Raw genomic sequence first — 72,089 nt, 5'->3', positions numbered from 1 at the left:
TACAGAAGTTAGGATAAATAGATAGTCACAAATATTTCACAAAATGGCATAGGCAGGGAAGGATCACAAGTGGACAAAGAGAATGCAGACAGTTCACTGTTTGTTTCTGTTAGAAAAATCCCAAACAGCAACAATTGGATAATACCAAGTGAAAAGTCACAGTATGGAGCTAGGCCACACTCACACCATACACTTATTCCACTATTATTATACAGTCACAAGAGTGGCTGTATACTAAAGCCAGCATTGATTTATTGCATTCTGCAATGTTAAATTGAAAATGCCCCCATGCCATTATGATGCTTCCCACAAGATCAGGGCCAGCCCCAGGCAGGCCAAGGCCTTTGCGCACTAGCCTTCCCCGGGCCCCTTAGCTCCCCTTCTGCGATCCACAGCAGCAGCTGCAGATCGCAGGACAGGAGCTTCTGAGCTGCCCGCCATCCCCCCGCTTCACAAACCTTTCTCTCTGCTGTTTTTTGCGGCTGCGCGCGCTGCACGTGCAAGGTTGCCATCAATCAAGGTGGCAGCTGAGGCTTCCCTAAGGGGCTGAAGCCTCTGCCGCCAACTTGGTTGATGGCACGCATGTGCGTGCATTGCTGCCATCAACCAAGATGGTGCCAGAGGCTTCAGCCCCTTAGGGAAACCTTGGCCGCTATCTTGATTGATGGCAACCCTGTGCCAGCAGAGAGAAAGGTAGGTGAAGCGGGGAGATGGCGGACAGCTTGGAAGCCCCTCCTGTCCTGCAATCTGTGGCTGCTGCCGTGGATCACGGAATGGGAGTGGAGGGACCCCTCAGGGGCCCCTGTAGCTCCGGGGCCCTCAGGCCAGTGCCTCACCTGGCCGCCCTTTAGAACCGGCCCTAGATAAGATCATTTCAAAACAAAATGTTACAAAACTCAGAAATGCTTGCTTAACAACCCTCTAAATTTTCATGGCAATACACAATACAGTCAGAGAGAATCAAGAGTTCAAAGTGTTTCAGGATACCTGAGAGACCATCTTACCCCTTATATACCCAGTCAATCACTGCACTCTGCAGGTGAGGGCCTCCTGCAGATACCATCTTATCAGGAGGTTCGTTCTGCACAATATAGGAAACGGACCTTTAGTGTGGAGGCACCTACCCTGTGGAATTCCCTCCCCTTGAATATTAGGCAGGCACCATCTCTGCTATCTTTTTGGGACCTTTTGGAGACATTCCTCTTTCAACAAGCCTTTTAAGTTGAGACCTATCCCAGTCTGCATCTGTGTTAGAATTGCTTGTTAATGTTTTTTTAATAATGTTTTTAACCCTTTTTTAAAAGATGTTTTTAAAGCTTTTAAAAAATGTTTTTAACTTTGTTTTGTTTTCATGTATTTTAAGGTCTGTTTTTATGATGTTTTAAAGTGTTTTTAGAGCTTCTGTTTGCTGCCCTGGGCTCCTGCTGGGAGGAAGAGCGGGATATAAATCAAATAATAAATAAATAAATAACCTATTATAATCAGTCTGATTTTACATCAAAGTGCAGTTTCAGATTCAACTGTTAATGCACCCAAAATAGAAATAGAGCGTAACCTCCACTTTGAAAAACAAAAGGCTGTCCTCACCATCATACGACATTAAACAATAAACAGGCGTTGAAATTAATAAAAAATAAATTTGACACAGATTTCTAGGATGAATAATGAGAGAAATATAATTTGCTATATTAGATTCTTTGTAGAAACAGTAGTAACACAGGGAAGAAGCAAAGTAAGAACACCAACAAACATACAAAAATGTAATTATCTTTGGAGACGGCAGGTGTTGCCACCACTCACCATATGCTCAGAGGCACATATTCCCAAATTCTTCCAAACTACACAGGAAGTGGGTTGGACTGTGAAAGAGCAACCCAAATTGTGTTTGCATTTTTACAAATGTGTAGGACAGTACACTATCTCAGAGAGGAGGTCCGGTCTACTGCTCCCCTGGTACATTCACTATAGCTGCCCAATTTCCCTGCTTTTTAAAGTTTGATAGAAATATCCGTGGGCTATAGGTACGTTCTTAAACCGCAAGGTGTTTTGCCTATTAGTGAATTCCACTTTAGTCAGCCATTGCTTTTCCCAAAGAATCTTGGGAAGTGTAGTTTGTGAAGGGAGCTGGAAGTTGTTAGGAGATTCCTCACAGAGCTACAACTGTCAGAGTGGTTTAACAGACAGTCCCTCTTCCCAGAGAACTCTATCAATTGTAGCTCTATGAGGGGGATAAGGATTTCCTAACAACTCTCAGCACCCTTCACAAACTACACTTCTGAGGATTCTTTGGGGGAAGCCATGCCTGTTTAAAGCGGAACAACAGTAGAATAAATGTATGATGTGAATGTGGCCTTAGTTTCTCAGTTTCACAAAAGTCTTCCTGAGGCTGAAGGTGAAACAAAAGGGGGAGTGGGTGACGAGAAAAGGCCATAGAGGTTTCATCTGCAATATGATTTAAAATAAGGTGATGATCCAGGAAGTTCTTGACAGTATGACTAAGACTGTGTACACACAACACTGTATTCTAGGATCAATGGAGACTGAATTGTTGGTTTTTCAACATAGTCCACACAGAATCTAGATCTATTGCAATTTTTTGCTGCTCAAAAATGTTTCTTGAGAAACTGGTTTTATTCCAAAAATAAAAGTTTATTGCAAGTTGATTCTGCATTATTATGCAGTTTGTCCATTTTAAAACAGATGTAGGCAGTCCTGTCAATGGGGGGGGTATTCACTCCTGCCCAATGATGTTAGGGGTGGTCACATACCAAGATTGCAGCCACCTTTCCTTCATTCAACTGGGGCATGTGCAGGGAGGCATTGCTAAACTAATCAAGGGGAGGATTTTTAAACGAGTATCACATACTAATAATAATTAGATAATTATTAGAGTACAGTACAACAATGGAATGAATTCCCTATAGAGCTGGTGGGCTCTCCAACAGTAGAGGCCTTCAAGAGGCAGCTGAACAGCCACCTGTTGGGTATGCTTTAATTTGGATTCCTGCATTGAGCAGGGGGTTGGACTCGATGACCTTACAGGCCCCTTCCAACTCTACTATTCTATGATTCTATGAGCATTCACTTCTTTAGGTACAAGAAAGTGTGCCTGTTTTGGGGTGGAAGCCAGGACACACCCATCTGGCTGGCAGGATCCAGAATCAATCTAGATTGAAAGCAGCATGTTGAGAAAGAGTATGAATGACTGGATTAAGAAAAACTACATTTTTGTGCTACAAATGGGTTTGTGGGTATGCAGCCTCAGAGTCAAACTGTACATCATTCTCATTCATGTTGTTTTGTTAGTAGTAGTGTTAGTATTTGTCTTACATTTATATCCTATCTTTGTTCCATTGTGAACCCAAGATGTATACATGTAGTTCCCAGGAGGTCTCCCATCCAGACACTGATCAGATCTAGAGCTCCTTAGCTTCAGCAAGGTGGTGGTATCATGTATGCAGGGCCGGCTCCAGGAATGTGGGGGCCCTTGGGCATTAGCCTGCCTGGGCCCTTCTGCTTCCCTTACGCGATCCCATGGATCGCAAGATGAGCTTCCAAACTGCCCACCATCCCCCGCCATCCCCAGCGCTTCACCTACCTTTCTCTGCTGTTCGTGCAGGGTTGACATCAATAAAGATGGCGGCCAAGGTTTCCGTAAGGGACTGAAACCTTTGCCGCCATCTTGGTTGATGGCATGCAGCGTGCGCATTGCTGCCATCAACCAAGATGGCGGCAGAGGCTTCAGTCCCTTACAGAAACCTCAGCCACCATCTTTATTGATGGCAACCCTGTGTGAACAGCAGAGAAAGGTAGGTGAAGCGCGGGGGATGGCGGGCGGCTCAGAAGCAGAAATAAGAAAGGAAAGGAAAGGGAGAAAAAATAAATATATGAAGTAATGAATATGTAAATTGAAAGTGAAGTGGAGCTATTAGCTCCAAAGGGAGGAATGTGGAAGTAACAAAAGCTAGGCCTTAACTTTGTTTCAGATTTGTGAGTAGAATGTTTTTGTTTAATGTACTAAGAGGAAATACTAAAAAGATGTTCTGAGAATAATGCTGATGCTGTAACACACATAGAACATACATAAGAAGAGCAAACATGTTAAGAAAGCATTTGTAAGCTGTGTGTATGTAACCTTTAGACTTTAAACTGCTGAAGAGTGCTTCCCCTAATTAATGTTTAATTTTCTCTATTCTATGTGAAGGACAGCAACACATGTCAGGTGGACATACTAAAATGATGACATACTGTAATTTGGGTTACATGTGTGTTAAGGAACTGTATAAATGTATGCTGTAAAAATGAAGAGGAGAGAGCTTTAGGCTTCATAGTGTTTCCATGTCAGTCTGACATTCTCTCCAAACAGCTGTTTGAACTTTGCTCAAAAAAATAAAGGTGTCTCTAACAAGTCTGATCTAAAAACAAAGTGAAGCTTTGTTTTCTTCCACATCCCCCAGCGGATTATATGGAGAAACTCATAAGTGCAGGGGCTCTAGGTAGGGATGGGGAAGAAATTCAATTCAGTTCACATTTAAAAGCAAACCTACCTAATTCACACTTTCTGAAACAATAAGCAAATTGAAACATCCTTCAAAATTTGTACTGAATTTCACAATGCAGTTCTCCATGTAAAAAATGTGTACTAAAATGTATATACGACTTGAGTAATGTGTATATGGAAATGTTTATAAATGTTAATGAAACATCAGACAAAATGCATTAAATTATGGGAAAGTGGTTTGCAAAAATGTGTATACTATGAGTATACTGTATATATGTGTATACTGTAACAAGCAAAATTACAATGCATACACAAATGTATATACTAGGGAAAATTTGCTAATGAATTTTCAAGAGGACTTTTAAAATTAGAAACTGATGTGGAGAACTGAGAACTGAACTTAACACTGGAAAAATGAGACTGAAAAACTGAATTGACAAATTTGCCCATCCTTAGCTCTAGGTGAACAGCTGCAGCACTGGGGAACTGGAGAAGACCTGCCCTGGGAGAGAGTACTTGAGCATCTGGAAGCTTGCTTGCTCGCTCCTATGGGTTGCTGTTTCTTGCGACAGCGGAAGTTCCTGGTAAGTTCTGCAAGGACTGGGACCCCCGGCCTGACCCTGACTCCAGAAAGAGGCTGAGTCAATCTTGCAGCCTCTTGCATCAGCTCTTGGCTGGGTCAGGGGGCATAAAAGCCCAGCTGCCCTTGGGGAGCCCCTTAGGGTGAGGGCGCTACCCCCTTCTGTTTTTTTTAACCAATCTGGAGGAGATTTGTAGTAGGGAAGGTATATGGTGCATGTGTAGGGAGTGGTTCCAGGCACCTTGAAAGAGGTGGTGATCCTACTGTGAAAAAGCCCACCTGGATCTATTGATTTGTGACAATTACTGACACAAATACTCCCTTCTTAGGGAAGGTGAATGAGAGGGTTGGGATGCATCAATTGTAAGTACTCTTGGATGAAACAGATTGTTTTGACCCATCCCAGTCTGGGTTCAGGCCTGGTTATGGGACTGAATTGCCCTTGGTCGCCCTGATGGATAACCTTTATCAGGAGGACAGGGGGAGTGCGACCCTGTTACTCTTACCTGATATCTCAGCGGCTTTTGATATTCACCATGGTATTCTTCTGGGCCAACTTGGTGAGATGGGTATTGGAGGCACTGTTTTACAGTGGTTCCAATCCTATCTCCAGGGTCATTTTGAGAGAATAGAATTGGGCAGTTGTATTTTGGTCCCCTGGCAGTTGTGCTGTGGGGTGCCGCAGGGTACCATCTTGTCCCCCATGTTGTTTAATATCTATATGAAGCCCTTGGGAGTGGCCATCAGGAGATTTGGGGCAAGGTGTCAGCTGTACGTTGATGATACCCAGTTCTATTTCTCTGTAACATCTGAATTAGGAGAGGCTGTGCAAGCCCGGACCAGTGCCTGGACTCTGTAGTGGGCTGGTTGAGGGCCAGTAAACTGATTCACAGTGCTAACAAAACAGACACACTGTGGGTTGGTGGTTCCCGAGTTTGGATAATTGTTCAGTTGCCTACTTTGGATGGATGTTTTGTTTTAATATGTTTTTAATGGTTGTTGTGTTTTAATGTATTTTGAAGTCTTTTGTTATAATGTTTTAAAGTGTTTTTAGTGCTTTTGTTTGCCACCCTGGGCACCTACTGGGAGAAAGAGTGGGATATAAGTCAAATAAATAAATAGTTGCTCATAAACAATGCGGCTTCGGATCAAGCCCGACTGCATTTGGATCAAGGCAACTGCATTTCCTTATATATGCAGACACACAAATAACAGCTCTGTCTTCAAAGAAGTAGTGTCTGAATTGGCCCTGAGAGAAACAGAAATTGCAAACACTATCAAGTTGTAAGCTCTCTGATGTTATTCGAAAGGCCTTTTCTATTTGTTCCATAAAACTGTCAGTAAACATTTGAGCCCCTTTCAAAAGCAGATTCAAAGTGAGCCAGATGAAATATAATTTTGAAGAAGAATTAAATACAGCTAAGTCAGATTCCTAAGCTTCAGCTGTGAGATCCTGAGTAACAGGAATGAACATGAAATAGAGCAACTCATAAAGATGCTCAAGCCAGTTATAAAAATGTCGCCAGATGAAATGAAAATGATGGAAATTCATTTCTCCCCCTACCACCAAGAAGAAACTCTTCTGAATGAATATTCAGAATAGTCCTGTTGCTTTTCTCTTGATAGAAAACTGTTTCAACAGCTTTCTTTCTCTCCTCTGATCTTGCTTGCAGCCTGAAGCATGTTACTGGCAATTCTTGTCAAGTGAGGAATAACCTCACAGTGCATGCATACATATACTGTATATATTTCATATTTTCATTTTTAAAAGTACTTCATCCTGGGATCCTCAGAACTACTTATGGAACTACTTATGTAAATAAAGATATATGAGCAATAGAAACAATAGAAATGGTTTGTATGCTTTTGTTAATGACTAGGGGCCCTTCCAGGCTGCTTTTTTTTAAATTGCAGGTGTATTCTGCAACATGTTCTTGACACATTAATAATGCATTAGTGGTGGATTTATTCCACTTTATTTTTCTCTGCAATGCTGCCCCGATGCTTCCACGTTATTGTAGCCCAGAGGGGCTATAGCACAACAAAATCAGAACAAAGAACATTTGTGGTATAAACAGTAGGGGATTTCAGCAGGAAGTTATGAGATATGCACTGATTGGAAATGAAGCAGTGTGACCACCCCAAAACTTTTGCTGGTGCAGACAGTATTGAAAGCGGGATCTTATATGACTGCCCCAATAGCATCATGAGCACAAATCATCATGAATGCACAATAAAAAGGATGTCTGGAGGGGCCCATGGGATCCTTGTAATATAGCACGATATTTTTAAACACATACAGAAGAGGACAGCATTGTGGTAGAACAAGCAACCTTTATGGGAAATCTCACCATATATTATGAGACTACAAACAAACTGTATTTTGCCTTTATGTGTTTTAATTACCTGGAGGAAATTAGCAAACACACACACACACAACACTGACTCCCAATTTTGGGTTTTAAAAATAGAAAAAATGTGTGTTTATTTACAGAATCAGAATTGAGGCAGTATGCAAAATGGCTCCGAAGCACCAAAGGCAATGCTTATAGAAGAGTAAAATAATTAGTTCACATATAGAGAGATTAACATAGACTAGACAACCCCATATTGCCTGGAACAATAGCTTTCACTTATTTCTAAAATAGAAAGAGAAATCAATATAGATGGAAAGTATTGTGGTTACTGTATAAGGTGTGGAGACTGGTACTAGAGATCCAGCAGGCTAAGTGGAGGCCTAAATTCACCAGGGGACAACTCACATACAAATAACATGGGTTTGGACTAGGGCTGTGTATTGAATCTTGATGAATCTCAGATCCCATACCCAGTTGGGCCAATCTGGGATTTGGCTGGATAAGGTTGAAACAGCCCTGGATCACTCTGGGTCAACTTAGGTCCACCAAGCGCAATCCAGGGCAGTCAAAAGTGGTGATAGTCTGGAGGAGAGGGAAGGAAGAACTGGTAGCTATGTTCTTCTCTTAAACTAAAGGATAATGTAGCTAGGGCAGCTGGGGCAATGTAGCAAGCTTTAACTAGATGGCTGGTGGAGTTTAGGTGGGCCAATGTAGGATTCAGCAATAGTTAAGCTGTAGTTAAATTTAGTTTTTCATATTATTCTTCTGAGTACGTTTATAAGTTAAGTTGCATATTCATATTCTATTTTTACATATAATCAAATTGCATATATTGTTCCTTATTTCTCCTTACCCGAAGATTCATTTATGTATCATTCATTGGTGATCGCTTGTGGCCGAGTAAGATTGTCTTCCAAGATAAGGTCTTTAACGGTGCGTCCGTAAGTGACTGTGGAGGCCAATTCTGGATCCACACAGCCACCCACAGTGAGGACATAGGTTTCCAGATGGAAGATGGTCACAATGAGGATTTGCTTGATGTGCCTTCTGCTTAGCTCGTTTGTCCCTTTCACCCTGTACTAGTGCTTCTTCAAAGTCCATAGCACCTTTGATAATGGCCGACCTCCAATTGGGACACTTGTTTAGGTATAATGTGCTGTTGATTCCTATTTGATATTATCATGCTCATATCTTTCATAAACTGAAATGTGTTAACTGGTCATCACTTGATGTATTTAAAATAAATATTTCCAAAGAGATTTTAGCCACTTGAGCCCTGTCTGGTCACCAATTTCTTGCCTGTTGGGACAATTTAAGAACCTCATTTTCACTCTGTGGCCTTGACATGAAACCCACAGCCCCTCTTATGGCAAATGATTAAGAAGATTCAGGTACCTACGTTGGCCTCCCACATTAAAGGGGCAATTGCCCCTTTCTCCTTGAAATTACAACATTGTTGTGTGCATTTTCTGATGCATTCCATTGCCTTCCTGAATCCTAAAGGAACCATTGCCCTTTTAGCAATACACCTTGCTCGGGACTCTTGGAGAGGAAAAAGAGAACAGAAATTATTTCACTTGCCCTGCACCAACATGTCCTCTTTAGAAGTTTGGCTGTCTTTTAAAATCATCCATGTTTACCTTTTCCACATCAGGGAAAGATCAGCTCCTGCCAGTGGAAATTACAAACTGCAGCTTTAAAATGATTGCTGTAGCTATTGAGGGGGAGAAGTTGGTGTGGGGCAGAGATGGTGATGGTGCCTTTTTTCCTCTGAGAGCATGGTTAAGGCAGTAGGAAGGATGAGATTGGAGGGTACATGCTCATGAGAAGCATGTTAGGGTAACAGTCATGGATTGGAGCAAGGTATGATATGCCAATGCTGCTTGTTTATTTATTTATTATTTGATTTATATCTCACCCTTCCTCCCAGCAGGAGCCCATTGACTTGCACCACTTGACTATATTGGTTCAGCAATCCTATAAATGCTTTATGAACTGATATGTATATAATAAAGCAAAAATAACAAAGATGCAAAAAGAAGCCAGAGAAAAAGGAACCAAAGCTATGTCCAGCAAGCCTGTGCTGCCACGACAAGAGATCTATAACTAAGAATTGGTGCCTGAACTTTTTTTCTACTCCCTCCAAGTCCCTTTTCCTTTTGTGTCATGTTTCTTAGATAGTCCCCAGCCTTAGGCTAACTGTCTTCTCACTGATATTTGTAAGCTGCTCTCGCAGCCTTTTCCAGCTTGAAACATGCGACAGCAACAATTAGGAAGCTACCCTTCATTCTGATTTCCCCCCAGTGCCCTTGAGCTCCCAATGTTGCATTGTTCTGGAGCAGGGGTGATGAAGCACCAACCCATGGGCCAGATTTGGCCCACAAGGCCATTTTCCCTGAACCACACCTACCTGCCCACACCTGATATCATATGTGATATCCAGTGTAGCACAGGCAAAAACATAGCTAGATTGGCTGCTTGCCCTACTGGGGCGTGTTTTCACCCATAAATGATTGTTGGCTGTGTAATTGCTGTTGCTAGCGGAGGGGGCACATCATGCACCTGCCTCACAAATGATCCCTGTATGAAGCAGGATTGAAGTACCTGGTTATTAGGCTATTGGGTGGTGACTTCAAGCCAGCTGGATCAGCTGCACCACTGAGTACCTCATGGGGAACTCAACTGCGCAGCCGAACCCTGCAGGAAGCAGGCTTGAAGTAATTGCCCATTAGGTGACAGACAGTGACTTCAGGTCTGCTGATGGGTGGTGCTTCAAAGCAACAAGCAGAGTTCTTTGCAAGCCCTGTGTAGTATTTTGAAGTCCTGACAATTATCACCTGATGTCATTGTGATGTCAGTTGATTGACTGGTGAGTGACCCCTTCCATTGGTCAAATTTGGCCCATGAGAGATGAAGATCTGGCCAGTGGCCAGATCAAGTTTCCCATGCCTGCTCTGGAGCACCACAGGAAAATTAAAATGGCAGGTGGCTTTCAGCTAGGGTTACCAGGCAAGCTCATGACTGACATAGGGGCCAGGTAAGCAAGAAAGTGAGCATCCTTTCTAATCTGACACCAGCTTTGCATTTTGCCATAAATAGTCTAACCATGGAAGATAAACTCTTACCCTTTGTGGGAGGGCTATAACTCAGTGATACAACATCTGCTTTATTTGCAGAAGGCCCCAGGTACAATCCCTGGCATCTCCAAGTAGGGCAGGGAAAGAACCCTGCTTAAAATGCTGAAGAGCCACTGCCAGTCAGTGTAGACAATACTGAGCTAAACTGACCAATGGTTTATCTCAGTATAAGGCAGCTTCCTAGGTCCTATATTCCTATTCCAGTGCAAACCTTCGCTCATACTTAGCACATTTAGGAATGATCTCTCAGAACAAGCTCTTTCCCATGACATTAAAGACTGACAAGGTCACATCTTTGATTTAATAAGGGTTCTACACTGAATCTAGGAAACTAGAATCTGGTGTCAGTCGTACCTATGCTTTCAAAATTAACTATAAATGCATTCTTTCAGAGTTTCCACAAATGTATTAGAATAGACACATTAAATTGCCAGTCTGGCTTCTTAATATTCCAGTTTCATGTAGCACAGTTGAAACATGCAGACAGACTGACAAAAAGGGCTTTCCTTGGCCTAATTTTCATTTTCCTTCTCATCGCAGTTTGAAAATGTCTTTCTAAAGAAAGTTTAAAGTAATATGTTTATCTATACACAAATGACATTCCCCATTACATAGACATCAGGCAGTAATAGCTTTTTAAAGAAGCAGTATCAAGAAGTATGTTAAAACAGCTCATTGCCTAGGCCTCAGTAACTGAAGTCTCACTAAATAAATACCAATAGAATGATGGGAAGAAATGATGGGACCATTTGAAAGATCTCACCAACCAGTGCTTTGCTGTCCTCATGGCAAGCTGTGTTTAAATTCAAGCACCATTCTAATAAGATTGTATGCAGAGAGACATCTAAGTAGAACACACTGTCCCCTTAAAAGGAGAACCATACCTAATGGACTTAATTGTTTAGAAGCATTAGAAATTTCCATTTCCCCTTCAAATGCATTAGAATGAGTTCAAGCTACAATAGCTTGGTGATTAATGTTGCCTCACTTTAATTACAGAGATGAGATCTGAGTGGTGTTCAAATGGTCTGCTGAAAGAGAAATTGTCAACAGAAAGTGGGAGTACAGAAGTTAACGGGATAGTTCTAAAAAGTACTTGCAGCACAGTACAAAAATAACATGTTTTAAGCATAATTAGTTTCCATTAGAGAGGATATGTACCTGGCAATGATGCTGAGCAGATGTGCAAATACTGCAGAGCAATGTACTTATGACCATACCATACCATATTATGACAGAAAACACAGCAGAAGTCATTGGGGGATGAAGGCTTAGTTCAGTGATTGAGTACATGTTTTGTATGCAAAAGGTCCCAGGTTTAATCCTTGATGTCCCCAGGTAGAGATGGGAAGGACTGAACTGGATGGATAAACAGTCTGACTTGGTGAAAGGTGGCTTCCTGTGTTGTGGAAGAAAAAACCCAAATAACCTACTTTTATGAGTGAGGCGAGCACTTTTTTTTGTTTTTTGCAAAGCTATCCAGAATTATCTGAATGCCAACTACTGTAACAACAAAGGCAATTAAACAGAACATATTTTTGTGTAAGATCGATATGTTTTGTGCTTGTCAGTTTTTATTTTTACAGATGAACCCCAGACTGCTCTGATCATAGCACAAAGGGTGAGCTCCTCCAGATCTAGTTCAACAGTAGGAAACATAGTGCTATTTGCATTTGCTGGTCTGTATTTCTGACTTGGCTTATTGGAAAGTGGGAAAAGGATTTTTTCATGAAATGTAATTTATAACAACTAAATCTCTGGATGTCTGCAAACAATGACATCAGAATTTGATGGTTGCATATGACTTATCTTACAGTGCAATCCTTTTCATGCCTTTACTTCAAAAGTATGTCCAGTTGAATTTAATGGGGCTTATTTCCAGATATGTGACATATGGGACAGCTTATGCCCTCCAGATGTTTTGGACTACAACTCTCATCAGCCCCAGCCTCATTACCAATTGTGAGAGATGATGGGAGTTGTAGTCCAAAAATTTGGAGGCACTGGGTTGAAGAATGCTGGTATAAGGCTTACGGCTTTATTCACTGCGTACTTCTCAATTTCTGCTCAACAGTTCCTAGGCATTCTTGTTTCCCTAACAATAGCATAAATTAGCCTAGAGTAAATGATGGAAAAGGACATAGATTCAAAGGCTGGAACAAGGGTAAGGTTATGGCATAACTGTACACTTGTGCCAGCCTTTGAATCTGTGCACTTTCCTATTTACGCTAGGCTGCATGGGCACTGTTGTAGTTTGTGCCACCTATTGGGTAGCTATGGCTGAACCCTCAGAAGCACCAGGATCTCAGGCAACATCCCATTTTTCCCTTGAAAGGAATCAACTGTAAGTTCAGTTTTATTTTAATTTATCTCTGACCTTGCATCTTCTTCTGGACTTCACCTCTGGTTCTAGCAGTTTGAAAAATCCTGATGCTCCCCTGGATTTTATATAGAATTTTGAAGGCCCATCCATTACTTTACTTCTTTTTCTAAAGATCCAATGGGGCTGGTGATGCCCCCAAACCAGTGCTTATTACAAAAAATGATTGCCCTTATGTCATACATCAGGCAATGTGGTTATTAAGTGTTGAGAGTCAAAAATGCCATTTGTTTATTGTTTCTTATGGCATGCTTTATACTTTATTTCTTCTTTTTTTACACAGAAAGGATTACTGTGTAAGAAGGAAATAGCACACCCCCTCAAAGTGCAGGTTATCTTGTATGCAGTTGCAGCTTATTACCTGCATGGAAAGAGTAAATATATATCATGTGAAGTGGTCCTCCTGATTCAGAACGCTGAACATAGCCCCACAATGTACTAGTTTACATACCTTTTCTAATGGAAGCTTATTATGCCTAGAACATGACAATTCACTACTATTTTAGAAGTGTGTTTTAGCACAGACCTGCCAGCTCTTCTTCAGAGTCCTTGCTATTTTAATTTCAACACAACTTGAATGGGAATCCTTTTGCTGTTATTTGCAAAGATGCATAATTGCTTCTCAATCTGGTCCTAAGTAATGAAGGCAGGTGCCAGAACAAACAAGCTATGCAGTGCACCTGGCAAACAGGCTGCTGCTCTTCAGACAGGTTATAAAGCTAGTGATTTCACTTTGCTTCCTTCCACAGGCATTCACCACCATATTGCTTTTCATGAATTGGCCCCATCCAATCCTGGAGAGCAGCACATTGGCAATTTCTAGGGTCCAAAAAAGTTAAGCAGATAGCATTTCGTCTAACCCAGATGATATTATAGCTAAGCATGCTATTGTTTCCCACATTAGCTATTCTTGCTGATTACATAGTATTAAAAATACAGCATACCCCAGGCACTACCCGTGAAACAGAAGATTACATTATTTCAGGAAAGCCGCTGGCTTGTCATTGAGGGCTTTTGCCTTGCTGCAGTTTCTAGGAGCTAGAACAAGTCAAGAGCCTCAAGTCCTTCTGCACAATCTGTGGCTTTCATTATCCCTGTTCAGATAATCAAGGCATACAGAGTTAACACACATATAGCAGGTCCCACCTGATGCAAATTCAGTTGTCTATATGGACAGAACCTATACACATAATACTGAATTCACATGACAGAGGACCTGCTGCCATGTTTCTGCTGCCCTCTGCTGATCCTCCGTGGCGCAGAGTGGTAAGCGGCGGTAACGCAGCCGAAGCTCTGCTCACGGCTGGAGTTCGATTCCAACGGAAGGAGAAAGGCGAATCTCCGGTAAAAGGGGTCGAGGTCAACTCAGCCTTCCATCCATCCGTGGCCGGTAAAATGAGTACCCGGCATATGCTGGGGGGTAAAGAGAGGCCGGGGACGGAACTGGCAATCCCACCCCATATATACGGTCTGCCTAGTAAACGTTGCAAGACGTCACCCTAAGAGTCAGAAACGACTAGCACTATAAGTGCGGGGAAACCTTTACCTTTACTGCCACACGCAATGCACATTCACTATGCTTTGATTCTGTACATGGCTTTAGCATTCTTGGATTCTTCTCACCTCCTATGGAGAGTGTGTTCTGTAAACAGTCTTGTTCCTGAGGTGTCAGTCATCAATATACATGATTTTTTGTGTCATAATATGGCAGGGACAGGCTGATTCTGCAGTGCTGCAGTGAACAATCAGCTGGTCAAATGTGCATGCAGGCAGTCACCTCATGAAACACTAATCGTAAATCGTTATCTGCTTGGCTTTTCTCAAACTAAATGCAGTATTAAATTGCTATCTACAATAGCTTTGTGGCAAAAGGTGTGCCACCTAGGTTTGATAACTCAAACACTAGGACTATTTTGTTACAATTGCAACCTGTGGGTTATATTTCAGAGGAGCAGCTTGCAACTTAAGCCGAGTTCAGAAGAGGCAGAATAGGGCAAGGAAAACAAGCAAAGGTACAAATCAGACAAGTTGAGGGATATTGATCACAGGAAGGTAGTCAAGAAGCTTCAAACATGAGGTGTTGGCCAGTTGCTGCTCCCTATTCCTGCTTCCATTTTGAGATGTAGGGATGGCCAATGGGTCCAGAGCAGACAATTAGTCTCATGTGAAGAGACTGGCAGTACTGGATTGTGCAGTAACTAAGTTTGGTTGGCTCTGTGTTCATATAAGGGATTGAATTCATATATTTGTTCAGGGTTGTAAGAGAGGTGCGCGTAAGGGAAGCCTCACATATGTGTAAATGTCTGTCAAGAAGGTCATTTGGAGGATCAGGGCTGGCGCTAGAGGGTGGCCAGGTCAGGCCCTGGCCAAAGGTCCCTGCAGCCCAGAGGGGCCACTGAAGGGCCCCTCCTTAGGGTGGGAGAGTAGAGCTCTGTGAGGCGTCTTTCCCTGGCTCTCCCTGTCAGGTTCCTACCTGCTCGTGGTTACTGCCTGTCTCTAGGCACCACCAGGGACTCCACCAGTCCGGACCGCACTCTCTTATGGTTTACCTATCCGCTCTAGCACAGATCTCAACAGATCCCCCTGCTAGGCAACCACCAGTAACGTCCCAATACTAGTATTCCCAGAGACTCTGAATACTGGTATTGTTATTCTCTTCACCGCTGCCACCATTTGTTACAGTTCCCCTTTAGCCTTGGTCATTACCTTACCCTCCCTTCTGGTCTGTGAAACCCCAGCCAAGGATCAGGCCTTTGGTAAACCAAATTAAGTATTTATTACAGATAACAAAGCTAACAAGATTAACAAGATTTCTTCTTAAGGCACATAAGCATATGGTTTTACTCAATACTAATCCGAACTCCACCTCCCTCCTGGCAAACAACTCTCTCAAACCCCACCAAGCAACCCACTCAGTTCTCTTCTCCCCCCTGATTCCACTCTCACTATTCCTTTTATACGTTCAGCCATTTTAAACACTCAGCCAATCATCTAGCATTCTACTGCCCATTCACTCCCCCTCCTCTTTCACTACTTCTAAACATTTATCTTCTAAACAATCAACACTTACCATATATACATTAATATAGGAACATCACATTTCCCCCCCCTTAAAACAACGGCAGAGTATTATTCCTGTTCCAGGATTTATACGTCACGTTAACAAATAAAAGTCTCTATGGGGAAAATGTCTTTCTTTGGTCCTCCGTCTAGTCACGTCACTGCAGTCCCAGCCACTTGCCTGGAAAGTCCATCAGCCAGTACATTGTCCTTGCCTTTTATGAACTGGAAGTCCACTTGATAGTCCTGTAGGGCCCAGGACCACCTCTGCAGCATAGTGTTATGGTTTTTCATAGTCTGCAACCATAACAAGGCCCGATGATCCGTAGTCACTGTGAATCTTCGTCCCCACACGTATGGGCGCAACTTGTTCAGTCCCCACACGACCGCTAGGCACTCCTTCTGGACCGACGAATAGCTTTTCTCCCTCGGCGTCAGCTTGCGACTCAGGTACGCCACTGGATGTCTGGTGCCTTCTCTCTCCTGTAGCAAGACGACTCCCAGCGCCAGGTCCGACGCATCTGTAGCCACGATGAATGGTTTCTCATAGTCTGGTGCTATTAATATGGGTCCTTGGCACAAGGCTTGCTTCAGTAGATCAAAAGCCTTCTGACATTCATCCGTCCATACCACACGCTCAGAACACTTCTTCTTTGTTAATTCATGCAAGGGGGTTGCTATTTCCCCAAAATTTCTCACAAACTTCCTATAAAATCCAGCCACACCCAGAAATGCCCTTACTTGTTTTTTGGTTAAGGGGATCGGCCACGCTTGTATTGCCTCCACCTTGCTCCATAAGGGGGTGATTTTCCCACTCCGCACCTTATGTCCTAAATAGATTACTTCCTTTAGTCCAAACTGGCATTTCTTAGCTTTTATTGTGAGGCCTGCTTTTCTTAAGGCCTCCAATACTGTTGTCAGGTGTTGGACATGCTCAGGCACCGACTTGCTAAAAATGGCCACGTCATCGATATAGGCCACTGCAAAATCTGACATGCCTCGCGACACAGTATTGATTAGCCTCTGAAATGAACTTGGTGAGTTCCTTAGTCCCATGGGTAAGGTCACAAACTCATATAACCCATCTGGTGTACTGAAGGCAGTTTTGGCTCTGGAGTGCTCGTCTAGTTCCATTTGCCAAAATCCTTTACAGAGATCTAGTGTAGAGATAATGGTTGCTGCCCCCAATAACTCTAACATTGCGTCTACCCTAGGCATAGGATACGCATCTGGGACAGTAATTTTATTGATTAGCCGATAATCAATGCAAAACCTTCTCGTTCCATCTTTTTTCGGAACCAGGACAATACTTGAGGCCCAGGGACTGATGGATTCCCTGATCACTCCTAATTCCAGCATCTCTTCCACCTCCTTTTTGATCTCATTCAAAACTTTCCCATTCACACGGTACGGAACAGATCTGATTGGGGCATGATCTCCAGTATCAATGGAATGTATAACTATACTGGTTCGGCCAGGTTTGTTGCTAAAGAGATTCCTATAGGTTTTCAAAACTCTCAGAATCTCTTCTTTTACTTCCTCCTTCACCTCCTCTGACCATTCCACTTGATCTACCCCTCCTTTGTCTTTGCTTTCCTGTACCAAATCTGGAAGTTCAGGCCCACTTCCCTCAGGGAATAAGGTAACTTGCAACACCTGTGCATCCCTGGTATGGTAAGGCTTCAACATATTTACATGAACCACTTTGCTTTTGTTTAATTGGTCTGTGGTGATTACATACGTCACTGTGTCAAGCCTTTCTCTGATGGTATATGGTCCTTCCCAGTTAGCCTGTAATTTGTCATGTTTCCTGGGTATGAATGCCATAACCATATCTCCCACATCATACACACGTTCCCTGGTTGTTCTGTCATACCAGTAATGTTGCTTCTCCTGTGCTTGACTCAAATTCTTTTTCACCATCTCCATCATTGATGTTAATCTATTGCGGAATTCCAATACAAAATCTACTACAGATGTTTTGTACTCTCCCAGGGTTCCTTCCCATGAATTTTTAATAGTTCCAAAGGTCCCCTCACTTTTCTAGTGAACATGAGTTCAAAGGGTGAGAAGCCTGTTGACTCCTGAGGGACTTCTCTGTATGCAAACAAGAAGCATCCCAGCCGTTCATCCCAGTCTTGTGGGTGATCTTGAACATAGCTTCTGATCATGCCCTTCAAAACGCCATTGAATCTCTCTGTTAACCCATTAGTGGCGGGATGGTAAGTAGTGGTCTTTAGATGTTTTAGACCACAACATTTCCACATACATTGCATCACTTCTCCCATGAATACACTGCCTTGATCCGTCAGCACTTCATGAGGGAAACCCAGCCTCATAAAGATTTTTAATAAAGCCTCTGCCACTACAGGGGCTTCCACGGATCTTAGTGCTTCTGCGTCTGGGTACCTGGTGGCAAAATCCACCACCACCACTAGATATTTCTTGCCATGCCTTGTGGGTTTGGAAAAAGGGCCCACCAAATCTATCCCCACTCTATAAAAGGGTTGTCCAATTATAGGAAGGGGCTTTAAGGGTGCCTTAGTCTTTACTCCACTTTTCCCCACCTTTTGGCATATTCCACAAGATAGACAATGTTGTTTTACATCTTTGGAGATGTTTGACCAATAATAGTGTGCTGCCAATCTCCTCTTGGTCTTTTTTATTCCCAGATGTCCTGCACATGGGACATCGTGGGCTACCTCTAGCAATCTGGTTCTGTATTTGCTAGGTACTATCAATTGCTTCACTGGTTCACATTCATCCTTTCTCTCAGCAGGCATCCACAGTCTATATAAAAACCCATTCTCACACACAACTTGATTCCTCAGTTTGTCAGTGAAAGGAATCTGTTGGGTCAGTGCTTGTTCCTTTATCTGCTTCAAACTTATATCTTTTTGCAGCTCTTCCCTGAATTGATCTGCCTCATCATTATCAGAGACCACTTGATACAGTTTGTCTCCTTCAGCAGGCCTGCTAGTGGTTGCTATGGTGACCTGAGGCTGGTTAACAGATTCCACCCTGTTTGTTTCAGCCCCCCTTAATATGGCTTCTTTTTCTCTGCCAATTTGCTGTCTGGTCACTACATAGATCTTTCCTTGGGCGCCCATTACATCTCTTCCCAGTATTACTGGTTCTTGTTGCTGGGCATTAATGCCTACTTTATATCGGCCCTCTCGGCCTCCCCAAGTCATATCCACCAGGGCCACAGGCAAACTTTCTGGTTGACCCCTCACTCCTTGGATAGTCACAGTTTCCTGAGGTAATATTACCTCAGATTTTATTAAATCTGGCCTCAGTAATGTCTGAGCGGCACCAGTATCAAGCAATGCCCAATAATTTGCCCCTTGTACACTCACTTCCTCTCTCAGACTTGAATCAAGGTCTGTTACTTCTGTCCAGTTTATCTGGCAGAACTGAACCTTTTTTGCTGTTTCTAAAGCCTTGGGCTCTGTTTTCACTGCCCTTGTCTGAGCAGGATTACTAATGGGGTTGGCAACCTCACATTGAAAACGTAGGTGCCCCGGTCTACCACATTTGTAGCATAATTTCTCCTCACTTTTAGGGTACACAGATCCACTCTGGGGTGTTCTGTGCCCTTCAGATTTTACTGGAGGACTCACTCTCTGTGGTACCACATCCCTTCTGCCAGTGTTATATGGTCTGGGTTTAAACTCTCTTGATGTTTTCCCCACCCAGCCAGTTCTGTTGGAGGCGAAGTGATCTGCCATCTCTGCGGCCTCCTGCACCGATGTAGGGGAACGGTCTTTGACCAGGAGCCTTATTTCTGGTGGTAACTGATGGTATAATTGATCCAATATCATGAGGTTTTTCACCTCCTCCACAGACTGAGCTTTTGCACTTGTCAGCCATTTCCCAAATATGTCCATCAGTTTTGCCCCCAGCTCCACAAAAGACCTCCCTGTCTGTATCTGGTAATTTCTGAAAAGCTTTCTAAAATAATCAGGCCCCAGTCTGAATCTTTTAAACACTGCTTCTTTGAATTCAGCATAGGTGACGGGCCTGTCTGAGGGGAAATATTGGTATACCTCAGCCAATTCCCCTTTAATCAGGTTTGATAAATACTGCATGTATTTATCTTCAGGTAGCCCCCACAACTGAGCTGCTTTTTCAAAGATGCTAAGGTAAATTTGAGGATCTTGACCAGGCTCATAGACAGCAAAGTCCTTTGGAGTAATTTTTATTTTTGCTCCATCTCTGTCCTTTCTTGTTTCATCAGAATGAAACTTCTCTCTTTTAAATTTTAACTTTTCTACTTGTAATTCGGCATCCACTGCTCGTTGCTTCTCCCTCTCCTCAAACCCCATTCTCAACTTCTCAATTTCCAACTCCCTCTGTTTGTCTTTTTCCTCAGCCTCAAAGACCTGCTGTTTGTCTTTTTCCTCAGCCTCCATCCTCATTCTCTCAGTTTCCATCCTCAACTTCTCTCTCAAGTACTCTATATAAGTGGGATTGCTTAAATATCCTTCTGGGGTCTCTTCTCTGACAGGTTGTTTTTGCTGGGCAGTTGCAAATCCTATAAGTGCTACCCTCAATTCATCTAACCCTTTACCCTCGTGAGGTAAATTGAATGTTACGCACTTCACCAGCTCCTCTCTTTTCATTTTTATATATTCAGCCATGGTGTTTGAGTTCACTCACTCTTCGCCACACACTCTTTGCCAGTCACTCTCACAAGTAATCTTGTTTTGTTATTTCTGTTTGCCACACCACTGTTAGGGATTCTCTAGTATTCGTATCTCACTGCTACAGCGAACACCTGTGACGTAGTCTCCTTTGTTCAGATCTGGATTCTCTGTTGTTCGTATCCCACCGCTACCACCACGTGTGAGGCGTCCTTCCCTGGCTCTCCCTGTCAGGTTCCTACCTGCTCGTGGTTACTGCCTGTCTCTAGGCACCACCAGGGACTCCACCAGTCCGGACCGCACTCTCTTATGGTTTACCTATCCGCTCTAGCACAGATCTCAACAGATCCCCCTGCTAGGCAACCACCAGTAACGTCCCAATACTAGTATTCCCAGAGACTCTGAATACTGGTATTGTTATTCTCTTCACCGCTGCCACCATTTGTTACAGTTTCCCTTCAGCCTTGGTCATTACCTTACCCTCCCTTCTGGTCTGTGAAACCCCAGCCAAGGATCAGGCCTTTGGTAAACCAAATTAAGTATTTATTACAGATAACAAAGCTAACAAGATTAACAAGATTTCTTCTTAAGGCACATAAGCATATGGTTTTACTCAATACTAATCCGAACTCCACCTCCCTCCTGGCAAACAACTCTCTAAACCCCACCAAGCAACCCACTCAGTTCTCTTCTCCCCCCTGATTCCACTCTCACTCTTCCTTTTATACGTTCAGCCATTTTAAACACTCAGCCAATCATCTAGCATTCTACTGCCTATTCACTCCCCCTCCTCTTTCACTACTTACCATATATCTTCTAAACAACCAACACTTACCATATATACATTAATATAGGAACATCACAAGCTCCCGTTCTACAATCTACAGCAGTGTTGGCTCCTGCCACAGATTGCAGAGAGGGAGCTCCCAGGCACCTCCCCATACAGATCGTGCAGGCCTGTGATGCCTGCCTGCACGCCCCACCTACTTCTCCCTTTGCTGTGAATGCTGTCCACATTGTGTGCACATACCTGCCATCAACCAAAATGGCAGCTGAGGCTTCCATGAGGGACTGATGCCTCTGCCACCATCTTGGTTGATCGCAGGCATGTGCATGCGCATAGCATAGTGCACATGTGTGCCATCAACCAAGATGGTGGTGGAGGCATTAACCCCTTAGGGAAGCCCCACTGCCATCTTGGCTGATGGCAGGCATGTGCGTGCAGCATGCATAGCATTCACCACAGCAGGAGAGGTAGGTGGGGCATGCAGGCAGGCACCGCAGGCCTGGGGCAGGCTGGTACCCAGGGGCCCAGTCATGCCTTTTGTCGGCCCTGTGGAGGATAATTGCATGTCAAAGATTGAATTCCTTCTGTTGCTTCCAAATTTTAAATATTTCTGAAAACAGCAGTGTGGGGATGCTGACCATCTTTATTTATTTATTTATTTATTTATTTATTATCATTATTTTTACCCCGCCCTTTTTCCAAAACTGGAACTCACGGCAGCTTCCAGATAAAAGAACACATATAATTAAAAACATACAAAAGTCAAGATTAAAACAGAATCAAGCTATTTACAGTATTAAAACCACTCATACATATGGTTTGATTGTGGACAGAGGCTGGCCTAGAGGTGTAGCACTTGGAGGATAAAAGCAGATAGTAGCTGAAGGGTAATCAGAAGTGTGGTGGAGGAACTGGAAGTTCAGCCCAAAGTTACAGGTTGCAGTCATTTATGTGCTTCAGAACAGCGGACTTATAAGATCAGCCCATGCATCGGTCAAGATTAATACCAAAACCAATGGTAGTCAGTTTCAAAACTGGGGGAAGGTTGTGCTCCTTCAGCAAGGTCAAGTGGGAGGGCATCTACCAATGGCATTCTGCCTTTGATCAAGATCCCACTTATTCTTCTGAGGCCATTGTCCTAATTTTGCAAACCCATAAATCTCAGCAGGTGGCCAGACTCCCATCACTTAGGGCATGTTCACCCACCCAACTCCATCTGCATACTCTGCTATTTCCTATTTGCCAGCTTGCTCTGGGACTGTGTGGTGCTTGCATTAGCGTTTGGCTGGAGCTGCAGTGAAAGAAAGCAGAGATTCTCCTCTCTAATATAAGACATGTTTATGCGGTTGCCACATAGTGGCCAAAAAGGAAAAGTGTTTTTTTTAGAAAAGTTGGATCTGAGCATGCCTGAAGCCTGTGCTTTCAGGGTGTGGTTCCAAGATGGATTAAAAACTGAGAACTGTGTGAAAGAACCTAAGAAATAAACCCAGTTATTGTTTGTATCTTACTGGTGTACCCTACATATATTATACTGGTGACAAAGGTAAACTGGATGCATTGGTCTCCTTGGATTTCTTCACACTTTGTGAGTAGCAGTTTGATAGGAAAGTGGCTGTTTATTGACTTATGAAGGAGTTTGATGCTGATCAGGAGGACTGGGTGCAGTATACAGAGAGACTGTCCCAGTACTTCATTGCTAATGATATTAATGATGATAGCAAGAAGCGGGCTATTTTGCTGAGTGTTTGTGGAGCAAAAGCATATGGACTGATTAGGAGTTGGGTAGCTCCTGAAAAGCCCAGTGCCAAATCCTTTGAGGACTTGATTGGGATTGTCTCAAATCACCACAAGCCCAATCCATCTGAAATTGTGCAGCGATTTAAGTTCAGCAGTTTTTCTCGCTCTCCTGGGATGTCTGTGTCAGTTTATGTAGAAGAATTGTGTCGCCTGTCAAAGCATTGGGGGTTTGGAGACACCCTGAATGCCATGCTGAGGGACCAGCTGGTCTGTGACATCAATGATGAGAGGATTCAGAGGCAGATTCCAGTTTAGATTTTAGATTTTCCTCTTCTCCCAGGCATTTTAACATGTGTTTTTAAATTGTTTTAAATTTTTAAATTGTGTTTTAAATTGTTTTTAAAAGATGTGTTTTAAATTTGTATATTTGTTTTTAATGTTTTTAGTTACTGTAAACCGCCCAGAGAACTTTGGCTATGGGGCGGTATATAAATACAATAAATAATAATAATAATAATAATAATAATAATAATAATAATAATAATAATAATAATAATAATAATAATAATAATAAAAGCCCTGGAAATTGCACAAAGCATGGAGGTTGCAGCTCAGCACGCTTTAGATTTACAGGGGGTCTCTCAACGACCAAGTGATGCCTAGGCACTTACTGCCACCATGCATAAATTATCCAGTACCACATTGGCAAAAAAGTACTGTCCAGGTGAAGAGAGAAACCACTTACATGTTGCAACTCCCTGTTTTCGCTGTGGAGGGAAACATGATGGCCACCCGTGCCCCCACAGGAGTAGCGAGTGCTGGTTTTGCTTGAAACAAGGCCATCTAGTCAAAATGTGTCATAGAAAAAGGGCACAGACAAAGGGGAAGGAAGGTAGCAAGAAGCAGATACACCAGATGGCAAGTACAGGGGAGCATGATAAGGGCACAGATGAAGCGTATGCTATGTTCAACATTGTTAGAAAATACAATAAAGAAAAACCACAGCAAGTGGATGTTATTGTTAATGGGAAAAGCATAACCATGGAAGTGGACATAGGGGCTTCTGTGTCTATAATTAGTGAAGCCACTTATAACTGTTTGTGGTGAAAGAATAAGAGGTCACAGTTGAGACCACTGAAAATGATGATACGCACATATACTGGTCAAGAAGTCCCAGTGAGAGGCAGCATTAATGTAGAAATGAAATATGCAGAAGAGACCTTTCAATTGCCCTTAGTTGTGATAAAAGGAAAAGGCCCTAGTCTTATGAGGCGGGACTGGATAAGACAGCTGAACCTCAACTGGGCACAGATCAACAAAATTAGCTCACTTGGGACAGAAGCAATTCTTTCAAAACATAAAGAGCTCTTCAGACATGGGTTGGGCACTCTAAATGGGGTAAATGGTAGGATTTTTGTGGATCCAGATGCAAAACCACTTTTTTAAAGCTTCGCCCAGTACCATATGCTATGCATCACAAAGTGGAGCAAGGATTAGATTGACTACAGGCTAAGGTATTACTGAACCTGTTCAGTTCTCTGAGTGGGCTGCTCCAGTTGTCCCTGTATTGAAGCCAGATGGTACTGTAAGGATTTGTGGAGACTATAAAGTCACCGTGAACCGTGTAGCACTGCTGAATACATACTCCATTCCTAGAATTGAAGATCTATATGCCACTCTGGCTGGAGGAAAAACTTTCACAAAAAATGACTTAAGTGATGCATACCTTCAGATTCCTCTTGAGGAAAGTTCAAAACAGTATGTAACAATAAATACCCATAAAGGACTGTTTCATTACAATCGGCTCCCGTTTGGAGTTTCTGTTGCTCCTGGAATCTTTCAAAGGGCTATGGACAATTTCTTCCGGGATATGCTGCAGGTCTGTGTGTATCTTGATGACATTCTGATTATAGGAACAACAGAGGCAGCACATTTGCAGAACCTGGACAAAGTACTGTCAAAGCTGTCATTTGCAGGCATGCGTCTCAAGAAAGAAAAGTGCATTTTCAGGCCCCAGAAGTTGTGTATCTGGGACACAAAATTAATGCTGTTGGCATACATCCTGCGGAAGAGAAGGAATGTGCCATTACTGAGGCACCTGCACCAAAGTCCATTTCAGAACTGACGTCCTTTTTGCTAACCTATTATGGCAAATTCTTACCCAATTTGGCAACAGTATTGGCACCATTACATAGACTTTTACGAAAAGGGATAAGATTCCATTGGGGTCAAGAGCAGGCAAGAGCTTTTGCAGCAGCAAAGAACTTGTTGAAGTCATCCACGCTCATTCATGATGACAGTCATAAACAACTTCTCTTGTCTTGTGATGCTTCTCCATGAGTGGGAGCAGTGTTAGCCCACTGAATGCCTGACTGATCAGAGCATCCCATTAGTTATGCATCAAGATCCCTAGCCCCAGCAGAAAAGAACTACTCACAGCTAGGATGTGAAGGGTTAGCAGTGTTTTTTGCAGTAAAGAAATTCCATTCATATCTATGGCAGATGTTTTGTTATACAATCAGATCATAAGCCCCTTCAGGGTCTGCTGGGAGAGAACAAGCCAGTACCCCCAATGGCATCTGCTAGAATCCAGAGATGGGCCTTGACGTTGTCTGAGTATGACTACAAATTTGAATATAAACCAGATCAAGCCCTGAGTAATGCTGATGCCCTTAGCAGACTTCCACTACCAGATTGCCCAAACCATTCTTCTTATTGAATTTATGTCCACATCCTTGATAGATGCAGCAAAGATTAAATGAGAGACGGATCAAGATAACAATCTAGAGTGCAAAGAATCGCCACAAATGGATGGATTGAGGGGGGAATCACAGATTTACAGTCCTACTATCAGCATAGGGAGTCCTTGAGGATCCAGGATGGATGTTTATTATTGGGGTCTCGGATAGTAGTACCACCAGGGAGTCGGTCTGCTGTGCTAAAATTGTTGCGTGAAACACATCCTGGCATTGTATGGATAAAGGGATTAGGATATAGCTATGTGTGGTGGCCTAGAATAGACCAGCAGATTGAGACAGTGGTGCAACAGTGTGGGTCTTGTCTATCTAACTACCACGTTCCTCCAAAAGAACCCTTACTTCCATGGGAATGACCACAATGACCCTGGGCAAGACTTCACATTGATCATGCTAGTCCATTAATGGGAAAAATGTTCTTAATAACAGATGCACATTCCAAATGGTTTGAAGTTCACATCATGTCATCCAATACTGCTGAAGCAACTGTGGATAAATTCTGTCTGTCTTTTTCTACTTTTGGATTGCCGGAAGTAGTGGTAAGTAATAATGGGTCACAATTTACAGGTGTAATTTTCCAGTAATTTTTGGAGAAAAACCACATCATGCAGTAAGAATTGCTCCACATCACCCATCTACCAAAGGCCTAGCAGAAAGAACTGTACAGACCTTGAAAGACGGACTAAAAATATGACATGTGGCAGCTTAGAGACGAAATTAGCCAGATTCCTTTTCCAGTATCGTGTTACACCACATTCCACCACAGGAAAATCACCACCAGAACTACTAAAAGTAGGAAATTCTGTACGCACCTGGACATCCTACACTCTGATGACGCTATTAAGGTGTGTGAGAAGCAGAAAGCACAAAAATTCTACTACAACTTAAAAACAGCATCAAGAACCCTAACAGTGGGCAACCTTATTTATGCCCTTCATTTTGGGACTGGATCTCGTTGGCTGGCAGGTCATCTTGTAGCACAGGCAGGGCCCCTCTCATGGGTGGTGGAATTACCAGATGGCAGGCATATTGTAAACTGCCCAGAGAGACGGTATATAAATGCAATAAATATTCGGTGACACCAAGATCAAGTGCGTTTATACCATGGAGAAGAGTTTCCTGCAGAGGGTCCACAGACTGAAGTAGAAGAGCAAATCGATGTGGAACCATTACACTTCCCACTTGATACAACCAGAGAGAATGACAGGCCCACAATTTCTGCATCAGATCCTGTTTTAGAGGTGTTTCTTGCTGAGACACCTGCTGAGATAGAACATCCAGTGACAGTGGTGGACAAGCCAAAAACAACCACAGTTGCACTACACATTCAAAAATAATTCCTAAGCCCAGGGAGAGGCTGAATTTATAAACACAAGGGATGTTAAGACCAATTAAGACCAATGTAAGACCAATATAGCTAGATCACATGTTGATAGTATAAACTAAAGGGGGAGGAGTATAAGATATGTTCATGTGTGTCGTATCCAGGACAGGACTCAGGAACCAGACCAGTTGGTGCAAGCAAATCAGTTTTTATTAGAGTAATATCCAGACAAAAACTGTGCCTTCTCATTAAGTTGCCCTACAAAGCATATCCTGCGACATAGAAGAGAGTTGACAGAACAAGGAGCCACTACCCCCCCGTCTCTTAAGAAGGGGGCATTCGAGCGCGAATTCTCTCACTCCGCCTCAAAGTGCTCTCATCTCCACCACCCCTCTCCTCCCTCTTTTGCCTTCTCTTTAACTGTCTTCTTGTTCTTGGCGAAGGGGGAAGCACTGTCCCCTCCCCTTCTGAGGCCTCTGACTCAGGTATGGGGGAAAGAGGGGGGCCAATGCTTAAACCGTCGGGCTGCTTCTCCTGGCTTTTCTCTGAATCAGGAGGGAGTTGGATTCCCCCTTGCCCCTCCTTTCTCTCTGGCTGGTCTAAGCTCAAAGGAGGGGAAGGAGGCGTGGGAAGTTCATGGGAAGGAGCTGTGTCTGCTGGACTCTCAAGGTCTTGGCTGGCAGACAGTTCTATCTCTGGGAATTCCTCCCCCTCCTCTGCTTCTGTTTCACACAACTCTGGGTAAATGACCCCCTCCCTCTCCTCATCTTCTGAAACATCGGGGCCCCAATCCTGCATCCTGACAATGTGGTTGCCACCTAGTGGCCAAAAAGGTAAAATGTCTTTTAGAAAAGTTGGATCTGAGCATGCCTGAGGCCTGTGCTTTCAGGGTGTGGTTCCAAGATGGATTCAAAACTGAGAACTGTATGAAAGAACCTAAGAAACAAACACAGTTATTGTTATAATAATAATAATAATAAAATTTTATTTAATTAGTTGCCCATCTGTCCGCCTAAGCGGACACTCTGGGCGACGTACACAATATAAAATACAATGTAAAAGCATATACATACAGCAAGTTACAATATTAACAGCAATTCAACAACCATCCTTCAGTAATACAATATAAAATCTAACCCACCCCCGAAATCCCATAGGCCTGCCTGAACAGCCAGGTCTTTAAAGCTTGGCGAAAAGCCATCAGGGAGGAGGCGTGATGAAGGTCAAAAGGAAGCAAGTTCCAGAGGGTGGGGGCCACGATCGAAAAGGCCCTCTCTCTGGTCCGCACCAATCTAGCTGTTTTCACCGGTGGGACCGAGAGAAGGTCTTGTGAGGCTGATCTTGTTTGGTGACATATTTGGTGATACTGGAGGCGTTCCTTCAGATAGACTGGGCCGGAAACATATAGGGTTTTAAAGGTTAGTACCAACACCTTGAATTGGGCCCGGTACACAACTGGCAACCAGTGTAACTCCATCAATACTGGGGTAACATGATCTCGGTGGCGGCTCTGCTTTATTAAGCATGCTGCCGCATTCTGTACCAGTTGTAATTTCCAGACCGTCTTCAGGAGTAACCCCACGTAGAGCGCATTACAATAGTCTAATCGAGAGGAGACCAGGGCATGTGTCACTCTTGGGAGCAGGTGTAAAGGAAGGTAGGGACGCTGCCTTTGTACCAGATGAAGTTGGTACCAAGCTGCCCGGCTCACTGCAGAAACCTGAGCCTCCATAGACAGCTGGGAGTCCAAAATGACCCCTAGGCTGCGGACCTGGTCTTTCAGGGGTAATTTCACCCCATTAAGTACCAGGTCAAAATTTCCCAGCCTTCTCTTATCCCCCACTAGTAACACCTCGGTCTTGTCGGGGTTTAGCTTCAGCCTGTTTTCTCCCATCCATCCACTTACGGACTCCAGGCACTTGGACAAGGTATCCACAGCCAACTCTGGTGAGGATTTGAATGAGAGATAGAGCTGCATGTCATCCGCATATTGGTGACACTGCAGCCCAAAACTCCTGATGATGGCACCCAGCGGTTTCATATAAATGTTGAATAGCATAGGGGAGAGGATAGAACCCTGTGGCACACCACAGTTGAGGGGCCAAGGGTCTGAAACCTCATCCCCTAACGCTACTCGTTGGTATCTGCTGGAGAGATAGGAACGGAACCACTGTAAAACAGTGCCTCCTATTCCCAGTCCCTCCAGCCGACTTAACAGGATACTGTGGTCAATGGTATCGAAGGCCGCTGAGAGATCCAGGAGGATGAGGAAAGTGTGTTCTCCCCTATCCAACGCCCTCCTCATATCATCCACCAGAGCGACCAAGGCTGTTTCAGTTCCGTGCCCAGTCCTGAAGCCCGACTGGAAAGGATCTAAATAATCTGCTTCCTCCAAGTGTGTCTGTAACTGTGTAGCCACCACACGCTCAATCACCTTGCCCAAAAACGGTAAATTGGAAACTGGGCGAAAGTTGTTCAAATCTTGGGGATCCAAGGAGGACTTTTTCAGAATTGGTCTTATTATTGCCTCCTTGAGGGCTAATGGCAATGCACCCTCCTCCAAGGACTCATTTACCATTGCCTTAATCCCATTGCCCAGTTCCACTTTACAGCTCATAATGAGCCATGACGGGCAAGGGTCAAGCAAGCAAGTGGTTGGTTTAACAGTAGAGAGCACCTTGTCCACGTCATCAGAGAGAAGAGGCTGAAACCGATCCCAGCAGACCGGACTGCAACTGACCGCCTCTGGACCACTACTTGTAACCACAACGTACGGAATCTTGTCCTTCAGGTGCTCGATTTTATCGCCAAAGTGTTTTACAAATGTGTCACAGGAGGCTTTTGAATGTTCCATAGGTTCCTGAGCAACTGGACCGACCAGGCTTCGGACCACTTGGAACAACCCCCTGGGACAACACTCTGCAGACGCAATAGAGGCAGCAAAAAATTGCCTCTTTGCTGCCTTTGTTGCCCGCTGGTAGGCTGCAATCACCGCTCTGACCAGTGTCCGATCGCCTTCAGTGCGCGACTTCCGCCACCGGCGTTCTAGTTGTCTCACTTCCTGTCTCAGACCGCGCAACCGTGGTGTATACCAGGGTGCAGTCTGAGTTCTATTCAGGGGGAGAGGACGTTTCGGTGCCACCCGGTCTAATGCCCTAGTGATCTCTCTATTCCACTCCGTCACCAGGGTTTCGACCGGGCGTCCTTCAGTAAGCTCCAAATCACCCAGCGCATTCAGGAATCCTTTGGATTCCATTAGGCATCTGGGGCGGACCATCCTAATTGGTCCTTGTCCCCTGCGGAGGGTATGTGGCAGTGAGAGATCCATATTCATCAGATAGTGATCTGACCATGACACAGGGCTAGAAGAAACAGTCCCCATTTTCAGATCACTTCCCTTCTCACCCGAGACAAACACAAGGTCAATAGTATGGGCAGCTACATGGGTGGGACCCATGTTACTTAGGTGCAGTTCCCATGAAGTCATGGTTTCAATGAAATCCCGAGGGGCTCCAATGAGAGCGGCCTCAGCATGCAGGTTGAAATCCCCCAAAACCAATAGATTCGGGGTAAACAACCGCACAGCCGAGACCACTTCAAGCACCTCAGTCAGGGAGTCTACTGTGCAGCGGGGTGGGCGGTACACAAGCAGAATTCCTAAACTGCCCTTTGGTCCCAACCTCCAGTACATACAATCAACAAACTTGGTCTCGTGGAGAGGAGGTCTGGTGAAAACCAAGGACTCTCGATAAATAACTGCCACCCCCCCTCCCCGCCTACCAATCCTCGGCTGCTGTGCATAACGGAAACCCGCTGGGCACATGGCCTCAAGTGTGGGAGCTGAGGCCTCATCCAGCCAGGTTTCCGTAATGCATACCAGGTCTGCATCCTCATCCAGGATAAGATCGTGGATGAGGGATGTTTTCTGAACTACAGACCTGGCATTACATAACAGCAGTCGAAGGTTGGATGGAGTCTTACATCCCCCAGCTATCTTCTGGTTTTGGGCAGGCCCGGAATAAGGGATGGGTATAATACATCTATCCCTTGTTCCCCTAAATTGGTGTGGCCACTTACGCCCTTCCAGGATCTGCCGCCAAGTCTGCCATTTGCATCTTACTGGTATAGCCTACATATATTATACTTACTCTCTTCATTGCAGGGATGAACGCTAACTAATCTTCCTTTGGTTTGTTTTTAGCTAGCAATTTGACCAACTTGGCCTCTCATCATGGAAGCTGAAGCTAAATGCTAAAGCTAAAGCTGAAGCTAAATGCAAAAAAATACATTTATTTATTATTTGATTTCTATCCCGCCCTTCCTCCCAGCAGTTTTGCAAACTGTTGTTCTCTTTGCTGAATTACAATACTGTGTAGAGCCCTCAGTGTGTGTGTGTGGCGGTGGCACAAGGCAGTGCTTAGATATAACTTGATGAGTGTACCTTTCAGAGTATGAACAGGTTTTCCTAACAGCCAGGACTATGTGAAATGTAGCTAGACTTTATTTGCAAATTGATTAGAGCTCTCACTTGGCCTCTCCAGATCTAAGAAGCCACAATTAAACTAATAAAGTAATTGGATTCTATTTTTTCTCCTCACAGTGCTTTTCAAGCCTAGTACACAGAGAAACCTTTGAAACTATATAGACAAGAGAGTAATAATATTTTCTTATTAAGTTGCTGCTGTTGATGTGGAACAACAGGCAGACAGCAATAAAAAAAAATCCCCAGCTCTGTAAGAGAAATGCAATTATGGTAGGATTCCCCCACCCACCAAAAAACATGTTTTAAAAATAAATCTTTTTATCTGAGTACAATCTGGGGGGAAAGCCAGCTCTGTGTGCAACACACACACACCTCTAGAAGGGTTGCAGCTTAATAGTGAAGCACATGCGGAAGGTCCCAGATTCAATCCCCAGCATTGCTAGGTAGGGCTGGGAAACGTCCCTATCAGAAATCCTGGTGAGGCACTGCCAGTTAGTGTAGGTAATATTGAGGTAGATAGACCAATGGTCTGACTCAGTGGTGTAGTTCATGGTAGGCCTAACTATGGCTTAACAGGATGGCATGAATGTGCTGGCTTCTGGAAAGGAGTTTGCATCTGCTTTGCTTCTCCCAGGTCCTTTTGGCTCTATGCCACGTGGCAACAAAGCCATGGTTTGATTTAGCATGTAACCTGAACCTGGGGTTGTGGTTAAGCTCTCTCCTCCTTAGCTGCTTATTGTGATTAAACAGGAGTGAGCTTAACAACAGCCCTGGGTTCAGATGGCACACTAAGTCAAGCTCTGGCAGAGCTAAAATGACTGGGGAAGAGCAATATGACTGTAATCTCTTCCCCAATAAGCAGCACTTTCATGCATGGTGTGGCTTAGAGCTATGTGCAAACATGGCCAGTATAAGGCAGTTTCCTATGTTCACATATGATAGACAGGGACTGACAAGACAGTGAAAGGCTTAAAAATAGTGTTGCTGAAGAAGGTGGAAGCTGAAACATCTATCGAAATAATGTTAAGCCTGCCTCTGGCTTTTCAGTAGCTTATTTACATATCAATTTTTGTGATTGCATTGCACTAAGTTCTAGAGACTACTTGGAAGCAGCACTATTTATCTATCTTTCAGACCATATATATATAAAAAATTTCCAAACATGTTCATATAAATACTGTATGCAGAAGATTGACTGCACTTAGATTGGTGATTAATAGGTCTGCTGTAAGTCATCTATGACATCTCTTTTGCAGGGAGAAAGCAATTAGAAACACATTTGTGCTATCCCAGACAGACTTCTGATGCTGCACAGCAGAAAATTGAAATCTTGGAATGCATATTTGCAAGGAGCTAAATTAAATGTACAGATTCAACTTCATTGCTATAGCATGCCCTGTTGTCATTAATAGAATACCATCAAAGCTGTGAGCTTGAAAATATAGTTTATGTTTTCTCTCAATCATTTTGTGACATCCCTAACATATTTCATAGGAGTAAGGCATGTCTTAGCAAAATGGTGGTGGTGGTGGTGAACTCACCGCCACACATTCATACACAATCCTGCTATATTAAGTAGACCCTCACTTTTGCAAATGTTTCTATGTAGCATCACTTTTCAACTGATTACAACAGGATTAATTATAGGATTGTTGGGGTAAGACCAAGGCAACTAGTAAAAACTCATTAATTCCCAAATGCCATCATTTATTTTGAAAGAAGGCCCTCATTTATTTTCTGAGAGGCTCTGGTGGGAAGGCAATCCTAACTTAGTGGCACCACAACTGAGAAGAGGGCCCTGTTCTATGCCCTTGCTGACATAATTTCATGAGACCATGGTTGTTAGTAAGAAAGCAGATCAAGAAATCTGGAAGAATGAATAGTACTATTTCCTTTTTTTAGTCTCTAGACACAAATTATATGCCAGGGCACTGACCCATCACAATTTCCAAACCACTTCTGAAGAATTAGCTGGATTTGGGTTGAAGCCAGCTACTCAGTTACCTTCAAAACTGATTGGAAACATCCTGGGTGCCCAGCGTACAGTAACATTTTCTTCAGCATTGCTGTGCTGAGGACTCCAGATGCAAAACAATGTTTATCTCCATACAGAATTCCTGCAGCTTAAAACAGCTCTGTAGGAACACAGAATGCCTGCTGAGTACGTGTGCTGTTCAAAACAAATCCCCTATTTCAGGAGACTCCTGCGCATGGGGTAAATGTTTCATAAAAAGTGCTGTCAGGGAAGAACAATAAATCATTTCAAAAGAGACTCTACCCTGGGACTTATTAAATTAAATTCAAGCAAGATAAGAAACGTATCATGCGTTTTCAGATTTATAGACCTTCACTCCTAGTAAAGTAGAACCAGCCTTGGATTCAGAAAAGGCAGACAAATTATTTTTTATTTTGTGCGTAACTAACAGAAGAGTTTCCTAAAATGTAATTGCCAGCCAAATTCCATGTGCATAGCCTGGAACTTTCGAAGTGTAGACTTAGCCCTACTGACCATGTGGGAACCAAATGTGGAAATCTACAAGTCCCACAATGTGGTTTCAAACTTACAGAAATAATGACTAAGATCAGATGTTTTGCATGGTGGGCAGTTGCATGCAACTGGCTCCCCAGATCACAGAATGCTTATTCAGGTACAATGGACAGATAGCTAATTCTCCACTAGATAAAGAGGAGTCTAAAGCACCTAAGAACTGAAAGTGGAGCCACAGAATATATTACATAGCTTGTTTTATCTAGTGCTGTGTTAAACCTGTCCTTTAATTTCTCAAAAGATTTCCTCCTCTGCAAAACAGGCTTCATTCATAGCGTGCTTTAGAATTTACGTAGAATTTCTATCATTTCAGTGGATGTGGGGTTGAGCTTACCTTATCATTTGGGGATGGCCAAGGGTGGAAACCCCCCCCTTTTGGATAAAACATTTATCCAGCACTTAGCAATTTCCCCTGCTGCCTTCACTTCCTGTTCTGAAAAAGTCCCATGGGAGAAGAGAAGCCTTCCCTTGGGCTTTAACTGAAGAATAGGAAGCCGGGAAGACTGGCTACTCAGTGCCTGATACTTACGATTTTGTTTGTAAGGAAAGCTCTTCCTTTCACCTTTAAAAACATTATTTCACCATTTTACTTCTTTAAAAGTAAAAAGACTTCACTTTTTTTAAAAAAAAACCCCACACAACCCTGAACAGCTGTCAAACTCATGGTAGGCAGTCTTTCCACATTCCTGCTCTTACACAGAAAGCCAATGGGGACTTGGGGTTTTTCATAAGCAGACACCTAGAAACACTGCAGAATGCAGACCAGAGGAGGCTTGATTTGTGGGACACTCACAAAAATCCATGGCGACCTTGAAAGTAAAGTATGAGCAACAAAAAGTCTGCACCCCTACCCAAGAGAATTTCACTGACATTTTCTCTCTTTGATAATTTTTGAATGCAATCTTTTACTCATTCATTGATGGAGAATATTTTTCAAGGACGGAAATGGAAGAAACATTCAACACAGCATTAGTTTTATCACTTATTTTCTGGAAGAACATGGCAGCGGCCCATCTATATTAACTAAATGATAAAATTGAGTGCCTATTCTATACTGCTGCACTAAAGCAGATAAATCTGAATAGCACAATACTGTTGATTATAGTCCTATTAATGCACTACAGCTGTAGTAACATTAATATGCCTTTGGATATATTTATATCTATACATCTATAGTTTCATTTCATTTTTCATTTTGTTTCCTTTTAAGAAAGCTTCCATATATAGAACTGCCTCACCCCTTTTATCCCTGCCTGGCAACTATGTACTTCAGATGGGGCACTGATGAGAGTGCCACATGCCCCAGAGGTACCGTTAGGTTGTACTAGAACATGGGCTTTTAAGTGTCACAGCTCCCTGGAATCAGTTACTGTGAGGCGTCCTTCCCTGGCTCTCCCTGTCAGGTTCCTACCTGTACGTGGTTACTGCCTCTCTCGAGGCACCACCAGGGACTCCACCAGTCCGGACTGTCCTCTTTTATTGTTTACCTATCCGCTCTAGCACAGATCTCAACAGATCCCCCTGCTAGGCAACCACCAGTAACGTCCCAATACTAGTATTCCCAGAGACTCTGAATACTGGTATTGTTATTCTCTTCACCGCTGCCACCATTTGTTACAGTTCCCCTTCAGCCTTGGTCATTACCTTACCCTCCCTTCTGGTCTGTGAAACCCCAGCCAAGGATCAGGCCTTTGGTAAACCAAATTAAGTATTTATTACAGATAACAAAGCTAACAAGATTAACAAGATTTCTTCTTAAGGCACATAAGCATATGGTTTTACTCAATACTAATCTGAACTCTACCTCCCTCCCGGCAAACAACTCTCTAAACCCCACCAAGCAATCCACTCTTTCTCTTCTCCCCCCCAGATTCCACTCTCACTCTTCCTTTTATACATTCAGCCATTTTAAACACTCAGCCAATCATCTCGCATTCTACCGCCCATTCACTCCCCCTCTTTCACTCCACTTACCATGTATCTTCTAAAACAACAACACTTACCATATATACATTAATATAGGAACATCACATTTCCCCCCCCCTTAAACAACAGCAGAGTATTATTCCTGTTCCAGGATTTATACGTCGCGTTAACAAATAAAAGTCTCTATGGGGAAAATGTCTTTCTTTGTTCCTCTGTCTGGTCACGTCACTGCAGTCCCAGCCACTTGCCTGGAAAGTCCATCGGCCAGTACATTGTCCTTGCCTTTTATGAACTGGAAGTCCACTTGATAGTCCTGTAGGGCCCAGGACCACCTCTGCAGCATAGTGTTATGGTTTTTCATAGTCTGCAACCATAACAAGGCCCGATGATCCGTAGTCACTGTGAATCTTCGTCCCCACACGTATGGGCGCAACTTGTTCAGTCCCCACACGACCGCTAGGCACTCCTTCTGGACCGACGAATAGTTTTTCTCCCTCGGCGTCAGCTTGCGACTCAGGTACGCCACTGGATGTCTGGTGCCTTCTCTCTCCTGTAGCAAGACGACTCCCAGCTCCAGGTCCAACGCATCTGTAGCCACGATGAATGGTTTCTCATAGTCTGGTGCTATTAATATGGGTCCTTGGCACAAGGCTTGCTTCAGTAGATCAAAAGCCTTCTGACATTCATCTGTCCATACCACACGCTCAGAACACTTCTTCTTTGTTAATTCATGCAAGGGGGTTGCTATTTCCCCAAAATTTCTCACAAACTTCCTATAAAATCCAGCCACACCCAGAAATGCCCTTACTTGTTTTTTGGTTAAGGGGATCGGCCACGCTTGTATTGCCTCCACCTTGCTCCATAAGGGGGTGATTTTCCCACTCCCCACCTTATGTCCTAAATAGATTACTTCCTTTAGTCCAAACTAGCATTTCTTAGCTTTTATTGTGAGGCCTGCTTTTCTTAAGGCCTCCAATACTGTTGTCAAGTGTTGGACATGCTCAGGCACCGACTTGCTAAAATTGGCCACGTCATCGATATAGGCCACTGCAAAATCTGACATGCCTCGCAACACAGTATTGATTAGCCTCTGAAATGAACTTGGTGAGTTCCTTAGTCCCATGGGTAAGGTCACAAACTCATATAACCCATCTGGTGTACTGAAGGCAGTTTTGGCTCTGGAGTGCTCGTCTAGTTCCATTTGCCAAAATCCTTTACAGAGATCTAGTGTAGAGATAATGGTTGCTGCCCCCAATAACTCTAACATAGCGTCTACCCTAGGCATAGGATACGCATCTGGGACAGTAATTTTATTGATTAGCCGATAATCAATGCAAAACCTTGTCGTTCCATCTTTTTTCGGAACCAGGACAATACTTGAGGCCCAGGGACTGATGGATTCCCTGATCACTCCTAATTCCAGCATATCTTCCACCTCCTTTTTGATCTCATTCAAAACTTTCCCATTCACACGGTACAGAACAGATCTGATTGGGGCATGATCTCCAGTATCAATGGAATGTATAACTATACTGGTTCGGCCAGGTTTGTTGCTAAAGAGATTCCTATAGGTTTTCAAAACTCTCAGAATCTTCTCTTTTACTTCCTCCTTCACCTCCTCTGACCATTCCACTTGATCTACCCCTCCTTTGTCTTTGCTTTCCTGTACCAAATCTGGAAGTTCAGGCCCACTTCCCTCAGGGAATAAGGTAACTTGCAACACCTGTGCATCCCTGGTATGGTAAGGCTTTAACATATTTACATGAACCACTTTGCTTTTGTTTAATTGGTCTGTGGTAATTACATATGTCACTGTGTCAAGCCTTTCTCTGATGGTATATGGTCCTTCCCAGTTAGCCTGTAATTTGTCATGTTTCCTGGGTATGAACGCCATAACCATATCTCCCACATCATACACACGTTCTCTGGCTGTTCTGTCATACCAGTAACTTTGCTTCTCCTGTGCATGACTCAAATTCTCTTTCACTACTTCCATCATTGATGTTAATTTATTGCGGAATTCCAATACAAAATCTACTACAGAAGTTTTGTACTCTCCCAGAGTTCCTTCCCATGAATTTTTTAGCAGTTCCAAAGGTCCCCTCACTTTTCTAGTAAACATTAGTTCAAAGGGTGAGAAGCCTGTTGACTCCTGAGGGACTTCTCTGTATGCAAATAAGAAGCATCCCAAACATTCATCCCAGTCTTGTGGGTGATCTTGAACATAGCTTCTTATCATGCCCTTCAAAACTCCATTGAATCTCTCAGTTAGCCCATTAGTGGCGGGATGGTAAGTAGTGGTCTTTAGATGTTTTAGACCACAACATTTCCACATACATTGCATCACTTCTCCCATGAATACACTGCCTTGATCCGTCAGCACTTCATGAGGGAAATCCAGCCTCATAAAGATTTTTAATAAAGCCTCTGCCACTACAGGGGCTTCCACGGATCTTAGTGCTTCTGCGTCTGGGTACCTGGTGGCAAAATCCACCACCACCACTAGATATTTCTTGCCATGCCTTGTGGGTTTGGAAAAAGGGCCCACCAAATCTATACCCACTCTATAAAAGGGTTGTCCAATTATAGGAAGGGGCTTTAAGGGTGCCTTGGTCTTTACTCCACTCTTTCCCACCTTTTGGCATATTCCACAAGATAGGCAATGTTGTTTTACATCCTTGGAGATATTTGGCCAATAATAATGTGCAGCCAATCTCACACACAACTTGATTCCTCAGTTTGTCAGTGAAAGGAATCTGTTGGGTCAGAGCTTGTTGCTTTATCTGCTTCAAACTTATATCTTTTTGCAGCTCTTCCCTGAATTGATCTGCTTCTTCCCCAGAGACCACTTGACACAGTTTGTCTTCTTCAGCAGGCCTGCTAGTGGTTGCTATGGTGACCTGAGGCTGGTTAACAGATTCCACCCTGTTTGTTTCAGCTCCCCTTAATATAGCTTCTTTTTCTCTGCCAATTTGCTGTCTGGTCACTACATAGATCTTTCCTTGGGCGCCCATTACATCCCTTCCCAGTATTACTGGTTCTTGTTGCTGGGCATTAATGCCTACTTTATATCGGCCCTCTCGGCCTCTCCAAATCATATCCACCAGGGCCACAGGCAAACTTTCTGGTTGACCCCTCACTCCTTGGATAGTCACAGTCTCCTGAGGTAATATTACCTCAGATTTTATTAAATCTGGCCTCAGTAATGTCTAGGGTTGCCAGGTCGGAACCATCCAAAAACCTGAGAAAATGGGGGCGGGCCCTAGTGATGTCAGGGGGCGGGCCCTAGTGACATCAGGGGGCAGGCCCTAGTGACATCACAGGGTGGGCCCTAGTGACATCAGGGGGCGGGCCCTAGTGACATGACAGGGCGGGCCCTAGTGATATCATTAAACATGATACATTGTATCAACCACAGTTGCTTGGAGCATACCATTCAAAAAAATTCTCTGGAGATTAAAATAGAAATCTTACCTAAAATAGGGTGTTCCTAGGTCCATCTGAAGTGACAAGGTCATTCTTTCTCACAAGCTTAGGGTGATGCAAAATGGAAATGGACTGCCTTCAAGTTGATCCCAGATAGGGTCTTCATGGTAAGCAGTACTCAGACAGAGGTGGTTTACTATTGCCTTCCTCTGAGTCTGGGAGGCAGTGACTGGCCCAAGGTCACCCAGTGAGCTTCATGGCTGTGTGGGGATTCGAACCCTGGTCTTCCAGGTCACAGTTCAACGCCATTAGTGAACATTTAATCTAGCTTACTTGCTTCTGGCAAGAAAGGTTTACGTGCCCTCAGGCCAGGCCATTATTGGAAGAAAGGAGCTTAGTGTTGCAGAGACATTAGATGGGAGCACAGATAGATGCCCCTGAAGGCAGCAACTGTAAGCATGCTTATTAAGGAACTAAGCCCCATAGAACTCAATAGGACTTACTTCTGAGTAGATATGGTTGCAGCCATGTTAAGGACAAGGGAGGGCATTCTAGGCAAAACAGACAAATAATTGGGTGTCAGAACAAATTAAACCAGAACTATCACTAGAAGCTAAAATGATGAAACTGAGGTTATCATACTTTGGACACATCATGAGAAGACATGATTCACTAGAAAAGACAATAATGCTGTGAAAAACAGAAGGGAATAGAAAAAGAGGAAGGCCAAACAAGAGATGGATTGATTCCATACAGGAAGCCACACACCTGAACTTACAAGATGTGAACAGGGTGGTTCATGACAGATGCTCTTGGAGGTCACTGATTCATAGGGTCGCTATAAGTTATAATCGACTTGAAGGCACATAACAACAACAAACCTCCCTGATAGACTGTGGGAATGCTGTGGACACAATATATTTCAACTTTAGGAAAGCTTTTGACAAAATGCCACATGATATTCTGATTAGCAAGCTAGCTGAATGTGGACTGGATGGAACAGCTATTGGGTGGATCCACAGTTGGCTACACAATCATATTCAGAGTGCTAATCAATGGTTTCTTCTCAACCTGGGGGGGGTAACTAGCGGGCTACTATAGGGCTTGGTCTTGGACCCAGTGCTCTTCAACATTTTTATTAATGACTTGGATGAGGAGGGGCAGGGAATGCTTATCAAACTTGTAGATGATGCAAAATTGGGAGGAATACCTAATTCCCTGGAAGACAGAAACAAAATTCAAAGGGATCTTAATGGGCTGGAGCATTGGGCTAAAAACAGCAGAATGAAATTTAACAGGGATAAGTGTAAAGTTCTACACCTAGGAAAAAGAAACCAAATGCAGTTATTAAGATGGGGGATACTTGGCTCAGCAATACTACATGCAAGAAGGATCTTGGGATTGTTGTTGATCACAAACTGAATATGAGCCAACAGTGTGATGTGGCTGCAAAAAAGGCAAATGCTATTTGAAGCTGCATTAACATTTGGAGGCAATATGCCTCTGAAGGCCAGTTGCGCTTATTTATTTTATTTATCTATTAAACTGATATCCCGCCCTTCCTCCCAGAAGGGTCCTGCTTGCAGGCTTCCTATTACGGTTGGGGTGAGGAACTAGATGTTCTTATGTCCTTAAGGGAACCTGAAAACTACTGAAAGGTACCAGGAGAACAGATGGGCCCAACTCTTGCTGTGCAGCTCCCAGCACAGGCGGATGAAGCAGGGTGGCCAAGGCAAACTAAGACTCCGAGCCCTGGCCTGAGGCAGGATTGGACCAGATGCGAGGATCCGCTTCATTTACCCAGGTATGTTGGATGCAGACCCATGGGTGCTCTCTAGCCCAGTGCTGTCTGCACTGGCAGCGGCTCTCAGGGCTTCAGGCAGGGGTGTCTCTCAGCCCTACCTGGAGATGCCGCTGAGGACTGAACCTGGGCCCTTCTGCATGCGCAACAGTTTCCCTAAAAATAAAGTAAGATTCTAGTCCTTATGGTTCTGAATGAAGGGTGATTTAAACAGGGAGCTGCTTTATACTGAGTTAGGCCATTGGTCCATCTGGTTCAGCATCAGCACTGTCTACAGCGACTGGCAGCGACTGTCCATGTTCTCTACCTCTGAGTTACGGCCATCTTCCCTTGATTTAAAAGGGGGGCACGGGCTCTGGCCTGCAGGTCCCCCAATATCACCTGCTCCACAGGCTCTTCTCAGGCGGGAGGGTGTTCAGCACTGGGCAGTCTCTGCTTGAGGAGAATTTTGAAAGTGCACATTGGGCAGGCTGGCAGCTGACCCAAGGCATCTTCTCCTCAGGCCACTGACCCACAGACAAAGCCAGCTGGGGCCTCAGGTTGATTTGGCTGCTGGTGGTCAATGGCTCTTGACAGACAAAAAGAGGCTTCCTACTCTGCTGCGGGGGGCTTTGCACGCACACTGAGAGGTTTAACTTCCAGAGTCTTGAGTGGAGGCAACTCAATGCTGAAAAAAGACTAGAAACTTGTTAGCAGAGTTAGGTTTGGGATCAAGAGCAGACCCAGCACTGATGTGTGTGTGTGTATATGTGTGTGTGTGTGTGTGTGTGAGAGAGAGAGAGAGAGAGAGAGAGAGACTTTCCCTGTGAAGTAGCAGACTTTTACACTGCAGCAATAACTGAGGATTCAGACTTAGTAAAATAAGGAACAGCTTGCTTCATTGAAGGAAATACACAATAGATAGGAAAGGGATTCTAGTTCTAGTAAACTACCTGCATTGGAGGTTCATGGACCTGACATGGCCTTTGCCCTCATGCTGCAGGTGAGAGAGACAAAGCAAAGACATCTCTTCTCTTCAAGAGACAGAGAAGAAGCAGGAAGGAGAGAGCTGGAAGGTGTGGTCAGCATTCCTAAGAGGTATCAGTTTTCAGGAAGGAAGATGAGCATATGACCAAAGGAAAGGCACAGCCTAGCAACCTGGAGGTCTCCTCTCTGTCTCCCTCCAGACGTGGAAACACCCAAATCGAGTTGCATTTCCACAATTCCAACACAAGTGATGCTTAAAATGGAAACTGATTTATCAGGGACAGGGATTAGGAAACAGACATTGTTCCTGGGGAACCTGGCCTGGTTTTCCCTGCCTTCCATCTGCAAGATTCTTTCTTTATTTTAAGACCCACTCTGCACCTACCTGTTCCCGGGGCTGCCAGCTTTCTTTGGGTGGCAGCCAGAAATTCAAGACGTAGAACTTTCATTGTCACAGAGATGAGGGGACGGGCCTGTTCACCTGCTGAAGTTCCATACACACACAAACCCAGCTGGAAAAATCACATGGCAACCTCATCCTGCTATACATTTTGCTTATTTAAACATTTGGTTTTCAACAATCCAAGGAGCAGTGGCAGACATGGAACCACCAGCTTTCCACAATCAGAAAAGGAAGAGTGGGGGCCCAGGGTGTGAGTGTGTGTGTGTGTGTGATGGAATTTCCTCCCCCAACGTGTGGTGATGGCCAGAGACTGCTGAGCCCCATCTCTCAGGACTCTCTCTCTCTCTCTCTCTCTCTGGCCTCTCTCTCTCTCTGGCCTCTCAGGCCTCTCTCTCTCTCTCTCTCTCTCTGGCCTCTCTCTCTGGCCTCTCAAGCCTCTCTCTCTCTCTCAGGCCTCTCTCTCTCTCTCTCTCAGGCCTCTCAGGCCTCTCTCTCTCTCTCTGGCCTCTCAAGCCTCTCTCTCTCTCTTTCTCTCTCTCTCTCAGGCCTCTCCCTATCTCTCAGGCCTCTCTCTCTCTCTCTCTCTCTCTCTCTCTCTCTCAGGCCTCTCAGGCCTCTCTCTCTCTCTCTCTGGCCTCTTTCTCTGGCCTCTCAGGCCTCTCTTCTCTCAGGCCTCTCTTCTCTCAGGTCTCTCTCTCTCTCTCAGGCCTCTCTCTCTCAGGCCTCTCTCTCTCTCTCTCTCTCTCTCAGGCCTCTCTCTCTCTCAGGCCTCTCTCTCTCTCAGGCCTCTCTCTCTCTCAGGCCTCTCACTCTCTCTCTCAGGCCTCTCTCTCTCTCAGGCCTCTCTGTCTCTCTCTCTCTCTGCAATCAGCCGCAGTCCAACCTGCTCCAGCTCCTGCCACCCAGCAGCCTTCTGCTTCCAAACGAGATTCCAAACTGCTCTATCGGCCGTGATGCAAACCGCAGCCAGAAACGCCCATCGCGGCCGCTCCTCCCACCCAGCAGCCATGCGTGTCAATCACGCATGCGTGCCTGAGGGGGAGGTCCAAAAGCCGGAGATCAGCCTCTTCACACCAAATATGGCCGGAGGCCGGAGACGGCCCACTTTTCCCGGAGACTCCGGCAGAAAACCGGAGACCTGGCAACCCTAGTAATGTCTGAGCGGCACCAGTATCAAGCTATGCCCAATAATTTGCCCCTTGTACACTCACTTCCTCTCTCAGACTTGAATCAAGGTCTGTTACTTCTGTCCAGTTTATCTGGCAGAACTGAACCTTTTTCGCTGTTTCTAAAGCCTTGGGCTCTGTTTTCACTGCCCTTGTCTGAGCAGGATTACTAATGGGGTTGGCAACCTCACATTGAAAACATAGGTGCCCCGGTCTACCACATTTGTAGCATAATTTCTCCTCACTTTTAGGGTACACAGATCCACTCTGGGGTGTCCTGTGCCCTTCAGATTTTACTGGAGGACTCACTCTCTGTGGTACCACATCCCTTCTGCCAGCGTTATATGGTCTGGGTTTAAACTCTCTTGATGTTTTCCCCACCCAGCCAGTTCGGTTGGAGGCGAAGTGATCCGCCATCTCTGCGGCCTCCTGCACCGATGTAGGGGAACGGTCCTTGACAAGGAGCCTTATTTCTGGTGGTAACTGATGGTATAATTGATCCAGTATCATGAGGTTTTTCACCTCCTCCATAGACTGAGCTTTTGCACTTGTCAGCCATTTCCCAAATATGTCCATCAGTTTTGCCCCCAGCTCCACGAAAGACCTCCCTGTCTGTATCTGGCAGTTTCTGAAAAGCTTTCTAAAATAATCAGGCCCCAGTCTGAATCTTTTAAACACTGCTTCTTTGAATTCAGCATAGGTGACGGGCCTGTCTGAGGGGAAATATTGGTATACCTCAGCCAATTCCCCTTTAATCAGGTTTGATAAATACTGCATGTATTTATCTTCAGGTAGCCCCCACAACTGAGCTGCTTTTTCAAAGGTGCTGAGGTAAATTTGAGGATCTTGACCAGGCTCATAGACAGCAAAGTCCTTTGGAGTAATTTTTATTTTTGCTCCATCTCTGTCCTTCCTTGTCTCATCAGAATGAAACTTCTCTCTTTCAAATTTTAACTGTTCTGCCTGTAATTCCGCATCCACTCTCATTCTCTCAAATTCCAACTCCCTCTGTTTTTCCTTCTCTGCACCTTCCATCCTCAATCTCTCAGCTTCCAACTCCCTCTGCTTGTCTTTCCCATCAGCTTCCATCCTCAATCTCTCAGCTTCCAACTCCCTCTGCTTGTCTTTTTCCTCAGCCTCCCATCTTAACTTCTCTCTCAAGTACTCTATATAAGCGGGATTGCTTAAATATCCTTCTGGGGTCTCTTCCCTGACAGGTTGTTTTTGCTGGACAGTAGCAAATCCTATAAGTGCTACTCTCAATTCATCTACCCCTTTACCCTCGTGAGGTAAATTGAATGTTATGCACTTCTCCACCAGCTCCTCTCTTTTCATTTTTATATATTCAGCCATGGTGTTTGAGTTCACTCACTCTTTGCCACACACTCTTTGCCAGTCACTCTCACAAGAAATCTTGTTTTGTTATTTCTGTTTGCCACACCACTGTATCTGGATTCTCTGTTGTTCGTATCCCACCACTACCACCACATGTGAGGCGTCCTTCCCTGGCTCTCCCTGTCAGGTTCCTACCTGCTCGTGGTTACTGCCTGTCTCTAGGCACCACCAGGGACTCCACCAGTCCGGACCGCTCTCTCTTATGGTTTCTCTCCCCGCTCTAGCAAAGATCTCAACAGATCCACCTGCTAGGCAACCACCAGTAACGTCCCAATACTAGTATTCCCAGAGACTCTGAATACTGGTATTGTTATTCTCTTCACCGCTGCCACCATTTGTTACAGTTCCCCTTCAGCCTTGGTCATTACCTTACCCTCCCTTCTGGTCTGTGAAACCCCAGCCAAGGATCAGGCCTTTGGTAAACCAAATTAAGTATTTATTACAGATAACAAAGCTAACAAGATTAACAAGATTTCTTCTTAAGGCACATAAGCATATGGTTTTACTCAATACTAATCCGAACTCCACCTCCCTCCTGGCAAACAACTCTCTAAACCCCACCAAGCAATCCACTCTTTCTCTTCTCCCCCCCAGATTCCACTCTCACTCTTCCTTTTATACATTCAGCCATTTTAAACACTCAGCCAATCATCTCACATTCTACTGCCCATTCACTCCCCCTCTTTCACTCCAGTTACCATGTATCTTCTAAAACAAGAACACTTACCATATATACATTAATATAGGAACATCACAGTTACCACCTGAAATTAGATGAGCACTTAGTACCTTGATACAGTATTTAGGTGGCTTCTAAATACATTCTTGATTTAGAAGGCTTTCCCTGAAGTGTGACCAGCGATGTGCTCTGTTTCTGCAGTAATCAGATTTACCATCAGATTAGCCATTATTTCTGATATTCTCTGTATTTGCAGAGAAGATTTAGAAGTTGCAACTCTCTGTGCCTGTTTTCTAAATCAGGGTTTTTTAATTCTTTTTTTAATCCACTTTGAAATCATGGATAGTGTGAGCATTAATTACATTACACAGCTAATTTAAAATAAGCAAGCTTCATTTAATTGCGGGGGTTAGGGTTTTTTAATGAATATCTTAGGAAACTGACAGATAGAAAGCAGGAGGGGGGAAGACACTAACTTGATGATGGACAATTATCTCCCTAATTTGTACTTGAAAAGGAATGTAAACAGGCAATTATTAGAGTTCAGAATAAAGATCCATACCAGTGGAGGAAACTCGTGAATAAATAGCGATTATAATATCGATATTTTTTCTCAAAGCAAAGAAAAAAAATTGGAGCAGATCAGAAAAAAGGATAAGATAGTGGAGGAAAAAGGAATCTGATAGTTAACAACCATCAGAGGGCCACACTTAAAAACAAAACGTAAAAAAGGAGAGGATTCCATCCCTAAGTGTGACCCAGTCATTTTATGAAATATTAACTGTAAAATTGTAGAAATCATTTTGTTGGGCCCGTATCTTTATATTTTATCTTACTTTATCATATTGTACACTGCTTTGGTAGCTTTTGATTATGAAACAGTTTATAAATTTGCAAAATAAAAATAAATATCTTCATGTAGTTAATATCTCACTTGTTTGGTTTTTCCTTTGTCACTATTACTATTTCATTGGTGGTGGTGGTTTATTTCTATGTGGATTACACTGAAGACCCAGCCTGTCTTGTGAGGTGAAAACTTTGCTATTTTCCATCCAAATGCCAGGAAATGTTGAGAATTTTATTACTTCCCAGAGGTGTCAGATCTACCATGCTTTAGACAGATTAGACCAAGGGTTACCATTTTATAAGCAATTAAAACTGCCCCCCTTTTACTGTGCATTCATGATTATTTCTGCTCATGATGCAATCCCACTTTCAATCCTGTTTGTGCATGCAAACATTTTGGGATGGGTATGATGGAGAAATTATTATATACAAACAATAAGCAAAATATATTCTTCTATAAAGCTATAAAGGGTTATAACATTTTAATAGTTTAGTTTAAGATTTAATAAGTTTACTAGCCATCCAGAACCCTTTTTCTTCTTGGAGCTGGCTTCCCTGACTATGCTGGTTTGTTTGGAACAACTTGTACTCTAAACAATTATGATAACACTGAATAGACGCTGAATATCTCTGAACATAAGAACATAAGAACATAAGAAGAGCCTGCTGGATCAGGCCAGTGGCCCATCTAGTCCAGCATCCTGTTCTCACAGTGGCCAACCAGGTGCCTGGGGGAAGCCCACAAGCAGGACCCGAGTGCAAGAACACTCTCCCCTCCTGAGGCTTCCGGCAACTGGTTTTCAGAAGCATGCTGCCTCTGACTAGGGTGGCAGAGCACAGCCATCATGGCTAGTAGCCATTGATAGCCCTGTCCTCCATGAATTTGTCTAATCTTCTTTTAAAGCCGTCCAAGTTGTTGGCCATTACTGCATCTTGTGGGAGCAAATTCCATAGTTTAACTATGCTCTGAACATCCTTGTGCTCTCCAAGACATAGGAAGGATTGCATTAGCTGGAATGCTTAGCTCACTGTGAAAATGTACTTTTATGTGAAGTACTGAACATTGCCAAATTCTCTAGAACATGATGCAGAAAGTACAATGCCTATGCAATATTGTAATGTCTATGTCATACTGTGTCATACTGATGTGTAACCTCCTGATTGGTAGATGCTAAAGTCTTTGTCCTGAAATGTATAAAACCCCAGGCAACCAGTGCCAGTTCTCCACTCACTAAGAGGGAGACTGACCAGCATATGCTTGTCATCCAATAAAGGCCTACCTTTTTGCTGCACACCTGTGTTCTTTGATTTTACTCAAGGACCCCCAGTCCAACGAATTACAAAATTTCCCATCAGGCACACAACCAGTGAATATCCCATAACTTCCTGCTGAAATCCTGTAATGTTTTATTCCACAAAAATTGTAGTTTATTTTTGTGCCACTTTTGTTGCACTATAGCCCCTCCAGACAGCAATAATGTTGATAGTATTAGGGATACATCTCAGAACAAACTAAAATGGAATAAATCTACCACAAATATGTTATTATTTTGTCAATAACATGTTGCAGAGCACACCCACAATAAACACGAGTCTGAATGATGTCTAATGATGTCTTCTAAGGCTTGATTCAGATGTCACACTAAGCCAAACCATGGTTTAGCGTGAACACATGGGTGGGAAGGAGATCACAGCCACTTCATTCCTTTCTGGTCATTTTGCTGTTGCCTTGCACAGAGCTAAGGCATGGCTTGACTAAGTGTTGTCCAAATGTGGGCTTGCGGTTTAGCTCTCTCTAGAATAACCACAAGCTATAACCAAGGTTTTTCTTGGTTTACGGCTGATGGTTTGTCCAGGAGAGCTAAACCACAAGCCCACATTTGGACAACAAGCTAAGCAAAGATGTAGCTTAGCTCGATGCATGCAGCAGCAAAGTGACTGGGAGTTACAATCACCTTGCTGGCAGCCTTCACATTCACATGGTTGCACTAGTGTGATGTGCAAATCAGGCCTCTACTTCCCATTGCTTTATGGATCAAATTCGATAAATTTCATAGCTTGTCACTTTCAGAGCTCTCTATTATCTTCCCTCTGTATGGTATGTTCCCTGAATGTACCAGTTTGTTATCAATTTGCAATGCATTGCATTGCATGTGCAGTGTTTCTTTTCAGTTTCAGGAATGCATACTATATAAGAAACAAATGGGTGTGCATTCCTTCCACTTTTTATTCATTGCAGAATTTAATGCACACACACCATTTAAACAGAGTGGAGCAGATTTTCCTCATTCCAGTTCTTTATTGTTATGTGGATTTGATCTGCTCTGAATTCCACTGCATTCCAAATTATGATTTATCTGTAAGAATTTCTAAAATAGGGTGGAACACATACTGTTTGCTGCAGCTTTTCATTCCTTTAGTTCATGCACATCTCGCTCCTACCTTCAAGTTTTGGGTTGCCAGGTATCCGGTTTTCATCAGGAGACTGGATTTTTGTTGTCCTCTCTGGGTGAACCAGGTTAATCTCCGGATTCTCTGTTTCATTTTTTAAAAATTGAGTTTCTAGGTGGTCTGGTTCACGAGATATACACCACAACGTCACCCCCCCCACTTCTGTGAAATTATCTTTTAGCTGGCTGCTCTAACCCCTCCCTTTCATGTCTGTAGCCAATAAGTGAAGTCAGGGTTGTGATTGACAAGGGATTTCTGGGCCTCCAGGCAGTATCTAAACTCCACTGCAAAGATAGAAAATGATTTCCCTCCATGTGTCTGAAAATCTCATAAATTGAATAGATATATAGCTTTCAGCAGTACCAAATGTCATTTTTTCTCTTGTGTTCAGGAGTCAAACAAGTTTAATTTTCCTGGGCTGTTGAAGAGGGCAGTGTTTTGAAAACCTTCCCAATATGAAGCTTTATTCCAATACTTGAATTCAGTAGTACTTACTTTTGAGTAGACATGGTTAGGATGGTGCTGTAAATTAATGGGATTTTTGAGTGAACGTAGCAAAGAATTGTCTTTGTGTTGTAAATATTTCTGTCCCTCTCCAATCCTATTTTTAAAGCAATTAGGCAGGGCTTACATAGGTATCACTGCTTTAATTATGTAGGAAACGAATACTTATTTTTAAAAAATGTTCTGCAGTGGCCAACTCATTATGACAATAAATTATTATATGGGGTGTATGTATTCTTACATCTCCAGTGTATATATATATATGGAGTCTTCCCAACAACCCTGTGAGGTTGGGTTGCCGATTGGAAACTAAGGCAAATCACAACAAGAAATGAATCCCTTTAAACTCCATAAAAAATATAAACAGTTGCAAAACAGCTTAAAGTGGCATGATTCTGAATTTTGGGTTGGGTGAGTGTTCCTTCTTTCTTTTTTTTTTTTTATAATTTTTTTTATTCAAATTTTTCCAAAAACAAACAAAACAAAGTCAAAAAGACATAACAATACATCAACAAAAAAATGAAAATAAAATAGTTGACTTCCGATTTGTCGCAGATCAGCTATAAGTATATAATATACATCAAACCTGTCCCTTAATGTATACATACAGAGTCCCTTTTCTCCATAGGCTGTCTTAATTAATCGTCAAATCCCAGTATCATCATTTTATTTTGATCTTTCAACAAAAAGTCTAAGAGAGGTTTCCATTCCTTAAGAAATGTATCTGTCGATTTTTCTCTAAGTAAACATGTCAATTTATCCATTTCTACTAAGTCCATTAATTTCAATAACCATTCTTCCATTGTTGGTGTTGATTCCATTTTCCACTTTTGTGCATATAATAATCTTGCTGCCGTAATCATATATAATATTATTCTTCCATATTTCTTTTCTATTTGTTTATCCATAAAACCCAATAAAAAAAATTCTGGTTTTGACTGAATATTTATCTTTAGAATTTTTTGCATCTTCCTACCTATCTGTGCCCAAAATAATTTCGCCTTTTTACATGACCACCACATATGATAAAAAGATCCTTCTTGTTGTTTACATTTCCAACAAACATTAGAGACATTACTATACATTTTTGACAGCTTTTCTGGAGTCATGTACCAACGGTACATCATTTTATAAAAATTTTCTTTAAGATTATAACATAATGTAAATTTCAAGCCTTTTTTCCACATATTTTCCCATTGATCCATTTGTATGTTATGACCAAAATTTTTTGCCCACTTTACCATGCACTCTTTTACTTGTTCTTCCTCCATATCCATTTTCAATAAAAGTTTATACATTTTTGCAATTATGTTTTCATCATTTGTACACAAACCTATTTCAAAATCAGATTTATTTATTTCAAACCCATACATTTTCTTGTCCATTTTATATCTTTCTAACAATTGTAAATATGCAAACCAATGAAAACTATATCCTTCCTTTATCAATTGTTCTCTCTCTTTCATTATGTATTCTCCATGTACATTTTCTAATAGTTCTTGATAAGTTAACCATTTCTCTTTTCCAGACATTTCTCTTCTATAAAACGCTTCTTGACTTGAGACACATAATGGTATTTTCGAATAAAACCTTGGTTTGTATCTATTCCATATTTTCAACAGAGGACGTCTTATAAAATGATTATTAAAGTCTACATTTACTTTTACTTTGTCATACCATAGATATCCATGCCATCCCCACTTCAGATTGTGGCCCTCCAAATCCAATAGTCTTTTATTCCTCAATAAGATCCATTCCTTTATCCAGACTAAACAGCAGGCAGCAAAATAAAGTCTCAAATTTGGTAATCCCAGTCCTCCTCTTTCTTTAGCGTCTTGAAGTAATTTAAATTTAACTCTTGGTTTTTTTCCTTGCCATACAAATTTAGAAATATCTTTTTGCCATTGTTTAAAAGGTAAATCAGAGGATATTACAGGTATTGTTTGAAACAAAAACATCATTCTTGGTAATACATTCATTTTTATCACAGATATTCTACCCATTAATGACAGTTGTAGTTTATCCCATCTTAGCAAGTCTTTCTTAATCTCTGTCCATAATTTTTCGTAATTATTGTGAAACAACTTTGAGTTTTTATTTGTCATAATGATGCCTAGATATTTCAACTTTTTTTCTATTGTAAAATCTGTCTTGTCCATTAACTCTTTCTGTTCCCTTAAAGTTAAATTTTTCACCAACATCTTTGTTTTTTGATTGTTGATCTTAAATCCTGCTAAAGGTCCAAATTCTTTTAATTTGTCCATCAGTATATGAATTCCTTCCAAAGGGTTTTCTAGTACAATTATCAAATCATCAGCAAATGCTCTCAATTTATATTCTTCTTTTTTTATTTTTAATCCCGAAATCCTTTTATCTTGCCTTATATCTCTAAGCAACACTTCTAAAACCAGAATAAATAAAAGGGGAGATAATGGACATCCCTGTCTTGTACCCTTTTGTATTTCACATGAGTCCGTTAAGTCTCCATTAACAATTATCTGGGCCTTCTGTGATGTATAAATCGATCTAATCCATTTTATAAAGTTGTCTCCAAAGTCCATTTGCTCCAAAACCTGGAACATAAATTTCCAATTCAAATTATCAAATGCTTTTTCAGCATCTAAAAAAATCAGAGCTGCTTGTTTATCATTTCGTTGTTCTAAATATTCCAACACATTCAAAACATTCCTGACGTTGTCACGTAATTGTCTTTTAGGTAAAAACCCTGATTGATCTTCCTGAATAAATTGTTGCAATATTATTTTCAATCTTTCAGCCAAAATCATTGTAAAAATTTTATAGTCATTATTCAGTAGAGATATTGGCCGATAATTTTTTGTTTTAGTTAAATCTTGGTCCTCTTTAGGTATTAATGTTATATTAGCATTTTTCCAACTATCCGGTATCTTTCCCTCTTGCAAAATAGAATTCATTGTAGACTGTAAAGGTAGCAGGAGTTCTTCCTCCAAACATTTATAATACATTGCAGATAGCCCATCTGGTCCTGGTGCCTTTCCTAATTTAATTTTATTTATAGCTTCAGATATCTCTCTTGACGTAATAGGGCCATTAATAACTTGTCTCTGAAAATCTGTAATTTTAGGCAAATTCTGTTTAAATAAATACTCTTCTATTTTTTCAGATGGAATTTCTTGACACTTATACAATGTTGAGTAATATTGATGAAAAATCTTTTTGATTTTTACATTGTCTGTCAGCGTCTCATCTCCTTCTTGTATCTTTAAAATAATATTTTTTTGACGTTCTTTTCTTAATTTATATGCTAACCATTTCCCAGGTTTATTTGCAAATTCAAAAGTCCTTTGTTTAGCAAAATTTAATTTCCTTTCAATTTCTCTAACTGTCAACATTGATACTTGCTTCTGTAACATTTTAATTTGATTTACAATAGAAACTTTAGCTGGATTCTTTTTCAATTCTTCCTCTTTTTGTTTTATTTCTTCCAAAATTAATTGCATTTTCTGTTGTTTCTTTTTTTTTAATTCAGAATTACATTTAATAAAGTATCCCCTCATAAATGCCTTACTTGTATCCCAAACAATATTTTCACTTGTTCCTTTATGTAAATTATATTCAAAGAACTCCTTTAATTTCTTCTTACATTCTTGTACTACTTTATCATTCTGTAATAAAGATTCATTTAGTCTCCATCTAAATCCAAGATTTTTTTTTTTAAAGTTAATATCACAGGATTATGGTCCGAAAAAGTTTTTGGTAATATATCCATTTTAAAAATATCCTTCGCTAAAATTTTTGACATCCAAATCATATCAATCCTCGAAAATGTTTTATGTCTTTCTGAAAAATAAGTAAATTCCTTTGCATTATCATTTATATATCTCCAGGTATCCACCAATTCTAGATGTTCCATGAGTTCAAAACAAATCTTCGGTAATTTACCTTGTGTCTCTTTGATATTTTTTTCAGAAAGCCTATCAATTTTTGGTGAGATTACCCCATTCCAGTCACCCATGACACACCAATGCTCATATGAAAACTCTGACAATTTTTCCATAAGTCCTGTATAAAACCTTGTTTTATCTTCATTGGGGGCATAAATACCCACTATCAAAATGTTAGTACCTTGTAAAGTAATTTCAACCCCCACAAATCTACCACTATCGTCCAATAATACCAATTTAGGAAGCAATTGTGGGTTAATATAGAGAACAACTCCATTTTTTTTTTTTGGTCCAGCTGAAATAAATTCTTCACCCAAATTTTTACAAATCAAATATTTAGAATCTTTCTTCTGAATATGAGTTTCTTGTAGACAAATTATATCCAATTTTAATTTTTTCAAATAATGAAACACTTTCTTTCTCTTCTGCGCCGTGTTGGCTCCATTTATATTCCAAGTTAGGTATTTGTAATCCATCGTTAAGCGTGTATTTTAAAATTTGCCTGATGCTCCTTTTGATCCATCATCTTCCTTCCCCTCCTCTGCGTATCCTTGTTGACTTTGTTTCCCAGGAACTGTATCCATATCTTTGAGTTTATCTTCTTCCATATCTTTTGAAGCTTTTCTCAAGAAGTCCCTTGCTTTTTGAACAGTATTCAATCTATATTTCTGTTGTCTGAATGTAAAAATCACTCCTTCTGGAACGTCCCACCTAAATTGAATTTTGCATTGCTTAAGTTTTTCTGTAAGGAAAGCATATTCTTTTCTCTTACGTAAAAGTCTAATAGGAATTTCCTTCATCACCAGTATTTCCTTACCATCAATTTTAAAGGTATATTTAAAGTGTTGCTGTAAAACCATATCTCTGGTCGTTTTCTTTACGAAGTGAACAAGCACATCTCTTGGAATTTTTTTCATTGTTGCATATCTGGAGTTAATTCTATAAACTTTGTCTATTTCAAATTCCATCCTATCTTCATTCAAGTCCAGAAATTTTACTAAAGCATTAACAATTTTGTCTCTAATGTCTTCACCTGTTTCCTCAGGGATTGCACGGAATCTCAAACAATGCTCTTTATTTCTCATTTCAGTCATAGCTAAATAGTCCAAATTTTTTTCTAGTTCCAGATTTAGTATATCTGTTCTATTCTCCAAGGTTTGTACCTTTTCTTTAGTATTTTTTGCATCCTCCTTTATTTGCCCAATTGTCCCTTTAATCTCATCCACTTGTGTTTTAATATAGTCTTTTATATCTGTCAATTCAATTTTCATTTCCTGTTTAATTTCCTGTTTTATAGCATTAATCCCTTCCATTATTTTTTGAAACATTTCTGGGGGTATATCCTCTTCCTGTGTATCAATAGAACCTCTTCGCCCCTGGGCCTTAGTTGTTTTTTTAGTTGTCATTTTCAAAAAGAGGCCTTTAATTTCTAAAATTAATCACTGTTTCAGAACCTAAGGGCAGTCTATTTCTTCTTTTTTTCCCTCCACCAAAAAGAAGAGTTAATATTCCAGGCCTGTAATTGGAATCCAGCCAGCACAACACAGTCCTTATCTGCATCCAAGAATGCAAAACAATTCTGGTTGCCAAGACTAAACAATTAGTAGCATATACGAGCAGCGGATTCATCCAACAAGAAATAGTCCAAAGAGAAAAATAGTCCAAAATATAATAATTACCTCTCATCCGTTTTTAAACTTTAAAAGTCCAAATTCAAGCCAGCTTTTTGTCGTAGAAAAGTAAATAAGTTGTTTATATTTTCTTTCTTCCTTAATTATATTTAAAAGAGAAAAAGTATGACTCACCCAGGTTTCTCAATTGCTGATTCATAAACAAATCCCTTTTATTGCAGTAATTTAAGCCAAATGATAAGGTTTAGGCAGAAGTGGGCTCGCTGGTTAAGAACGTTTTTTTTTTAAGAAAAGAAAAAACGCTTCGCTTCATTCCAGTCCAGCTTGCGTGAAAATCCTGACTCCGTCAGTGTTCCTTCTTGAGGCTGCAGTTCTGTGCATGTTTCCCTGTTTGAATAAGCCCCATTGAATACATTGGGACTTGCTTTGAGTAAACAATCATAGGTTTGCACTGCAAATATCTTTACAGGTTGTGTAATTAATAGACATCTTTGACAGTCATGCTTATACAACTATTTCTTCATATCAGGCCCCGATAAGTATTTGATTTCACACTATGCTTGTACATTATTACCTCCTCTACATTTTAAGTGTGCTTTTCTTCCTTTGGGTTGTTTTCATCCTATGGGGCAGATTAGGCTGAGAGATGGCGAGTAGCCCATGCTCACCTATAGCTGATTTCCATTTCAAAAAATTAATTAAAATGATTTACATGCAGGCAAAGTTTATTAAGTAGACCCACACAATACATTTAAAGCGCATCCAACTTGCATTCAAGGCACATGACTTCCCCTAAAGAATACTGGGAAGTGTAGTTTCCCCTTCAGTTATAGTTCCCACCACTCTTAACCAATTACAGTTCCCATGATTCTGTAGTGGGATTCATATGCTTCAAATGTGTGCTTAATGTGCTTTAAATGAATGATGTGGATCTGTCCTAGGTGTGCTGTGCATTCATTATTGAACTGAAAAGAACAATTTTAAAAGATATTTTTTTAAACAGGGCATGGGCTGTAGCCCAGTGGTAGGGCATATGCTTTGCATGCAAAGCTCCAAAATTCAATGTTTGGAACAGACTATTGCCTGAAATCCTGGAGAGCCAATGCTAGTCCATGTCATCAGTACTGACCTAGATGGTATCAAATGGCCTGAATTAGTGTAAGGTAGATTCCTTTGTTCCTAAAAGTGGAAAGAGACCCAAGGGCCATAGTGACTCCAAAATTTATTTGAAAATGGAAATGGACTGCCTTCAAGTCGATCCCGACTTATGGCGACCCTATGAATAGGGTTTTCATGGTAAGTGGGATTCAGCGGGGGTTTACCATTCCCTCCCTCTGAGGCTAGTCCTCCCCAGCTGGCTAGGGCCTGCTCAGCTTGCCACAGCTGCACAAGCCAGCCCCTTCCTTGTCCGCAAATGCCAGCTGGGGGGCAATTGGGCTCCTTGGGACTATATAGCTTGCCCACGGCTGCACAGGTGGCAGGGCACATAACCCCTGAGCCACTCACTGTGGGGGTGATCTTTAGCTGGCCCTTGACACGCAGGAGACATGAGCGGGGATTTGAACTCACAGACTCTGGACTCCCAGCCAGGCTCTCCTCCGCACTATGCTATATCAGCTGTAACTGAACAATAAACCTCTAAACAATGTACATAACATGCACCCCATATAACATAACATTTACAACATATATATATCGCTTTATGGGGGGGAACCGTCAAAGTGGTTTACAGAAGGAATTAAAACAATAAAATTATTGGCAAAAACAGTTAAAGACAGGTATTTAAAAACATTGCAAATTAATAAAACCAACAATGAGTTAAAAACAGGTAAAAAACACAATAGCTTCTACATGCCTGGGTAGGCTTGCCTAAACAAGAATGTTTTTAGCAAGTGCTGAAAAGAGTACAATGAAGGTGTCTGCCTAATGTCAATAGGCAGAGAGTTCCAAACTGTAGGTGCTGCCACACTAAAGGACTGATTTCTAACAAGACCAGGACAAGTACTATGTGGTACCCGTAACATGGAAAGCATGCCTTGACCTTGGCATGGTAGCAATTCAGCAACCAGTGCAGATTTCAGAGCAGAGGTATTATGTGCTGATAGGGTCTCACTCTTGTCAGCAATCATGCCGCACATTCTGCACTAACTGCAGCCTCCGGGTCAGGTTGTGCTGCATAGGGATTTCTGTGACCTTGGCTGAGTGGCTACCAGGATTTTTTTAGTTTTGGTTTTTGGTTAGGAATCCTGACTGGTTGTGGAATGCTGAGTTTCCTGCCTTACTCATAGGAATTTTGTTGTGGTTGGTATGGTATTGAATGTAGGAAATCATCACTGTCTTTTGTTTTTGTTTTTCTGTTTGCATTTCATTTACCTTTAACCTCACTCCCTTATATCCATGGAAGCAACAACAGTGGTTCCATGCCCTCAGCTCAATCTCCTTAAACCCACTGATGATGCACCTTGTTGGTTGCATGCCGGTTTGTTTCTTGCCCAATAGCGGTAGAAGAGAATTCACATACTGGGAAGTGTGGCTGCAATTGTTGTTGTTTCCAAGCTGCTGTCTGTGAAGGTAGATCTAACCATGTATGTTTTCTCTCTGTCAATTATTACTCACTGGAATTGGGTTGGCCGTCAAAGTGAGTTTATAGCAGCCCACAAGGTAAACAGAAAAGGATAGAGAATCTTCTTCATTTCTAAGACCTCTTTAGGTAGTGAAGGGTGAAATCTGTAAAAAAAAGTTTGGAGTAGCCATGTTGAAAGGTACGGGCAGGGCATTCGAGGCAGGGGGTTGCCAACCCTGTTTGGATAATCTTTGCAGAAGATCCCTAGTCAAGCTTTACCAACAGCACAATCCAAACTATATCTACTCAGAAGTAAGTCCTATTGCTTTATATTAGTAAGGTGCTTAGTAAGTGTGTGTAGAATGGCAGCCTTCAGGAGCATCCATCTTTACTGCTGAGTGCTTCTATCTAACATCCCCACAACACTAGGCTCCTTTCCTCCTACAATGGCCTTCTGGTGACTGGCCTGGCCTGAGGGCACTTAATCCTTCTTGCCAGAATCAAGAAGGCTAGGTTAAATGTTCCCTACCCAGGCTCTATCTTTTAGCTAAGATTTCTATCTTAATTTCCAATCAGAGAAATGTTTTTGTTTGAATTGTATGCTCCAAGCAACTGTGATTGATGCTTGATGTATCATGCTTAATGACATCACTTGGGCCCACCCCGTGACATCACTATGGCCTATCCCTGTGACATTACTATGACCTGCCCACATAACATCACTAGGGCCTGCCCCTGAAATCTGAGGCTTTGGGATGCTTTTGTCCTGGCAACCCTGCTCAAGTTACCAATGTGACCCTGCAAAAATAAAAAACAAATAATGTAATTTAGGAGACATGAAGGAACTGAAGCAAATAAAAGCTGTGGCATGCACAATGCTTAATACAACATACAGAAATACAAATAAGAACACAGAACGGAGAATTCCCAGTGAATCAGTTCCACTTCAAAAAGAAGGTCAGATAATTCAGAACTGAAACAGGTGGGGAGAAATCTGAATGAAGAGAATTTCAAAAGCATCTCTGAATGATGTTGCAGCTTAACAGTGGCACTGTGTAGCAGTGCCAGTGTAGTGCCAATGGCAGATGCTGTTGTGCTGGACTGTGCCAGCAGTATGAAGGGATAAATTCATAGACACACACACTTGGAAATGACATTTCCTTCCACTCTCTATGCCCTGAAAGCAGGGCCATCCATCCATTCAATTCCCAGGTCGACATAAGGACAAAATAAAAGTGGGTCACACCAAAGGCATCCTGTTTTCTAGAGTGACCAAACCCAGAAGAGGGCATGAGCATAACTGATCCCTGCCACAGTTGTACATCTACTGGTATTCAAAGTAATAGTTTGAACTCAGATCATAGTGTGACACAGAGCAAAAGAGTAAAAGTATCTCCCAAGAGTGTATAAATAATCAAATTTTATTTGAACAAAGTTGATTTGAACAAGCATTGTAAGCCCTCACCTTCCAGCTCCCTGTGGCTTTGCTATGAGCAATTTTGCTGGCCTGTGGGAACATGCAGTCAGTTAATCTTGGCTGGGGGTGGGGAGGACAGGGCCAACTCCAGACATGCCGGGACTATTGGGAACCAGCTGGCCCTGGGCCCCAGCACACATGTGTGCATGCTCACAACGTGTACATGCACACTTGCGCCTACCTGTTTCTCACAGGGAGGGAGCTTCCTCCACCCGCCTGTTCACTGGCTCCATCACTCCTGTCTTTTGAGCTGCATGGGTTGTTACGTGCGTGCATTGCTGCCATCAGTCAAGATGGCACCGGAGGCTTCAGCCCCTTAGGGAAACTTCAGCCACCATCTTGGTTAATGGAAGTCCTGCACGTGTAGCCCATGCAGCCTCAAAAGATAGGAGAGACGGGCAGGTGGAAGAAGGTCCCTCTCTGCAATCCGCGGCAGCTACTCTGCCACGGATCGCAGAAAAGGAGGGCTACTCCTCCCCATCCTATTGAGAGGCCCCTCAGGGGCCTCTGTGGCTCCAGGGGCCCTCAGCCAGGGCCCGACCTGGTCATTCTTTGGGACCGGCCCTGGGGGAGGGGCAGATGAATTTAACCCACAACCAAAATCAGATCAGTTGGATTACTTGAGATGTTCCAGATCTATGGGAAATAGATATGCCCTAGTGACTTACTGGGAACCTGCTAAGTGGTGTAGGGCTGCTTTCGGACATGGGGCTTATTTCATTAGTTTAGCAGATTAAAATGGTAGTGCTTCTGTCCCAATTTTGAAAATTCCTTTCACACTGCGTTAAGTACTTCTTGCGTTAAGGAACAGTAGCTTTTTCAGCCAATATACCAGCATTTCGTTCAAATGACTTTCACACGGCTGCAATGAACGACACCTTGTTTTCGTCCCTCACCTATTATGTACATGCACACTATAGTTCCACACTGTGTAGGAGGTCTAAGATCTCATCCCATTGCCATGCAACCCCTCTCCCTTTGGCATCTGACTTTTTTATTTAGTTGTATAGACATAGGAATGTGTGTGGGGGAAATCCTGCTGCTCCCTGCGCCTAGGTCGGAATACCAGTACAATTTTCATCAGGCACCTCCCCATGCACCTAAAGGACAGGAGTGCACTGCATGCTGGGATGCCTGTCACATGAGCGGCTGCAGCTAGCAAAAAACTCCCATGATTTTCCAGGTTCCTAGGCTTGCAAACAGATTATTTCTGGTATTATCACAAAAAATAGCACTAAACTTGCACTATATTCCACAAGATTTCCAGAACTTGCTTGTGAAAGAGCAAATATAATGCACAAATTACCAGGTAAGAAATCATCAGAATAATGGAATAAAGTACAGCCCATGTGTGCAGATGCTACAGACAAAGCTCTCCTGGAGCAGTGCTACTTAGACACTTTCATCTGATCTTATGAGTCCCTGACTCATTTCAGCAGCTAATGAAAGTGGAAAATAAGAAGTCAGTCTTTGTGTCCTGTTAGGTCCTCTCTTATGTATGTTTGGTGGGACATAAGAGATGCTGCCAATCAAGCTCTGAAGATAAATACAGAAGGGAGTTTAGGAATACAATTACTGGCAATGTCTGCTCTCCACATTAGACCTTTCACATTTTCAGGACTGCAGATTACAAGTGGTGGCATATTTCTCCAACATGCTGCTGTCTTCCACTGTTGTTTTAATTTCCCTTAAAAGCAGTAATTTAGTGTAAAGACATATATCAAAGGTCTTGCATTCAGAATGTCAATTATAAGTCAAGGTGACAAAAAAAAACCAAACCCCTCAGAAAACTGAAGCTCAGTTGACCAAAAATTGAACAGCCCAAATGATGTAAGATGAATGATATGCTTTTCAGCTGATACGGAAGACATACTATGTACAACACCAGTGTCACTTCACATGGTTAATATCCATTAAACCTCAGAATAGAAGCATAAATTAATGATGCCCTCAGTGTTCCTGATGTTCTGAACCTGCCCAACATGCAAAGATAATTCTCATGAAGTTTTATTTAAAGGGGAAAAATCTAACAAGGCAAATGCTCTTTGAAAAGACCTGTTGAAAGAATCTGTCATCGGTGAAAGCATCTAGACACTCCTCATAGTGATTCAGTCTTCCCGCTATCTTTTAGTGAAGTGTGGTAAACAACAGAATTGTAAAAAAGGCTTTGCTGCTGAACATTCTAGCTTCATATATGAACATATGACCCTGCCATATACCAAGCTAGACCACTAGCTCATCCAACCCAGTATTGTCCACTCTGTTTTGCAGTGGCTCTTCAGCGTGTCAGGCAGATCCTGTTGCCTGATAGTTTTAGCTGGAAGATGCCAGAGTTTGAACCTGGGACGTTATATATGCAAACTGTGTGCACTGAACTAGGATCCTTCCCCAACCCAGCATTCTTCAGCTCAAGAGCTTCTATCTGTGACTAACCCCAAATTTTGTGAATTGCTAGGCATCTCATCATGCTTCAGCCCCATCCATATTCTCCAATAGCTTTGTCCCATGACTGACATAGGTGAGTGACTGGTGGCAGTGATAGATGAAGAGAGTCAGAGGTCACCACCCCCTGTTCTCTCCCAACTTGTCTGGGGAGAATGACAACTGACTGTGCATGCAAAAATATGGCTGGCTGTATTGTTGATTTTAAATTTATAATCCATTTACTTAATTATACATAATGCCAATATTTGCCTGGCATGAAGACTGAGAAAGGAACACAGAAAACAAGAGGTACTGGGGTATGCATTGGTTCTGTGTACTTTCTGAATTATGAAGTGAATAGGTAGGCGATTTTGATGAGTTTTTTTACATGTCCAAATCAGATTGTGCCATTTGATTATGCCTGTCTAAGACCTGCTTATTTGGGCCAAATGGCAGGTCTACCTGCTAGACCCATCCATTCTTCAGAGATGGAAATTGTTGCCATTTTGGTTGAGCAATGTTTTTCACAGGAAAACCTTTAACAGGGAAGGTTAATGCTTTAGTATTGTTTCAGTAATGATATATTATTCAGAGAAACACACAGAATCCAAGCTGTTTATAGCTATTATAGATTTAAAATCAGTTTTTGATCTGATTTCATGCGAAAGATTATGGAGTAAACTGAAGCAGTCAACTATGGACAAGAGACAATTGTTCTTGATCTAAAGTTTGTATCAAAGTACATCAGCCCAGGTGTGATGCAGACACAGTAGTCACTGTCACAGCTCCTGCTTTATGTAATTTATACCTCTCAGATCTTCCCACAAATTTGAGCTCTGTAGCTGCTCAACTTTCTAAATTAAATTCCACCAAAGTTTATATCATATTATATGCAGATGCAGTTTTAATCTCTCAAATTCAGTTAGAATTTAGATTACTGTTTATGGGATTTGCAGATTACTGTAGGCAAGAACATCGTATGGTTAACTATGCAAAAAAAAGGTAATTGTGTTTTCAAAAAGGACGGTTAAGTATTCCTGGTTCCTGTCCTGTGCACTTGGTAGATTAGAACAAGACAACTCCTACAAGTGTCTTAGGACTTGGTTCTTTTATTCTACCAAGTGGATTACACAGTCTACATTAGCAGAGGCAAAAGGAGAGCACACAGTTAACACAATCCTTAGGTTTGTCTATACAAAAGGAGGCATATTTGTTCCAATGGCCTTACAAGTGTATAAAGCAAAAGTAGTTAGCCATATTCTAGAAAGAGCTTCAATCTGGTTTTCTGGGCTTCAGTTTGCTCTAGAAGGAACTCCGTCTTAGAGCCATATTGGGTACACTCAAATGTGTTGGTGATGCTGCCCTTAACTTGGAAGTTGGACTTAATCTATTAAGTAGTTTAGTATGAACATACTCTGTGCATTATTGGCTAAGAATCTGCTCTTCCACTTCCCCAATGTCTCTGGTTTATCAGGTACTACTTTATTCTTTTATGTCTACCTGGAAAAATGAGCTATCTGGTAAAATGAGTACTGTTGGTATGTCCCCTTCCTATCCCTTGGCCTTGGACCCAATGCAAGCTAAATCCATTGTTAAACAAAAGTTAAAAGATATGGACAGCAAAGCACTCCATGCTTTAGCGAATGGGCCATGTTCACAAGGCTCACTGGGCCTAACCAATGTATGCCATACATATACTTTTTAACAATATCTAAGTATAGAAGAGCTCTTCTGCTGGCATATTTTACATTTTACCTTCAAATATGTTAGAGGACAGATTTGCTAAAATTCCAGTCAAGGATAAGTGTTGTCCATGTAATCAACTGGAACTTGACAGTTTCTCATGGTTGTTAGATTTTAACAAGGGGTCAGAGAACATATAATCTATCCCCTTATGAGGCAGTTTCCCATTCGATCCTTATTGACTCTTCTGAATATTTTCCTTGAGGGGGTCTAATATATTTCTTACTGAACAGGTAGCAATATTTCTAAATGTAGTAATATCTCTTAGACATTCAATGGTTGTTAACTCTTAATCTTCACCTTTGCTCTTTTGATTTTGTGAGTATGTATTTATACAATTGTATATTCTTTAACACTTGGTTGACTGCAGTAATAATAATAATAATAATAATAATAATAATAATAATAATAATATTTAATTTGTGTGTCGCCTATCTGGCAAATAGCCACTCTAGGCGACGTACATTGAAATGGTATAAAATACAATAATATCAAAGCAGTCATATTAGTTACAATAAAATATTGGACAGTCATCAATACCTTCATAAAACATTTACATTTACAGTATATAATAGATGACAATTCATGGAGATTAACCCATCCCAAGGATGTCAAAGGCCTGTTGAAATAGCCACGTCTTCAGGGCCTTGCGGAATACATCCAGGGAAGGGGCATGTCGAAGATCAAATGGGAGGGAGTTCCAGAGAGTGGGGGCCACCACAGAAAAAGCCCTCTCCCTAGTGCCCACCAACCTAGCTGTTTTGGTTGGTGGGACTGAGAGAAGGCCTTGCGTGGCTGATCTGGTCGGGCGGCATAATTGGTGGCGGTGGAGGTGCTCTTTCAGGTAAACTGGGCTGAAACCGTACAGGGTTTTAAAGGTTAATACCAACACCTTGAATCGGGCCCGGAAAACAACCGGCAACCAGTGTAGATCAAATAACACCGGTGTAATGTGATCATGGTGGCGGCTGTTGGTAAGTAAGCGCGCCGCTGCATTCTGTATAAGTTGCAATTTCTGGGTCATTTTCAAGGGTAACCCCACGAAGAGCGCATTACAGTAGTCCAATCGAGAGGTGACCAGGGCATGTACTACGAGCGGGAGCTGTTGAACAGGGAGGTAGGGTTGTAGCCTACATATAAGGTGTAATTGATACCAAGCTGCCCGGCTCACAGCAGAAATCTGAGCCTCCATGGAGAGCTTGGAATCAAGAACGACCCCAAGGCTGCGGACCTGGTCCTGTAGGGGCAACCTCACCCCGCCAAACACCAGGTCAACATCTCCTAACCCTCCCTTGTCTCCCACAAGCAGTACCTCGGTCTTAGCAGGGTTCAGCTTCAGCCTGTTCCTGCCCATCCATCCACTCACGGATTCCAGGCACTTGGATACGGTCTCCACAGCCCTCTCCGGTGAAGATTTGAATGAGAGATAGAGCTGAGTGTCATCCGCATATTAGTGGCACTGCAGCCCAAATCTCCTGATGATCGCTCCCAACAGCTTTACATAGATGTTAAATAGCATGGGAGAGAGGATAGAACCCTGTGACACACCACAATTGAGAGGCCAAGGGTCTGAAACCTCATCACCCAATGCTACCTGTTGACGGCTATCGGAGAGAAAGGAATGGAACCACCGTAAAACCGTGCCTCCCAATCCCAAACTCTCCAGGCGATCTAAAAGGATACCATGGTCAACGGTATCAAAAGCCACTGAGAGATCCAGGAGGACAAGGAAGGTGCATTCTCCCCTATCCAATGCCCTCCTCATATCATCTACCAGAGCGACCAAGGCTGTTTCAGTAAAAAATGTTGTTGTTAAATAATTATGTACATGGCTTCCATCCCTGTAGTACTGATTTTTTTAAAAAAGGATAAAACAGAAAGATGACTGCCTTTTAAAAAAAATAAAGATAGAGTTACTTTTCCATTTGACCATAAATTAAGCAACAAATTAGAGTGAATCTTCTGGCTAGTCTATGAAGAACTGGAGTACATAAGTACCTGAGTCTTCTCAAATGAAACAGAAAATACATTTTGTTCAAAGTCCATTAGCAAGAGCGCCAGTCAACATTTTGCTATCATTCATAATGCCGCCAAAGGAAGGAAGAACTGCTTGGCTTAATGGGCTTTCCTAGTAGTATTGTACTTTCAGAAGCATAATGCTGCAAATGTACTAAAAAAAAGTATACAGAAGCAAAAACAAATCATTTTACATTAGTGTCTTAAAGTACTTTAGGAGAATACTTAGACATTTTGGTCTTTCTCCTGAAAACACTTACACTCCCACTCTTCCATTAATGTCAGCAGCACTATACGTTAGTGTTTTAGGATGCATGGCTTTGTGTACTAATTGCTTCAAATATGTGAAATATGCTTGATTCTAATTATTCAGGTCAGCTCTGTGAATCTCTTCAATGCCATTTAAGCTTGTACAACTGAACTTCTGTTTGACAAGGGCAGTCTTTAGGTGCTTTTTTTCTCATTGAATTTCACTCTGTTATATTTTTCGTTTAAAAGCAAATGTCTACAAGATGACCAAAACTGTTTTGTGGTACCTTGATCTTTTGCAATCTCAGGACATTATTTTTAGATCAGATATTTTGATTTCACTGATACTGTGCTGAAAAAAGACATTATACTAAAAAAAACTATCAATGGGGAGATAAAATTTCTATGAAATTCTCATGGGTGGGATGCAGGGATTTGTTGTGCTTATTTTACTTTTGGGGTGGCCAAGGGATTTTGTAAATGCCCTTTCTTTCATTCTACAGAACATTTATTGTTGTCTGCATCTTGCATCCTTCCCAAAGCCCCATCTGTGCTATACTTTTAAAGCAGTATTGTATCACTTTAAAACAGCCATGGCTGCTCCCAAAGAATTCTGGGAACTGTTGTTTGTTAAGGATGGTGGATAGGATATGAAGGCCAGGCCACACCTTCTCCCTCACCCCTCCTCCATGCAAAGGATGGGCAGTATAAAGGTCAAGTTAGCAGGATATTTAATAAGAACACCAGGAATTAAATAACTGGGATACTTTTCGTGTCATAAGAAAAAAGGATGTTAAGCATTAAGTGAACAAGAGGATACCAAAAGGTCTTAACTCCTCCTTGAGGGTCCTTCCTTCTAATCTTATTCCTGACCATTATATTTTCCTTGGACAGAGTTGGATAATCAGGGGGAAACTTTTTAAATGGTGGGGTCACAATTAAGCTTTTTTTTGCCCTCCCCAGCCTGCAGCCTGTCTTTTGCCCTATGGTGTAGCACCTCCTCTTCTGGTTCCTCTTCCTTCTCCATGGTCTGTTCTTGCTGGGGAAGCTATTGGTGAGGCCTCTGCTGTAACATTTGGCCCAAGGGAGCTCCTCTTCTCACCCCTCCTCCATGATGGTGTGGGGGTGGGGTGGTGGATTGGCGGCAAATCCACCGCGGCTATGGATTCTATCTCTACCCAATACTATAGAATCATTAAATAGGCAAGTTGGAAGGGCCCTATAAGGCCATCAAGTGCAACTGCTTGATCAATATAGGAATCCAAATTAAAGCATACCTGACAGGTGGCTGTCCAGCTGCCTCTTGAATGCCTCTAGGGTTGGAGAGCCACCTCCCTAGGTAATTCTTTCCATTGTCATGCTGCTCTAACTGTTAGGAACTTTTCCTGATGTTCAGTGGAAATCTGGCTTCCTGTAACTTGAGCCTATTATTCCATGTCCTGAACTCTGGGAAGATTGAGAAACGATCCTGCCCTCCTCCCCCCAGTTTGAGAAGGAATCATTGATAAGGACTCTTGGAGTACATTTCTGTAGCCAACTGTGGATCCACCTGGTAGTTGTTCCATCCAGCCCACATTTAGCTAGCTTGCCCATCAGAATATCATGGGGCACTTTGTTCAAAGCTTTGCTGAGGTCGAGATATATTATGTCCACAGTGCTTCCACAGTCTACCAAGGAGGTTACCTGATCCAAGAATGAGATAAAATTAGTCTGGCAAGATTTGTTCTTGACAAATCCATGCTGGCTTCTAGTAACCACTGCATTGTTTTCAAGTGCTTACAGATTGACCACTTCATAATCTCCAGATTTTCCTAGGGATTGATGTCAAGCTGACAGGTCTGTAGTCCCAAATTCCTCCTTTTTGCATTTTTGAAAATTGGGACATTAGCCCTCCTACAGCCATGCAACACTTCACCCATCCACAATTTTGCAAAGATAATAGACAGTGGTTCTGAGAGTTCTTTGCCAGTTCCCAAAGAAAGCTTTTTTGTTGCTTTTAGCATCCCTCACTAACCTCAGTTTATTCTCAGTTTTAGCTTTCCTGATGCCATCCCTGCAGTTCTGTGCTACTTGTCTGTACTCTTCCTTTATGGCTTGGCCTTCCTTCTACTGCCTAGTTGTGTCATTTTTTATTTTCAGGTCATCTCTAAGCTTTGTGTGAAGCCACATTGGCTTCTTCTGCTGTCTTACTCTTTTTTTCCTTGTTGGAATTGTTTGCAATTGTGCCTTTAGAATTTCATTTTTTAGAAACTGCCACCCATCTTGGACTCCTTTTCTCATTAGGGTTACTTGTCATGGGCCCTTATAATTGTTCTGAGTTTATTAAAATTGGCTTTCCTGAAGTGCAGAGTACACGCATGGCTACACTCAGCTTTTGCTTCCTTTAAAACCTATATTTTTATTTTATTTATTTAAAAAGATATTTATATAAATGTAATAAATAAACAAAAACAAACAAATAAATAATATACTGCCAATTCATGCAATATAATGTGCAGAGTACTAAAATATAAAACACCATAAAAGCAGTAATAAAATGATGATTAAAATGATTGGCTGATCAGAAAATGTAAACAATTACCGTATATTCCGGCGTATAAGACGACTTTTTAACCCAGGAAAATCTTCTCAAAAGTCGGGGGTCGTCTTATACGCCGGGTGCTGAAAAAGAGCGGGAAAATTAAGTCAAAAAATGATGGAGAAGAAGGGGCAATGGTGGCCGTATGCTGTTGAACTGGGGAGAAACTGCCCAGCACAGGCTCGCAGGAGCAGCCGCGGGGCCGATAGCCGCACCAGCGGCTCTGAAAAAGAAAAACCCCAGGAAGGGACGGCCAGGAGAATACTGTGAAGTGTAAGGCAGCAGGGACAAGCAGCCGACGGCGCCAACTGCAGAGCTCTCCGTGGTGGAATTTAAAGCAGCGGAGTGCGGCTAAGGAAAAAGAATCTCTCTAATGAGAGAGCTGCAGCCGCAGGCTCCCGTGGAGCACGGCAATACCCGGGCAAGCTAAAAACGGGTGGCGGGGAAAGGCAGGGAGCCACAGCCGCAAGCTCCCGCCTGAGAGAGAACCGCAGCCACGGTCTCTCCAACGATGCCACAGAACGCGGCTCGAGGCAGCCCAGCCCAGAAAAGCCGCTACGGGAAAGTCACAGCCGCAAGCTCGCAAGGGCTGTGACAGAACTCAGGGGGAAAATCTCGGAAACGGACAAAGCCGTAGAGACCAAGAGCCGCGGTCGCTCTAGGGGCCGTCAGACAATCAACAGGGAAAATAAACTGCCCAGGTAAATGAAATAAGCTGAAATAAGCAGTGAAAAGCAAGACAGGGGAAGGGAAGGACTAGGGAGACACACAAGAAACACTACCTCCGCACCCTGTCAAACAAACACACAAACAAATACTTAGCTAAATGGTACGCTATAGGATCTCAATCTTGTTCGTACGAAGGCAAGAATGAACTGGAGAGTGGGAGGGGCCTGATGCCCCTAGTCTTGACTTCAAAGACATTCTTGCCTTCGCACGATAGGCTTTGTGTACAACAACCAGCCAATCGCCGGCAAGGTACATCGCTTGCATGTCATAAGCAGGGGTAGTCTTATACGCCGAGTATATCCCAAACTCTATATTTTAACTGGAAAAGTTGGGGGTCGTCTTATACGCCGGAATATACGGTACATATGGCTGTCTACATAAAAAGGTTTCCAAGAGACACCTGGAAATAAAAAATGAGAGTGCCTGCCAAAACTCTGCTGGAAAAGTGTTCCACAGCATGGAACCAGCAGCATTAAATGCCCGACTTCTAGTGGAAGCCCAACAGGCCTCTGTAACATGAGGGACAATTAGCAGAGCTCCTCTGGATGATTTCATCAGGATAGGAGAAACTTGGACCCTCAAAGAGCTTTATTCCTTTTATGGAAAGTGGACACTTGGTGGCTGTGGCAAAAGCCCAAAGCTCGTGGGCCCAAAACATACATACAGTAGGGCTCCGCTTCTCGGCACCCTGCTTTTTGGCATTCCGTTAATATGGTGCCAGCAGGGCAATCAACTGGTGCTCCTCGCACTCCAGCTGATCATGCCGGAGGAGGGGAAGATCAGCTGTAGCGTGCTACAGCTGATCTTCTCCTCCTAGGGGGCGCTCAGACTCGCGCACTCCAGCTGATCGTGCCGGAGGAGGGGAAGATCTTCTCCTCTTCTGGCGCGATCAGACTCCCCCGCTCGAGCTGATCACACCAGAGGAGGGGAAGATCAGCTGTAGCATGCTACAGCTGATCTTATCCTCCTCGGGGGTGATCAGACTCCAGCTCAAGCTGATCGTGCCCGAGGAGGGGAAGATCTGATCTTTTCCTCCTCTGGTGTGATCAGCAGGTTAGGTTCCAGACCCCGTGCTACAGCTGATACGTTTTCCTGCAGTTTTCGCTTTCCGGCAGGGGCTGGAACCTAACCTGCCATATAAGTGGGGCCCTACTCATATGTTTACCTAGACCTATGTCCCCTAATTCAGTTGGACTTACCAAGTGCACAGGACAGGAGCGAGGAACTTCAAGCCTGGTGACCAAATGCAGCTCTTGAGACCGTTTATCAGGACCTTGGGACTCTTTTTAGACCCAGACTACCCCCCTCCCCAAAGCTGCATCCCTCACCAGTTCTGTTCTGTGTCCTCTTTGAGTGCTTTTGCCAGACTGGAATGTGTCCTTTAACTTGTCCAGATGGAGAGATGGATATGTGGGAGGGGGTATGCTGACCTTTGCATGGAAATGTAGCCTAGTACAGCAAGCCTCAAAGTAGAGATTTTTATCCCAGTTTTCATTTGCATTGTTTGGGGATATTTTATGGGAAGCTATTCATATACATACAATCTATTGGTCTACCCACCACTGGCATGTGGCCTCCTTGGAAGATTCCCCACGAGTGAATGCAGCCCTTAGGCTGAAAAAGGTTCCTCACACCTACGATAGGATTTTGACCCTATTTTTACTACTACAATCAGAGTTCTTTTGACACATCAAAAACAATTTTTTGAAGGCCAGTCATGTTAAAATGCGTTAAATAAAGGCACGGTCATCAATAGTACTATATAGCAATTATCCAAGTATATTAGTCACTTTTTAGTGCAGCAACCTCCTACGGCTGTCACAGAATGAGTCATTAAATCATCAGCCAGCCAAAGGTACCTAGTGCTGAAGCCACTGCAGTTGAGATTAATAAGGCTGGTGGCAAATATATTTTTCAAAATCTTACTAAATATTTCCGACAAGTCTGATATCAAGAAAAGATGCATGAAGTACATAGCTCTCTGTGTGGGCCAAACATGAGGCAAATCAGGATGTTTGGAGGATCTTCAATAAAATATCAATAAACCTCCCCAAGTCAAATCAAGGTTCCCATAATACCTTGTGTCACTCTGAGATTTCTGTAATGTTCTGTACCTTATAGCTCTATGTTTGTTCTGCTTGGCAGGGCAAGGCTCAAACCGAAACTGTCCTATATAATAACAGCAGCTGCATCCTAATTATTAGCCCCACCTGCACTAGAAGGTGCTGCGTTAATTAAAAGGTCCAAAACCTCTCTAGGATTCTGCTCCTACAACAGACCACACAAAGCTCTGATTTTACTGAGTCTTCGGCAATGGAGTTCTCTAAGTCCAAGGATGGCAGTGCCACATCCTTGAGCCAGAAGGCCACTGGCCTCACAGGCTCATCTGATAGCAGTGCTTCTGGGTCTGGGTCTGAATGTCCTTTCCCTTCTGATTCAGAGTCCTTGACTCCATCACCTGAAGAAGAGGAGTCTAACTCCTGGTCACTGACAATGTTTTCCTATGCCTATACCTCTATCTTTTTCCAGGCCCATTATTTTTTGAGTGAGACTTCGATTTGGCTGGCTTAAGCCACTCTGTAGGGGCTCAAGTGCCTGAAATTTCATCCACCTTGGACAAAAGATAAAAAAGTTATAATCATTTTTTTCAAATTCCCCATTACACTGAATGGGGACCACAGAACTTTGTTTTAATAATACAGAGTGGCTTGGAATCCAAATTACAGACTGAAGTAGAGAGAGCACAGAATGACTCAGAAACAGGTAAGAATTTTTAAATGCATACAGAAACAAGGTGAATCTTGGAGCTAGTGCAAACTCCTAGCCCATAATTCCTCTCCACAAAATATGGGCATATCCAACAACACATTCCATCAGCACGAGGATTTACCCTTGCA

At 42.5% G+C, this 72,089-nt stretch overlaps 1 pseudogene; it reads left to right on the top strand.

Annotated features, from left to right (window-relative positions):
- The first annotated feature begins 24,385 nt into the window (after window positions 1–24,385).
- Window positions 24,386–71,763, top strand: LOC133386104 (uncharacterized protein K02A2.6-like; annotated as a pseudogene).
- The last annotated feature ends 326 nt before the right edge of the window (window positions 71,764–72,089 follow it).

This window comes from Rhineura floridana, chromosome 5 (genome assembly GCF_030035675.1).
Source record: "Rhineura floridana isolate rRhiFlo1 chromosome 5, rRhiFlo1.hap2, whole genome shotgun sequence".
Lineage (NCBI taxonomy): Eukaryota > Metazoa > Chordata > Lepidosauria > Squamata > Rhineuridae > Rhineura > Rhineura floridana.
The sequence above is the reverse complement of the archived record's forward strand: the minus strand, read 5'-3'. Positions and strand labels throughout refer to the sequence as shown.